General features: G+C 43.7%; 3 protein-coding genes, 1 long non-coding RNA gene and 1 pseudogene across 6 annotated transcripts in view; 3 read left to right on the top strand and 2 right to left on the bottom strand.

The window, feature by feature from the left end:
• Window positions 1–5610, top strand: part of BEND3 (BEN domain containing 3) — a 19768-nt gene extending 14158 nt beyond the window's left edge. For both annotated transcript variants that reach the window (XM_042939475.1, XM_042939476.1), the window contains one exon: window positions 1–5610. This exon is cut by the window's left edge and continues 249 nt beyond it. In XM_042939475.1, coding sequence (XP_042795409.1) covers window positions 1–1998 — 1998 coding nt within the window. In that variant the 3' untranslated portion in view covers window positions 1999–5610.
• Window positions 5611–13337: 7727 nt separating this feature from the next.
• On the bottom strand, window positions 13338–29198 carry MTRES1 (mitochondrial transcription rescue factor 1). 2 transcript variants are annotated; one of them, XM_042939479.1, is made up of 4 exons: window positions 29133–29198; window positions 19417–19895; window positions 17743–17815; window positions 13338–13540 (listed from the first exon to the last, which is right to left on the bottom strand). In XM_042939479.1, exons 2-4 carry the CDS (start codon window positions 19881–19883, stop codon window positions 13361–13363), a joined length of 720 nt encoding a protein of 239 aa, XP_042795413.1. In that variant the 5' UTR covers window positions 19884–19895; window positions 29133–29198; the 3' UTR covers window positions 13338–13360. The 2 variants fall into 2 exon arrangements, with proteins under 2 accessions (XP_042795413.1, XP_042795412.1); XM_042939478.1 differs by lacking the exon at window positions 29133–29198 and adding an exon at window positions 28816–28944.
• Window positions 28516–45711, top strand: LOC122220739 (translation initiation factor IF-2-like). Its single transcript, XM_042940406.1, has 3 exons — window positions 28516–28546; window positions 28748–29489; window positions 45268–45711. The coding sequence occupies exons 1-3, from the start codon at window positions 28516–28518 to the stop codon at window positions 45326–45328; spliced, it is 834 nt and encodes a 277-aa protein (XP_042796340.1). The 3' UTR covers window positions 45329–45711.
• LOC122220234 lies at window positions 32530–32971 on the bottom strand (annotated as a pseudogene).
• A 16623-nt stretch (window positions 45712–62334) lies between the features above and the next one.
• Window positions 62335–66974, top strand: LOC122220231. The gene is made up of 2 exons (XR_006202741.1): window positions 62335–62558; window positions 65293–66974. It is a non-coding gene; the product is annotated as an uncharacterized LOC122220231 (long non-coding RNA).
• Window positions 66975–71179: the final 4205 nt, after the last annotated feature.

Genomic DNA, 71179 nt, shown 5'->3' with positions numbered 1-71179 from the left:
AGCCCCTCGCCGCTGCGGCTCCTGAACGAGCCGCAGAAGCGGGACTGTGGCAGCGCCGCAGCGGCCACCGACGGTGACCCCAACATCTACTTTCTGATCCAGAAGATGTTCTACATGCTCAACACGCTGTCCTCCAACATGTCCCAGTTGCACAGCAAGGTGGACCTGCTCTCCCTGGAGGTGAGCCGCATCAAGAAGCAGGTGAGCCCCACCGAGATGGTGGCCAAGTTCCAGCCGCCCCCGGAGTACCAGCTCACGGCGGCCGAGCTCAAGCAGATCGTGGACCAGAGCCTGTCGGGCGGTGACCTGGCCTGCCGCCTGCTGGTGCAGCTCTTCCCCGAGCTGTTCAGCGACGTGGACTTCTCCCGCGGCTGCAGTGCCTGCGGCTTTGCGGCCAAGCGGAAGCTGGAGTCGCTGCACCTGCAGCTCATCCGCAACTACGTGGAGGTCTACTACCCCTCGGTGAAGGACACGGCCGTGTGGCAGGCCGAGTGTCTGCCCCAGCTGAACGACTTCTTCAGCCGCTTCTGGGCGCAGCGGGAGATGGAGGACAGCCAGCCCGGCGGCCAGGTCCCCGGCTTCTTTGAGGCCGAGCAGGTGGACGCCGGCCACTTCCTGGACAACAAGGACCAGGAGGAGGCCCTGTCCCTGGACCGGAGCAGCACCATCGCCTCCGACCATGTGGTGGACACGCAGGACCTCACCGAGTTCCTGGACGAAGCGTCGTCCCCCGGCGAGTTCGCTGTCTTCCTTCTCCACCGGCTCTTCCCCGAGCTCTTCGACCACCGGAAGCTGGGCGAGCAGTACAGCTGCTACGGGGACGGGGGCAAGCAGGAGCTGGACCCGCAGAGGCTGCAGATCATCCGCAACTACACGGAGATCTACTTCCCCGACATGCAGGAGGAGGAGGCCTGGCTGCAGCAGTGCGCCCAGCGCCTCAACGATGAGCTCGAGGGCCTGGCGCTGGATGGGGGCAGCGAGGGCGAGCCCGCGCGGGACGACTGCTACGACTCCTCCAGCCTGCCGGACGACATCTCCGTGGTCAAGGTGGAAGACAGCTTCGAGGGCGAGCGGCCTGGCCGGCGCTCCAAGAAGATCTGGCTGGTGCCCATCGACTTCGACAAGCTGGAGATCCCGCAGCCCGACTTCGAGGTGCCGGGCGCCGACTGCCTGCTCAGCAAGGAGCAGCTGCGCAGCATCTACGAGAGCAGCCTGTCCATCGGCAACTTCGCCTCGCGCCTGCTGGTGCACCTCTTCCCCGAGCTCTTCACGCACGAGAACCTGCGCAAGCAGTACAACTGCAGCGGCTCGCTGGGCAAGAAGCAGCTGGACCCGTCGCGCATCAAGCTCATCCGCCACTACGTGCAGCTGCTCTACCCCCGCGCCAAGAACGACCGCGTGTGGACGCTGGAGTTCGTGGGCAAGCTGGACGAGCGCTGCCGGCGCCGGGACACTGAGCAGCGGCGCTCCTACCAGCAGCAGCGCAAGGTGCACGTGCCGGGCCCCGAGTGCAGGGACCTGGCGAGCTATGCAATCAACCCCGAGAGGTTCCGAGAGGAGTTTGAGGGGCCCCCGCTGCCGCCCGAGAGAAGCAGCAAGGACTTCTGCAAGATCCCCCTGGACGAGCTGGTGGTCCCCTCGCCCGACTTCCCGGTGCCTTCACCGTACCTGCTGTCGGACAAGGAGGTGCGTGAGATCGTGCAGCAGAGCCTCTCCGTGGGCAACTTCGCCGCCCGGCTCCTGGTCAGGCTCTTTCCGGAACTCTTCACCGCCGAGAACCTCCGGCTGCAGTACAACCACTCCGGTGCCTGCAACAAGAAGCAGCTGGATCCGACGCGGCTGCGGCTCATCCGGCATTACGTGGAGGCCGTCTACCCGGTGGAGAAGATGGAAGAGGTGTGGCACTACGAGTGTATCCCCAGCATCGACGAGCGGTGCCGCCGCCCCAACAGGAAAAAGTGCGACATCCTGAAGAAAGCCAAGAAAGTGGAGAAGTGACGGGCGCCCCGGGGACTGAGCGTTCTTTTGGAGCAGTGAATGGTATCCACAGACACGCACCTTATGTCAGTGGGGAGTGGCTTACTACATTTGCACACGTAAACACCACCCAACCACAGGAAAGAAGCCTTGCGTTCGGTCTCTCCTGCTCACGACTTTTGTCTTGTGCCCCAGTGGTGCCGCAGGAGTTGGGGAGAGCTGAGCCGTGAGAGTAGAGAGGCCTCAGGAGTGGTTCTCTCCTGGGCTGTGTCCCCCCACCCCCCTGCAATTTCAGATGCATATTCAGCAACTCTCTTGTTCCTCTGCCCACATTTTACATCTTCCATTTTTATCAAACAATTTTTTTAATTAAAAAGAAACCCTTTTTAAAAAAAAAAATCATTGGGCTCTTTGGGGGCCATTTTACTTAGAAAAAATATCTTTTAAATATTTGAGATGAAGTACTGTAAGATGACTTCAGTTGCTGGGATTTTTTTTTTTTTTTTAAGATGGTTTCAGATTTATGAAATTTTTACAAGTGCCATGTTCATGCATGATGGCCAATAATAGCTTCAGGTGGCACAGAGACCAATTTTCCTGACCTTGTCTTTTACATCTGATTTTAGAAGGATCAAGATGCCCCCTGGATGGCAGTAGAAGGGATGGAATAGTGTGATGTCCTTTCCCACCATGGTCGTGTTCTCCCTTCCACTGTGGTGCTGAGGAAGGGGCCTCACACGGCCTGGCCTGTTTGTAGTTGCCATGTGGGTAGAATGTCGTGCTCACTCTCTGTAGACGAGAACACTGGATGATGATGATGATGATGATGATGATATGAATGTAGATAGACGTGGAAACACGTACACAATGTCATTTGAGCTGTGTCCTTCCACTGCCCCCTTCCCTCTCTACACAAGGATGCTGTTTGGAGGGGCAGACACATTTCCTTGGAAAACAGTCTGTGTGGGTGTTTAGCTTCTTGTTTAAGGATGGGCCCCTTTGGGCTCACCAAAGCTGTTTACTTTCCGTGTATGTATCTGTGTGACACCCAGGTTCTGGGAGCTGTCTGGTGGTCTCACCACACCTCAGTGTTAGCCCCTCCGGTCGGTAGCACATCCTTGTTCCTCAGGGCAAGCCCAGGCCTCGGGCCCTCTTGGGGATATTTGGCATTGGAAGGTCACAGGTCATTCAAATGGGGCTCCCCTGTCCCTTGCCAGAGTCCACTCAGTTGTCCCCTCGGACCCCCGAGGAGCTCTGCCGCCCTACACCTGGCCAGTCACTTGGCCTCGGAGTAAGACATCTCCTCTCCTCACTGGTTGGGAAGGCCAGACGGCTCCGGGCCAGTGGCATACTCTCCAGGACTACCAATCGGGAAATTCCCCAGCACGTAAAGTCCTGAAAAACAATACCTTTACCTACCTGACTTTGGGGTCCCAATCCCTACGAGGGAAAGGAGACAATGTAACCCAAGCTGAATACATCCTACCAGAAACTCGGAAAATGAACTGAATCACACAGGGTAGTCATAAAACCCTTGTGGGATGTTGCTGATTGAATAGCCTAGTGGCTTAATGTTTTGCTACCTTAAAATGCAGAAGTAATCGAAACAATCTGTGAATTTTCTTTATACAACCGATAAGGACTTCAGTTCCGGTGGCTATTTGACGTAATTTTGCCTACACCCGGAGGGCTTTTTTTTTTTTTTTTTTTAATGACAAGATTTTGAGCAATGTAAAGTTGCTGATCTAACTTTAGTAAATTCGCTTTTAAATGTCACTTACAGATTATTTCTGTTGAAACTGCAGCCCTAAATTATTGCAATTTAGAAATGCACAGGGACTTAAGGACTCTCTCACCTACACCCACACCCACCCACACGTGCACATACATTTTCTTCCTACGAAACAACTTAAGTGGGATGAAGGGGGCCTATAGGAATAACAAGCTCAGCCTCTTTGTGCCTGGAAAGAAGGGACTAGAGCATCCAGGAAACTCACTTTTTCCTCCTCACTTGGGCCTTTCTCTATGCCTTAGTCTCTCCAACACACACGTGCGCGTGTGCGCGTGCACGCGCCCTACCCAAAGATGGCGGTGGCGCTCTCGCCCGCCAGCCCTGTTGGTTGGAGAGTGCCATGGAATTTGTTCTGGTCTCTAGGAGGTGTCCAAGAGGATTCCAAGCCATGCGAAAATTGCCCTGCTTTCTAGAGGGTGGACTCTGACCCTGCAACTTCAGAAGCACAATCATTTATTAATAACGCAAAGTCCTATCTACCCACGTTAGAGAAATCAACAGGTTCTAGGAATGAAATGTGTTTCTTCACAGCCTAGAGCATGTTCAGTTTTTGGAAGCTGTTATTTTGGTGGTTTCCTTAATACCTTTCCTGCGTAGGGCTTCTCCTCCCCACCCCACCCCCGCCCCAAATCTTAGAGTCCCTTTTAGAGAAGAGAGGTGGACGCACTCTGGGAAGTTGTTTCCTGTCCCTCTGGACTGTCTCACCGGGAAACACCTGCAGGTGTCTGTCTGTATGGTGTCCTCGTTCTCCAGCCATACAGGTGGGCTCCAAGGCTCCAGGGCAGTTTTTTACACGAAGCAATAGAAGTACAAAATACTTAACTTTTTTCAAAATTTAATGTTTTCCATAAAATGTGTTGGTAAACCCCGTCCCCCTCCCCATCTAAATTCATGGGTTTTTACTTGTTTGTTCTGGGGTTATTTTTTTCTTCGTATCTGGAGAACTAAAGAATTAGCACAGACACATTCTGATGGTAAGTAAAATAGCCAGTCACAGTAGGTGGTAGTGTCCCTCGTTTTCTCTGTTAGTAAGTTTTAAAAGAATGTATGAAGGTAGTCATGAATGTACTAAGTGTTCTAATCCTGCTTCAGTTCACTTTGGCTGTGTCTACATGACAACAAATGTTTGACAGGGAATAAAGTTGTCTAGTGTCATGGGCAAAAGTGTGCCCCTCCCCCTTCAGCGTTGGCCCCAAATCTTCCTTTCTTCTTAAGTTTGGGTGGAGGGGGTGCCGCATCAGCAGCAATCATCAACCAACCAATGGGATCTACTTAGTGGTGAAAGGATTAGCTGTTTCAATGGTAAGAGTCACTGGCCTGACCACACACCGCAGCATGGCCACTTGCGTTCCTACAGAGATGGCCTCAGTTTCCACCCCTTCCCCCCCCCCTCCCCCACCAAATGTTTGCTTCTTGTCTGATTGGGATGGGGTCCTGAGACCCCCGGGGAGAAGTCACTGCGACCTCTCACCCTGCCTGGCTGTGTGGAGAGTGGCGTGCGGTGGACGTGGGGGCCAAGGGGCTGTTCCTGGCTTTTGGAAATACTTGCCTCGTGTAGATCCAGCCTTAATGTTTTTCTGACATCCTAGTGATAGCAGACCCTGCACAAAGTGGATATCAGAGTTAATACTGTGAGGAGACAAAATAATGGGAATAGTTTTACCAAAGATAATGAAATACCACATAATGTCTGCATTTTACCATTGATTTGAGTGCATCCTTAGAAAACTGAATGTAACAAAAACCCAGGACATTTTTGGAAATTGTATGCTCTCTAGCAACTGTGTGTGAATTTTTATACAAGCACTGTTTTATGAGTTATATAAAATGTTATAAAACTAGAAAAAAATATGGTGTTGGCAACATCTTGTTTTCTTAGGGCACAGGTCTGCCAGAACCTGTGTCGGTCGGTTTGTTGGTTTGTCTTCCCCCCTCCCAGGGGAGGGCGTGACCGCTCAGGGGGGATCCCAGCCTCTGGGGCTGCCACACTGCCTGTAGGGCTGCAGCCCACAGAGGATTGCAGTTGGCCACCGCTGAATGAGAGGTCGCCAAATAAGTCCTAGCCCTTTTCTACACAAACCACTTCCTGGCCACACAGTGGGAGGTACATTTGACCTTTTCATACCTTTCCTGGTCAGGTGCCAGACCAGCCCTGCTGCCAAGGTAGCAGAGCTTCATGGCACTTTTTTTTTTGGATCAAATGGGATTTGGTTCCTCAAAACTAATATGATTACCTGATAACAAAAGGAAGGATGCGTGTTTCCTCTCACCTCTTCTGTTTGGCTAATGACAAATTACTAACTTTAATATTCGTAGTAACAATAGTATCTCAAGCTGTCAGAGAAACGTTGTTTTTGGCCCAGGGGTCACAAAGATACAAAGGAAGTTGTGGCTTGTGATTGGAACACTTTTCCTACAGCCGCTTTGTGCTCAGTTGTGAATCCTGACGTGTGTGTGTGTTTGTGTGTGTGTGTAAGCCTCCTCAGCAGGCTAGGGTGGGTCAGGGGCTGGAGTAGCAAGTTTAAGCAAGACGTGAAGGAAGACTAAATTCTTTCATTCTGGCTGTAGGTATGTTCATTTTCTACCAAAAAGAAAGTCACAGAATTTCAATATGTGGGAGTTTACTTAACAAATCTAGTTCTCAGAGGTAAGAACTGCACACTAAATTATTACGATCATTGGGATGGTGAGGTGCAATCGATGCTCAGGGAGCTTCTAAATAAGTTACAGCCCCCCGCCAGTGGTGGGAAAGGAATGAACATTCACTGCCTACTCGCTGTAATGGCACCTAAAGTTCACTGAGTATAAGCCACATGCCAGGCACACCAAGAACCGTACCTTATGATCCTCTCGAGAACCCTGTGAGGTAAGTCCCATAATTGTGCCTGTTAAGAAAGGTATGGCCCTGAATGGTGTACGTACTATCTCATTTGATTCTCACAAAAACTCAGTGTCTTGGGTACTGTTATTATCTGTTTTGTGGTAAGGAAGCAGAAAGAAGTATGTTTCTTGCCCAAGTTCACACAGCTGGCAGATGGCGGTGTCAGGGTTTAAACCCGTATGTCCATTCCTACGATACCACACCATCCCGGGTACTAAAGCATCCCTGAGTCACAACACACAAAGATTCAGATCCAAAAACAAATGCAAGTCAGTGGTGTCCTTTATCACCCACATCCTCTAAGCCCCAACTTGATCTTAGATATGGGTGTGCTGGTTTTAGAATTGCCGTGTGTGAAATCACTGGCGATTGTGGAGACCCCTGTTCTGGTAATAGCAAATTTGGGGAGAATTTGTGAAAGTAATTGCCGAGGGTCAGGTTCTCTAGGGGTGGAGCCTGAGGGCATCCCTGAGAGATTGGTTGTGGGTGTGCCCTCAGGAGAAGGGGCGGGGGGGGGGGGGGGGGGGGGGGGGGGGGAGGGGCAGGGAAGGCCAGGAGCAAGAGTGTAGTCTCCACTGCAGTCCAGCTTCATCCCCATACAGGGAAGACCTAGAATATGGGTTATTTGGCGTAATTAGACCCAGCTGAGGCAGAGGGGCTGGCTGGTTATTGTCAGAGGTGTTTCCCAGGGAAAAGGGTAGCTCGCCCAGAATGGCCAAGGGCCCGCTCCAGAAGGGCTGCCGTGAGCGGTTAGCTGGCCCTCAGCGGCTAGGGGTTGGACGCACTGGTAAGGGATCTGGGTAATATTCTATCAGCATCGGGTAGGGTCAGAACCACCAGAGGGCATGTCAAACCAGATCAGTGGACTCCATCCCCAGGGATTCTGCCGCAGCAGGTCTGGATGGCACCCAAGCATTTGCATTTCTAATAAGTTCCCAGGTGATGCTTGTCCTGTTGGTCCACGGCACACCCAGAACTGCGCTAGTGACCTCACAAAACATGCTGTGAATATCAAGGAAACTGAAGGCTTAGCACTTTCCTGATCATTAGAAATAGATCTGAGCTGAAGTAAGTGGTTTCCTGTTGCAATAAAACTGCTTCTTAACTAGCGATAAACTAAATCTTAGCTTTTAGGTCAGTGGGAAGAAGCAGGTTCACAAATACATCAAGGCTTAGGGGCAGTGGCCAAATGTGATGGCTTTTGCCAGAGCACTTTTGCAGGAGGAAGCCTGTTCATTGATTTTAAGGAGTAAGAATTGATTTGTTCTAAATACAGTTTGTAGTCCTCATGGTGAACTGTATCCTTGACAGATGTTGAGACATTAATGCCACAGCCCGGTCCTTCCAGAAGCTCCTACAGTGTGATGACTGTGTAGTCAAAAGTGACAGTGGGCTTATTAAATTACACGGAGTTGATGTTTTTGTAAGAGCTCCCATTTTTCTGAGCCCTGTAATAGGTGAGGAACATGCTAGGGATTTGACATGTCATTCAGTCCTCACAGAAACCCTGTGGGGTAGATATTTCCATGCCCCATTTTACAGATGGGGATGCTTCCAGAGGTCAAGGTCATAAAGCTGGCAGAGCTGGGGGGTGCCAGTGATGACCAGTCTGACTCCAAAGTCTGTGTTCCTAATTTCTGCACTGCCGCTAGTGTGGCTGAGTGCAGTAAATTTCCCCATCTTTCTGCCTAGGGGTCTCCTACCATTGAATTCGGGGTTTTGCTGACTGTCCACAGTTTCTGGATCTGCCTGAGTGCGTGTTTGACTCAGGAAACCTGTCAATGCAGGAAACAGAACAAGGGATGCGGTAAGAACCATGTCTGCTTCTAAAGGAAGTTCATTCCTTCTGCAAAAATATTTGTAATGTCTGTTATCTCCTAGGCACTGTTCCATGACTGACAAGTCCCAAACTCACTTGTTGGTAGCTAAGAGGCCTTGGAGAGAGAAGGCTCTGATAGTAAACACAAAACCTAACATCTCTTGCCTGAAACAGACTTTCAAGATGCACGGTGGGTATAAGCAGACTGGGAAGCTTGGCTCCCTGGCTCGGTGTAGACAGCTGAGGCCAATGCAGATGGAACAAGGCTGGAGTCTGGCCCGAGGCACCTGCAGGCCCAGTTTCCTGACTCTCCTGCTTCTCACAGACTGAAACATTGCTAAGATGCTGTGAATGCTGGCTGCAGGACCGGACGGCCTTGGTCTTCCTGGTGTTCAGTCCCCGTTATTTGCTGACACAAGGTGTTCAACTGAAGTCTCCTCCTGGGTTTGGACAAGCAGAAGTCTCAGCACAGACACAGTTCAGGCATGATGGGGCATACACTTCGGTATATGGGTGCCTTCTTTTCGGGTTCATACTGCTTGTGTTGCTTGAATGCAGAGCTGACTTCGTTTTAGCCTCACCTTTTGTGTATCTGTCTCAGAATCAAGGGTTAAGGGATCTCCCCTACAATCCTAAAGAAAATTCTACACATGGCATGGGGAAGGAAGTATCTGGTAGTAACCCCTCTGAGTGGGGCTCTGGAAGTGGGCGTTACCAGTCCAGGCCTCTCAACAGAAATTGCCCATTTTAGATACTTGCTGTTCTACCCTGACTGCAGTTCTTGGGGCTTCACTTACCTGCCTTGGGGAAGGTCTCACCAGCTTTAAGAATAAAGTCCCAGGATAGAAAGCCCATTGGGAAGAATTGCCATCTCTACACATCAAGAATCAAGAAGTGCATCGTGAGTGATCCATGTCAAGACCATGCAAAAATCACACTTTGACCAGTCTGCTTTTGATATACCTGGTCTATTAAATAATGAACTTAGGCAAACAAGCAGGTCTTTGGGAGGAACAGGAAAGCGGCAGTCTCAGAAAGCTGCATCCAATTTCAGAGCCCTCAGATGAGGCAGCAGCGGCTACCAAAGGCAGAAGCAGCAGGCTGGGGGGGGGGGGGGGGCTTTCCTGTGCAGGAAAAGAGAACTTATGAGGAATGCGTGTTAAAAATAACTCTTTACTCCTACATTAGTCGGGCAAAAGTTAGAAAGCTGGATCATGCCGGGGCTGGATGAGGCTACGTCTGCAGGCACTTTCACGTGTTGCTGGTGGGAGGCAGCCTTGCTCAGCTGTTCTGGCGAGTAAGCAGCACTGTTATTTGCGGTGAGGGGAGAGTCTGGGAGAAGGGGCAGGCAAAATGTGGTGGATGCGCTTTGGTATCACGCGGCAGTGAGAAGCCACAGATTGATGCGCCATGGATGGAGCTTCAAAACCACGGAGTAGAAAAAGATACAAAATGAAAAGAACAGCACATTTTACAAGAAAGCATGCAAACAAAATGATACACATTAAACACATCAGCGTGTTTGGCTAAAGTATGAGAGGAGGACAGGGAAATAAACTAGAACGAGAGAGGAGCAAAAAGAAATGTGAAAGAATAGCTTGGGGGGTGGGTACCGGTGCTAGGGCATTTCCCAATGGAAAAACTTCCGGGCCTGTGTCCCCGCCCACCCCCTGAGGTGCTGGTAAATGTTTAACAAATGACTCTCCAAGGGAAACATCAATTCTGTTTTGGGGTGACTGCTGATCTCCAAGGTGAGTACACTGCCGTGGCTGCTTGCCGGCTTGCTGTGGGACCTGCCGAGGTTTTGGAGATGCATACTGTGCTCACTGCGTCTGCTCCGTGCAGTGTTCAATTTCCTTCACTACTCCCTTGAGAGTGTCAGTAAGCTGAGAACCCGACAGTAACTTTTTGAAAGCTCAAATACATAGGAGCAAGATAAGGCAGAACTTCAGTAGAGTGTGAATCTACTTGCCTGTACCCTGCATCCTTTAGATGGTTCACGGAACATCACCACCACCCAACTGACATCTGCTCCCTTTTTAGCTTCTTAGAAAACGCTAGTTATGTTCCCATCTCAATTATCATTGACCAAATAAACTGTGACTTAAGGAAGGAGTATCCCCCAAATGTCTACTTTTCTCTCCAAAATGCTAAAAAGATAATGAAATGATTGCCTGGCCATCTATGTAATTTTCCGGGAAAGACCTTAAATGCTGTCTGGCAGAGAAATGCAATTACCATCATATTTCCTAAAGGAGTGCCATTTCTTTGAAAGAATTAACCATCATTACTGGTATAAGCGCTAGATCAGCCTCCACCAAAATAGTCACAACTTAAAAAAAAAAAAAATTCTTCCTTGTCATCCCATGAGAGCAGGTATCTTGAGCTCATCTCTCCCGACAGTTGGGGTCAGAGAACTCTGTTGTGAGGGTGTCCTACACTGTAGGGGTTTAGAGGCATCACTGGTCTCTATCCACTCGATGCCCTTATTGCCCCCTCCCCAACGTCTCTAGACAGTACCAAATGTCCCCGGGGGGAGGGGGTGTGTGTGTGAAATACCCTGGTCGAGAACCATTGCAGTGGAAACATATACATCTTTAATCCTTTCATCATAGTCTTTTCAAATTTTCTTTAATTTTCACTGAGGAGGCCTCTCCAGGGTAGCACTATAAAGCAACCGTCATTTGGGGTCAAGTATGGAGTGAACTTGCAAGAGTTCTACAAATCTTTACGAACTGCTTTTGTTTCTGCGATTTCATAGATATGTTTGAAGTCCCTTGTACTGCAGACAGCTGCGAGAGATCAGTTTTTGCCACGTGTTGTCACCAAACCAACATTCTCCCATCAGGGTTTTTTCTTTTTTTTCTTAGTTTGATTTTTTAAAACAGAGACGTCTGGAGTGAACCAAACACTGCAAGCAGCTGGGTGAGATGGTGATTACCCACAGGGCTTCTAAAAGCCTCGCTAGTGAGTGGCTCTTCCCACTGTGTAGCAACTCCTCTTACCTCATACAACGCATCTTGACTTTCTCCCTCATTCGAACACAGGACAAGGTAAGGCAGTTAGTATCCTGATCCTTATTTGACCAATGAGGAAGCTGAAGCTCTGAGAGACTAAGGTCAACCTATGACCAAGGTAACCCAACTTGCTGATGATAAGGCTGAGCCTAAAAACCAGGACCCCTGACACATCACAAGATCATGCCGCCTTGCACCATACTAATTAGGCTTTCTATATCTAGAACTTTCCCAAGAGAAGTCTGGAGAAGAGAGGGAGAGGGAGACAGGGACAGAGAGAGGTAAAGGAAATGGGAAAAACTATGGACATTTATCTCTTAAATTACAATTCATAACTAACTCATGTTGAAATCGAACATGTTTTTACTAATAAGTCAGCAAAGTCCAGTTAACAAGTGGTAAGATAGAAAAATTCCCTATTACACTGGACAGTATGTAATATTTCTTCCTGAGAGCTTACTTGAGCTTTCAAATAAAAATCGATTTTCCTGAGTCTTCAGAAATCCAAGGTGGTAAAGACTTCCAGACTCATGGGCCCAAACATCCCACTGTTTTGGGCCACAGAGGTTTCTCTTCACTGTCAGTTAACCTGAATTCCTAAGAATTCCTGGAGGGCAAATAAAAAGACCCAGACACAGCCAGTCTCTTTTACATGACACAGTCTAATAAAGTCTCTAAGTGAGCTGACCTTCTGGTGCCAGGAAACCATTCCTGGAAGACTACAAACTAGTATTTCTGCAGATGCCCTTTTCTTAGATCATGTGTATTACGTATGTGTCCCTTGTAGTTTTTAAACATTTTAAAAATGTTTATTTTAGAGAGGGGGGCAGAGGGAGAGGATCTTAAGCAGGCTCCACTCATGACCCTGGGATCACGACCTGAGCTGAAATCAAGAGTCGGACACTCAACCAACTGAGCCACCAAGGTGCCCCTGTGTCCCTTCTAATACTGTATTTTTTTTTTAAGGCTTGGCCCCTTTTATGACACCTTCTTGAGAACTAGATTCTCTGATTCTTTGTTCTCTTCATTGGTAAAATCTGTTTCAGCTGAAACCTACTACTAAAAACAACTTTCATCTGAAAATCAAACCCTCAGCTTACTGGGGCAGGGGGGAAGGGTCATCACATATTCTTCTGTCAAAGGTCAGATAGTAAATACTTTAAGTTTCGTGGGCTACATAAGGTCTCTGTGATATATTCCTTCCTTCTTTTCTTTTAACAGTGCTTTAAAAATGTAAAAACCATTCCTGAGTGCCATAAAAAGGCCTCTGGCTGCCCCTGACCTAAACAATTAATTTTAGATGGGCCCTAACTAGCCCCTTTAGAATGAGTTAGAACAACTTATCCATACTTCTGAAGGCAAACCTCTGAAGGGAATTAAAGCTCACATGTTGGTAATTCAGAAGGGCTGGTGGTGAAAGGGGGTCCCCCAGTGTTCTCCCTCGAGGATATGAAGGGTGACCTTGACATTACTTGATTTTGCCTTAAGAAGCCTGCACCCAGGGAAGCTGGCCAAAAGGGATAAAATGGAAATGAAAGCACAAACAACAAGGCCCGTTTATTTTACATGGACTCCCGACGTATTTAATGTGGGAACAGCAGGCTAGTCATTAAAACCCTCTCTGGGCTTAATTCATTCAGCACACATCTCATTCATGCTCATGGGGCTAAAACGAGGTCAAAATGAGCACAAATCAAGCCCTGGAGAGGAATCCAGGCCATGGGAAGTGTCTCCAAGCTATGGATCCCAATTTCCACAAAACAGCTCAGCAGTTTCCACTAAGGGCAAAAGAACTTTAATAAAAATGCCCTCTTTTTAAGCTGGCCCTTTCCCCCATCACTCGAAAGTAGCTTTATTGATAGAAAGCAATTCATTTATTTAGACATACTCTTTTTAGGCAACTTTAACTTTTTCCACCGGCGTAACACCACTCTGTACTTCTCGCTTTCAGTTTTCTCTCCCAACACTTTTTTCAGGAGAACCCTCATCACTGTCTCTGTTTCTGCTTCTTTATCCTCTCCAATTAGAAGATCCAATGTATCTCCCACTTTCACCTGAAAATTAAAAGAAAACTCAGCCTTTACTGCATTTTGGGAAACATAGGCCAATGCAAATGTCCTTTTATTTTTTCTTTTTTTAGTAGTCTCTACACCCAATGTGTGGCTTGAACTCATGACCCTGGGATCGAGTCGAAAGCTCCCCCAACCAGGCACCCCACAAACATCCTTGGTTTGAGTTTCACCAGGTGACCACTCCCTAGAGGGGCAGGTGAGGAAAGGCAGTGATTCCTCTGAGGCTGTCCCTCATCCCTAGTGCCTCCAGGTGAAAGGGCCTCACTCACAGGATGCCCCAGACACACGTGCCCGATCCTGTCCACGTCCTTCCTTCAGACTTGGATGGCTTCCTACGGGCAGCCCGGGTGGTGTGGCTCAAATACCTCTACTAGATGATTGAAGGAGACACACGGAGGCATTTGTTTTGGTAACAATGACAAGAAACAAAGAGAGTGGGGCACAATCTTAGAGAATATGTGCATAGTAATTACTACCAGCACTGAGACAACCATTTCCAGTGTAACTTTTCACTGATTTCAACCCAGATGAGCTACATAATTGGGGACGGGGCAGTTTGTTGAAAATTAGTCACTGTGGAACAGTCAGCGTATCGCTTAGAGAAATGGTAAAGAAAAGGCCTAACACTGATTAGCCCTAGTGATGCCACATCATCAAGAAGATAGGACTCAATTCACCAAGACAGAATGCCACAGAAAAGAGGGTAGGGTTGGATGCAGACTCAGTAGGTTAAAAAGGCTGAGGTCAGACCCATTCTTGCCCAGATGGGAGCCTTGGGTTGAGTACTTCAGGGCCATGTCCTAGGGCAGTCCTATCAGTGTTGCTGGGGACAGCCTATGGTGGATACCTGGTCCTGGCAGCCCAGGATTCCAGAGGATCTGCCCAGTGACTCAGGAAGGAGCTAAAGTGACCCAGGTGCCAGATGCTGCTTCTACTGTAACATAAGCCAGGGATGACTGGGGCCATCTCCGACCTCTCACCACTGCTTCCAAGGAGGCGGGAAGCAACTCCATGTGTGGGCCATGGACTCTAAGTGGGTACGCACGGCCATTCATTTATTTAGAGCCAGGTGAGCTGGAGAACACATGGCTGTTTAAAAGCTGACTGGAGGTTTTCTATTTAAGAAGTATTGCCACTTTTACTTTATTTTCAGTTAATGCTCTCTGAGGCAGCAAACATGTGTACCTCACCAGGGCAAGCTCATGTTTGTTCTCCCACCCATTCAAGGGCCCAATATTCAGTCCAAAACATGGGAACACACACCTGTTAGCCACAATGCCATACTGGTCAACCCAGACAGCTTAGAGCAGCTAGATGGGAACTCACACAGGAGCTGATGATAAACCTTAACATTCTCCTCTCTGGGCTAGGAAGCAGAAGGGCTCACACCACAAGTAGGCATGAAGACTGCTTCTCCCCTGGGCTTGAAGGTTGGGCTGACATAGGCATCATCTAAGGGATCTGTCCTCCTGTAGTTCTTATGCGTTTAATTGAAAATAAATGACCATTGGGGCACCTGGGTGGCTCAGTCGGTTAAGCATCAGATTCTTGATCTCTGCTCAGGTCATGATCTCACAGTTTGTGGGTTCGAGCCCTGCATTGGACTCTGTGCTGACGGCATGGAGCCTGCTTGGGATTCTGTCTTTCTCTGTGCCTCTTATCTGCTTGTGCTCTATCTCAAAATAAATCTAAAAAACTTAAAAATAAATAATAAATAACCATTGGGGCGCTTGGGTGGCTCAGTCGGTTGGGCGTCCGACTCTTGATTTCCACTCAGGTCAGGATCTTGCAGTTTGTGGGATCAAACCCCACGTCGGGCTCTGTGCTGGCAGTGTGGAGCCTGCTCTGGATTCTGTCTCTCCCTCTCTCTGCCCCTCCCCTGCTCGCATGTGCTCTCAAAATAAAAAAAAAAATAAAATATTAAAAAAAAAAGACCATTTGGCCCAACTATATGGACATTTAAAATCAACGTCCAGAAATACAAGGCTTGAGAACTCTGCTTTACATTTTTCAGCATAACTTTATTTCATTAAAATTCACTTTTTAGTAACATATGCACGTAACACAAAATATACAAAGTATAAAAGGATACACAGAGAAAAAGACAACCCTTATTGTGTACCCCTTCACAGATATACTGTGCATAATGTCTGTCCCTTAAAAGAGCAGGCTCGTGTGTGGCTGAGCAGCAGATCCCTTTGGTAGCTTACTTCTAAGGCAGAGAAAAGGGAAGGAATATTTCTCAGGGAGAGAATGAGTTTAGGAAGGCTCAATCACCATAGTCCGGCTCTAAACACCCTTTGTTTAAGTCAACAGGGACCCAGCAGCACCTCCAGTACTCTGGGCCCCACCTGGTTTGCAGCTAACAGAAAAGGTTTGCTCAGCTACAGGCAGCCAGCTTTATAGATGCAGCATCAGAAAACTGCCTGACCCTTCAAGGCCAGCAGCCAGGCACAGCCCCATGCAGCAGGTCATGGTAAGGGAGGTGTCCTTTATTCTCTGCAACAGCCAGTCCTTTCTAATGTGGGAGACAGCACACCAGACATAAAGCAAAAGCGGATGGGATTACGGGCTGTTCCAAATATCTACATTTCAAATCTTCCCTTAGCTGCAGTTACTATGGCTACAGGCCTCCTAGTAACAAGGCAGCCCGAGTGCTAACACTGGCCCCTTCCCTCTGCTGACCCTCAGGAGAAATCTGGAAAGCAGCCGAGAAAACAGAACACCCAAGGCAGAATGAAGAAGCAGCAATTAGACTGTAGTTAATACTATCTCAAAGCAGGGGGAGAAAAATAGACTTGGGGCATTTGTAAATGAGGCCCTGGTACAGAGGCCAGTGCACCAAGAACAGGTCTTAGGAACGCTGTGGCCGAGGGGAGGGGGCAGGGCTACAACCAGGAAAAAGCAATTATGGGACAAGAGCCTAATCTCCAGATGCATGTCTGGAGTGCCTGATTTCCTGAAGCTCACAGAGCAATGACTGACATGCCGAACCTGCCGGGTCAGGTGCCATCAGAGATCGAGGACCTTGTGACCTGGCAGCTGAGACAGGCACTGTCCATTCAGCCGCAAGAACCTGTATGATCCCAGGGAACAAGGTCTCTGAAGAAAGCCTCGGTGCTCACCCAGGTCCATGGCCAACAGCTCACACCCTCCCTTGTCGCAGGGCAAAAGGATGTAGCTCAGGTCCCCCAGCCCCAGGGGGGGTTCTGAAACATGAAACAAGCCTAATAGTAACCTACAAAAGTGTGTGTACCTTCCCTGGAACATTAGTTCCCTACATACTAAGAGTTAGATTATGTCTGCCAATGCCTCATATGTCAGTGTCTTCCAAACTTTTTAAGGGTTTCTGTCATACACTTTTTGATTGTGTTTTGTTGACTTTAACTATCGTATTATTTTCCCAATTAGGAAAGTGATATATACTTGTAAAAAATTCAGAAAATAAAAAGAATGAAGAAAATATAACCCATAATGCCCCAGAGATAAATACTAGTAATATTGATATTTTAATTCCAGATATATGTAAAATGTAACTTTTTACAAAAATATGTAACTTTCACAGTATATTGTAACAACACTGGATACTGGAAATACATTTTCTTGTAACTGACTTCTTTCACATAACAATAGTATTGAAGTTCCATAGTATAATGGTTAGCACTCTAGACTCTGAACAATAGTATTGATGTGGGGCTGTCAGAAAACTGGGAGTCTCGGTTTTGACAGCCGCTGTGCACACAGAGCAGGGCACCCAGCAAGTGCTGGCGGGTAACTGCCGAAATGAACAAAATTCCACATCTGCAGAAGTCCCGTAGTCCAGAGTTACCTCTACATGGACCAACTGTTCTTTTTAGCCTATAACGATTTTATGGGACTAATGACTTGGAAGTTTAACTAATGGACTCTTGCCAATTCTGATAGTGGTGTGTCTTAAAATTTTAAAGACGAAGGGAAAGATTCATCTTGAAGTCACTTAGGCTGCAAAAGAGCAGGTAGTTTGTGTGAAGTTGGCTGGTGAGTCTCATTAGCCTGATCAGGCCCACAGGGAATCGCAGAGAGGGTAACACAGACACACACAGGAGACGCTGAAACCCCAAGTAAGGAGCCTGAGGGGAAACTAGGGAGGCACTGAGTACTGGCAGAGCAACAGACAAAAATATCTGGCTGTCATAATATCTCACCGTTCTGCTTTTCTTCCATAATTTTTCCCCATTCAGCCTGAGTTCGCCTTTGTAGAACGCATCTTCCACTTTGCTTTAAAAAAAACACACACACAAAAACAACAAAAAAAACCAAATGCTTTGAAATAGAAATATATTCAAAACAATTATAGAGGTCTGAGAAAAACATCTGCCATTAATGTTTTATTCTGATAGTCACCAGCCTCTTCACAAAAGTCTCCGTTCTGGGTGCTGGGAAAATGAAAGTCAACTGCTCCCGTATGTACACACGACAGCGAGATCAAGGGGTTCTCCTGAATAGACGCCCACGTATGCTCGCACATCAGCACAGATATGCTCGAATCATCGGCAGGTAATCAAAACTCTGACGGGGCTCTGCGAGGGCCGGGCACTACCTCACCGGACTTCTGCAAAGCAGGAGCACCTGTGATTCACGACCACCAAAGGGCTCTGCGAGACAAACCAGGCACGACACGAATGTTGGGGCTATTAAAAAATCCTCTGCTAGTCCGAGCTGAGGTTGGGGAAATTCCAATCCAGCAGCTGCGGTCTGTCTTAATCACCAGGGCAACCGGACCAGGAGCCGGTGCCGACAAAAATCAGTGCCATTTTCTCTTGCTGCTCTGACTCCAGGGGAGTTATATCTGGGTGGGTTTCTGCTTCATGATAACAGCACCAGCTACTACTCTGGGGAAGAGAGAGAGGATCCCTTACAAGTTTGCCAGATTTTAGAGAATACTCAGTAAATCCCGACAAGGGTCCCTATGGGATTGGTCACCCTTGTAAGTCCTTAAACTTCATGGATTAAAAAATTAAACCATGCCATTAAATTAGGTCATACAGGTATAAATTACACATGGAGACCTTTCTGAATATATTATCCATACCGTGATTCTTACCTTGTATGCAGTATGCACACAATGAGTGCTAAAGGAATGAATGAACAATGAGGGTCACTATTATAGAATTAGTCTAGCAGAGAGAACAAGAATACTAGAGAAATCGTGAAAGTTACACTTAATATCTCTGGGCACTATATGTGAACACACACAGTACTTTCTTCATAATAGCTAACATATATTGAGTACCTACCATGTGTTAGGCACTGTTAAAATGCTTTAGATGGAGGAGAGAGATACTCATTTAATCCTAGCAACCAGCTTCTAAGGTGTTATTTTACATTATACAGATGAGAAAACGGACACTTAGAGAATTTAAGTAACTTGCCCAAGGTCACACAGCAAACCAGGACTGAAACCCCAGGAGTCTAGCTGCGGAGCCTGCATTCTTAACCACCACATTCTCCTGCTTCTGTTGCTTCTAAAAGGGACCTTCTCACACTGTGGCATTTGTGAAACCCATGTACGGCTTCTTCTTACTATACACACCTAACATAGTCATTACTTCCCTCCTCAAGAAGTAATCAGTGGTTCACCTTAGAGTCAACTGTGTCTTAGATCAGGGAGAGGTGGCACCTGGGATGTGCAGGCAGTCACTTGACTCCTCTGGAAATCAGTTTTCTCACCTGTAGAATGAAGTAACCGAACAGGTTCCTAGAAGTCCTTTCCTAACTGTGGTTCCTCCTCACCATGATATGGGCTGAGTGGCTGGAAACGATGCATTAACATAACAAAAAGACAAAGGATTTTGTAATAAAACGTGCATCGTACTTACTTTCTTCCAACATCTAGGCCTGTCTTTAGGATAACATCGTACCGAAAAGACTGCACTACTTTCTCCAGGTCTTTATAGTCTCTGACCACACTAGGGTCGTCCTCCAGCTCCTCCTCCCGCTCACTCATCTCGCCGTGGCTCTCCTCATCAGAGTCCTCTTCAGCTGCGGCTTTCTGCAGAGTCTTTTCAGTGGATTTTTTAGAGCCTGTATTACTTTTGAGTCTTATGGAAAATGGGAAAATGTATTCTGGGGATATGAAAAGCCTGGGGAGTCTCCGTGAGAAAACGTTATGGAAAAATGTTTTACAATTTGATGTGTTTAACTTGGTACTAGAAAAATATAAGTATCGATTCCAGGAAGCACAGAGTTTGTACGAAGGTGTCCCTTGTAGTGCTCCCCAGAGTCCAATCCAGGCATCTGGCTTTCTCAAAACGCTGGCAGGCAATCTGACACTGGTCATAGCCATGGCACATAGAACCTGAAACAGACGATAATTCAGTTTTATTTCACGAGTGCAGCGTCCTGGCATTCTTACAACACAAACCATACATACCATGAACACTTAATATCCAGCACTATACTTAGGCTCCCCTACAAAAGACCATATTGGTCTGCACGTAGTGAGGGCCACGCACTGCACCGTGGTGAGTCTTCTAGCTGTGCTTACCTCACAGGGTGCTCGTGAGGGTGGAACTAGATACTGTGTGTGAAAACACTGCTTCTCTTCTCCATCCCCCAAATTAACTTGGATACTTATTGCTACTGAAAAATATTAACAATAGTTCTTAATGATATTAAAAAAAGAAAAGATCTCATGGTGCCTGGTGGCTCAGTCGGTTAAGCTTCCGACTTTGGCTCAGGAAGTTCATGAGCTCGAGTCCCACATCAGGCTCTGAGCTGACAGCACAGCGCCTGGAGCCTATTTCGAGTTCTGTGTCTCCCTCTCTCTCTGTCTCTCCCCTGCTCACACTCTGTCTCTGTCTCTAAAATAAAAATAAAACATTAAAAAACTTGTATCCACCAAGTTAATATTAAGAAAAAGAAAAGGTCTCACGGAGAGAAAAAGTATTTATTGGCATACGTTACATCTCTACAATAATGACTTTGCTAAGGAAAGACACCAGGTCATGACTTCACAAAACCCAGAGTGAATCTCAGCTTTGTTTCAACCTCCAACCCTACCAAATCAGAGGTAGGGATGAGCAAATTGGACAGATCTGCATTTTACCTCCTTTTACATCTTCCTCCTACCGTTTAACAGAGGCATTAGCTAGCAGAGAAGGAAGGGGCCTAGAGACCCACAAAGTAGGTAACTGTTTCCTGAGGCACCGAGGTGCTGACATGCCAGAGAGTAGTCAATTCCTGTATTACCCCAAAGACAGCAGAAACCATCTCATTATGATGGTAACAAACCTTCCCAAGTACATCAAGATGGTTTTAGAGACCATGATTTAGTGATTTGAGAAGGGTTGCCATATGGTCAGTATTCCCATACCTTAAGTCTGAGAATGACTTTCCATGGTGCCAACGCTATACTTTCAGACAGATTTCTTTGATGATGGTTTGAAGGATTTTTCCTTCCTACTTTCCATTCATCACAAAACTGACAACAGCAATTACCTGTAAACCCACTCAAAACCACATAGCTAGCTACTTCCAAGTTGTATTTGTTAACATTTTGGGCCTTATTTTTGTTGGCATGAATGAGGCAGACAACACAAGCTCAAGTCTGTATCTCACTGTTCTTGGGACCCCAATCTGAGTCTTAACTGAGAAGTAAAGCAGGCATAAATTAAGGGTTGTTTTTCAACACAACTAGAATTTGAAATAATTTTTTTTAAGCTTTTTTTTTTTTTTTTTGAGAGAGCACATCTGCACACGTAAAGGGGAGGGGCGCAGAGAGAGAGAGAGAGAGAGAGAGAGAGAGAGAGAGAGAATCCCAACCAGCCTCAGCATTATCAACTCAGAGCCTGATGCGGGGCTCGAACTCATGAACCGTGAGATCATGACCTGACCAGAAATCAAGAGTCGGAAATTTAGCTGACCAAGCCAGCCCCACGTGCCCCTAAAATAATTTTTAAATGCTATAAAAATCCACAGAATACTCTAAAATACTGAATGGAAACTATTTGAAGCACCTTAAAGAGAAACATTGAGAAAAATCATTTTTATACACATTTTATCTAATTTAGTAGAGAATCAATAATAACGATGCATAGAAAAAGCCTTAAGTTTTCTAGAAGCAGGGATAAAGAAAGAAAATAGTATATTTCAGTAGTTCCTAAACTTTGTATTTCATGGATTGCTACAATAAAAAATTAAGGGGTGCCTGGCTAGCTCAGTCAGTGGAGCATTTGACTCTTGATCTCCAGTTGTGTGTTCGAGCCCCACGTTGGGTATAGAGATTATTTAAAAATAAAATCTTTAAAAAAAAAATTTTTTTTTAACGTTTATTTATTTTTCAGACAGAGAGAGACAGAGCATGAACGGGGGAGGGTCAGAGAGAAAGGGAGACACAGAATCTGAAGCAGGCTCCAGGCTCTGAGCTGTCAGCACAGAGCCTGACGCGGGGCTCGAACTCACGGACTGTGAGATCATGACCTGAGCCGAAGTCGGATGCTTAACCGACTGAGCCACCCAGGCGCCCCTAAAAATAAAATCTTAAAAAAATTTTAAGTTACCTAATGGTGGACTTTTTATTTTTCCAAGTAAAGATATTTTTTAAGGTAGTAATTGCTACTCTTATACCATAATTTAAGAGAAAGATTTCAATGATTATATATGAAACATATTTTCATGGCAGAAAATTTGAAAAAAATATTAAGAAAATTCAAACCACCCGAATCCACTCTATGACAATCACTGTTAACATTTTAACATATATTCCTTACAGTGTAAAATGTTAAGAAAAGTAATTCTCTCATATGCAGAGCCTTTCATACCTTCCCACCCACCAAAAACACACAGGAAGGTTAACCTTAAGTAGCCAGAGCTCTCTATCAGCCTCAGAAATTCTATGTTGGGCCTAAGTTGTAGACTTGTTAGAATTTATCCAGGTGATGTCCAAGTTATAGGCCTAACAGCCCTGGCTGAAATCACCACTAACTGTTGGGCCTAGACCAGATCAGTTAATAAGATGCTCTTGTAATACAGAAGATGAAGATTGGCATTAATGATGATAATCTGCCTATCTTTAGGTATTTTTCAAACTGTGAGCCATGAGCCATTATTAATTTTTACTTTTTTTTTTTTAATTTTTTTTTAACGTTTATTTATTTTTGAGACAGAGAGAGACAGAGCATGAACGGGGAGGGTCAGAGAGAGAGAGGGAGACACAGAATCCGAAGCAGCTCCAGGCTCTGAGCTGTCAGCACAGAGCCCGACACGGGGCTCGAACTCACGGACTGTGAGATCATGACCTGAGCCGAAACTGGACGCTTAACCGACTGAGCCACCCAGGCGCCCCTAATTTTTACTTTTTAAGAACACTGAAGAGTACAGAAAATATTACAGCGCATCACATAGTAAATACTGCTTTATGAAACTTCCATTACAATTACACATACATATATAAGAATATACACACACACACTGGGTCATCATGTAAAATGTATTTACTGTAGATAATAATAATAAAAAAAAGTCAGGGGCACCTGGGTGGCTCAGTCGGTTAAGTGTCTGACTCTTCATTTCAGCTCAGGTCATGATCTCAAGGTTTGTGGGTTTGAGCCCTGCATTGGGCTCCGTGCTGGCAGTAAGGAGCCTGCTTGGGATTCTCTCTCTGCCCCGCCCTGGCTCTCTCTCTCAAAATAAAAAAAATAAAAACTTTAACTGTTTTTTAATGTTTATTTTTGAGAAAGAGAGAGCGCGTGCGTGAGAGAGGGAGGGAGGGAGGGGCAAAGAGAGAGGGAGACACAGAACCCAAAGCAGGATATAGGCTCTGAGCTGTCAGCACAGAGCCTGACGTGGGGCTCAAACTCATGAGCCATGAGATCATGACCTGAGCCAAAGTCGAATGCCCAACCAACTGAGCCACCCAGGTGCCCCAATACAAACTTAAGAAAAAGTATGGGGTGCCTGGGTGGCTCAATTAAGCATCAGGTCATGAACTCATAGTTTGTGAATTTGAGCCCCTTGTCAGGCTCCAAGTTGATAGTGAGGAGCTTGTCTGGGATTCTCTCTCCTCCTCTCTCTGCCCCTCACCTGCTCACGCTTCTCTTGAAATAAATAAATAAACGTTAAAAAAAAAATTGAAAACGCTGATCTAAGTGACTTTAGCAAAGTGTTTTTTGCTATTAGGTATAATGCCAAAGGCCATATGTATGCCTGGAAGCTGAGAACCCACCTGCCTGTTCCCCTCAATTAACAATAGCCCCAGAGCCATAGGGTTTGCAGAAATGGAAAGGGCACCCTCTCAGGGATAACTTTGTGCAGAGTCCTCATTTTACATATGAGTACAAATGAGACTCGGAACAATTTAACAACCCACTAAGTCATACAGCTAGTAAACAATCCAGTCAGGATTCCAATGACAAGTCTTGACACTCACTGTTTACTATGGGTCAGGCGCTCCTCTATTAACTCATTTATTCCTTCCAACAAGCCCATCTCAGTTACAGGGTCAGACAAATACTCAGTGGATTCAAACCCAGGCTCCCTGGCTAAGTCAAGGCTCCATGCTGAAGTGCCTGTCTTCTGACTCTAAGTCCACTGTTCTTTCTGCTACGCCATGACATTTATTGTCTCGTTTTCTCTTGAACAAAAACCAACTTTCACCAACTGCAATACTAGAGAGAATGAATAGTTTCAGGAGCAGAGGAGTGGCAGGAACTGTCACCCCGACTTAGGAGAAATCCTAAGGGGTGCCTGGCTGACTTGGGTGGTGAAGAGTGTGACTTGATCTCATGGTTGAGTTCGAGCCCCACGTTTGGTGTACAGATTACTTAAAAATAGAATCTTAAAAAGAAGGAGAAGAAGAAGAAGAAGAAGAAGAAGAAGAAGAAGAAGAAGAAGAAGAAGAAGAAGGGGAGGAGGAGGAAGAAGAAGAGGAAGAAGAGGAAGAAAAAGACGAAGAGGAAGAGGAAGAGGAAGAAGAAGAAGAAGAAGAAGAAGAAGAAGAAGAAGAAGAAGAAGAAATCCTAAGAGGAGACATCCTCGGGGAGGGAAGTCCTGTCTGTCAGTCCCTGGACTCCCACATTTCCGTGCTGAAGCCCCACCTTTATATCACACTGTTGTGTCTTGTGAGGAATGCTTGGATAGGATATTGCTCTTTGTATATATCACAAATAGATCTCATTTACCTACACTAGGAAACTTTTACTAGCACAAAACAAGAATTTTAAGATTGTACTCACATGGAAATACAATAAACATAACCAAAATGTCAAGCCAAGTATTACCTTCGTGTTTATTAGCTACTACTCCCTCTTTGTGATCTGCTTATTCTCTAGCATGCAAATGTCAGTAAATGCTGGAAGTTTAGATAAAATTTATGAACATAAGGGGCGCCTAGGTGGCTCAGTCAGTTAAGCATCTGATTCTTGATCTCAGCTCAGCTCTTAATCTCAGGATTCTAAGTTTAAGCCCTGTGTTAGGCTTCATGCTAAGCGCGGAGCCTACTTAAAAAAAAAAAACAAACTACGGGGGCCCTTGGGTGGCTCAATGGTTTAAGCATCCGACTTAGGCTCAGGTCATGATCTCGTGGTTCGTGAGTTTGAGTCCCATGTCAGGCTCTGTGCTGACAGCCTCAGAGCCTGGAGCCTGCTTCGGATTCTGTGTCTCCCTCTCTCTCTGCCCCTTCCCTGCTCTCTCTCAAAAATAAACATTTAAAAAACATTTTAAAAAAAGATTAAACAAATTATGAACATAAAATTGAGAAAACACATTAACCTAATTTTTGCTGGAGATGATGACCATTTGTAGCAATGGACACCCAGGGCCACGGGGTAGAGCCTGAGAACCCAAGTTCTATCACAGAGCTGATCACTGGTCAGAGGAGGAGTAATGGAGCAGAGTGCTAACCAGGCCCCAACCCCTCTTCGACCAGAGCAGCAGTGCTGGAAAATACTGAGGTTCCTTGTATTTCACTTGGAAAAAGGATTCTACTAATGGGAAAAAAAAAATGTCCTTTTAGCATGGCTTCCCCCCTCTTCCAGGCTCCACACAAGAGCCACTCTCCCTCTCCACCCTCCCCTTCCCTTTTCCAAATTCATGTTGCACCAATGCTATGTGTCTTTGTACTGTTATTATCTTCTAAGCTCTATGGGTAGTGACAGGGCAAGAATTGTGTCTCATTCCTCACTCCCATCCCCATTAGCTTGGCACACACAAACACCAGTGAATACTTGCAGACTCATTTTCTAGAAATGAAAGGAGCATCCTACCCATTATCACATCCAGCCTACACTCACTCATTTGCCTGTATATGCTAGGTAGCCAGCTAGGCTAGGCTTGGGGATAGGGGATAAAACACAGCCCTTGCCCTCAAGGAACTGCTATTCAAGGGGAATGTGGGCAAATTGGCTGTCAGAGAACTTAAGTGAAAGCTAAGGTCCAAAGGAGGCGGGACCCTATATAGGCTAATGCCTGGAGCAGGGACGCCTGTGAAGAGTTCTAACTGCAAAGGTGGCCTGAAACAGAACTTGGGGGGAACAGCAAGTTACAACCATAATGGACCATTCTCATCAGCATGCTGTGACTTCTCTCACTAAAAAGCCAACCAACCTTCTCTTAATGCCACTAACTCCCAGCTACAACTTTTGTTCATCTTTATAACAAAAGTCAAAGTGTTGTCTATGCTCTCCTCAACGCCTCTCATTTTCTAACTCCAAAAGGTCATTTATGAGTCCTCCTCTTGTCTGACCTCTCAGCACATCTGAAACCAGTGATCACTCCCTTCTTCTTCACTTGGCTTCCGGGACACCTTGCTCTTGGTACTCCTCCTGGTGTACCGTCCCTGCTGTCCTCCCTTCTCCCAGACATCTTAACGCTGGTGGGCCCCTGGGCTCAATCTTTGGCCTGCATCTCTTCTACGTGATTCATCAGTTTTGACAAATGCGTATCAAGACACCAAACATTTCCATGGTTTTAAATGCCGTCTATATGCCAACTACTCCCCAGTCTACATCCCCATTCCAGATCTTTCTCCCAAATTCCAGACATGTATATCTGTGCAGAAAAGATTTAATATAGCAGGCCTGAGACCGCTATCCTTAGAAAGGCCTGCTTACAAGGTGGGCCCCCAGCTGGCATCTGGAAACTTGGGATTTCAGGACTCTCACCACTCTCAGAACTGACAGGAGTAGCTCACCGCTGTAAACTGTTTGTACAATTTCTTATGATGAACACCTGCTTTCCTTCTGGGAGTCTTGAATTTTGGTACATGCTAGGCAGAGAGTGCCTATATGACAAAAGCCTATAAACACCCTGGGCAAAGTCCCTAACGAGCTTCCCTGATAGATAGTATTTCACATGTCACAGTTTGTTGCTGGGGATTTAAGCCTGTCCTATTGAGTCCACTGGGAGAGGACTCTTAAAGGACTGCACCTGGTTTCCTCCAGATTTTGTCCCGTGCATCTTCTCCCTTTGCTACTGTGCTTTGTATCTTTCTGCTGTGATAAACCCTAGCCCTGACCCAGAGCCAAGTCCTGTTGAATCTTCCTAGTGAATCAGTGAACCTAGGGGTGGTCTTGGGATATTGACACAATATCCAAACGCTTATTTGACATCCCTGTTACTTTGGGTGTGTAACAGGTATCTCAAGCTATACTGGTCCCAAAACAAACTCCTGACACGTCTCCAACCCCAAATCTGTTTCACCTGTAGCCTTCCCCATGTCAGTACATGATAACTCCACCCTTGTAGGTGCTGAGAACAAAAGCTTCCGGTAATTCTTGATTCTCCCTCATACCCATACCCAATATGCCAAGAGGTTATTATGCTGGCTGTATCTTCAAAACACGGTCCGTATCCCATCACCTCTCACCACTTCCACTGCTTCATCACCAGGGATACTACAAAGGCTCCAGTAGAGTCTATTTTCCACAGACCAGTCATTCTTCCAAAAATAATTTATACTTTATCACTCCTACAAAAGCATGGAGAAGAGGAAGGTCCCTACTGTAGCTAACAGGCTCCATGTGATCTCGTCCCTCCGTTCCCTCTCTGACCTCATCTCTTGCCACTCTTACCTTTGCTCTCTCAGCTCCAGCCACACTGACCTTCCTGATGCTCCTCACATACAACAGGGACATTTCTGGTTAAGGTCTCTGTCCCAGCTGCACCCAGAACTCTTACCCCACACACCTGCATAAGTAACTTATTTTCTTAAACTTCTTTTTTTTTTTTAACGTTTATTCATTTTTGAGAAAGGAAGACAGACAGAACATGAGTGCGGGAGGGGCAGAGAGAGGCAGACAAGAATCCGAAGTAGGCTCCAAGCTCTGGCACAGAGCCTGATGTGGGGCTCGAACCCATGGACGGTGAGTTCATGACCTGAGCTGAAATAGGATGCTTAACTGATTGAGACACCCAGGCACCTCTCTTCAACTCTTAACTCCAATGGCACCTCAATCCTGTCTACTCATTCCAATTCTATTTAATAAGCTTTTTGCCCTCCCAATCATCCCTTACTCCACTCTACTTTTCTCCTCTATAGCACTTATCACCTATCATATCATACATAATTTACTGGGTGTTTCTTTCTCTTTTTTCCTTTTTTTGGACTGTTTCCCCTAATAGAATATAAACTCTACCAGGGTAGAAATCTCCACCTGAATTTGTTTACCTCTGCTGAATCCTAAGGGCCTCAGAAGAGTGCCTGGCACATGGTGGGTGTGCTTAATTAGCCACCGTGAAACGAAAGTAGATCAGGAGAATTGGAGCATCAGAATGAACCCAGAAAAGATCCCACAAAGTTGGGGCTCGATTGAAGTGAAAAAGTCTAGATTTCGAAAGACCCTGCCCATAGAAGTTTGGAATTGACCCAGAGAGCATGTGAACCATAGAAAGATCTTAAGCAGGGAAGTGACCCGATAGAAGTACATTTCAAAAGATTATTATTATTATTATTGCTAATCACGTGGACGTGAGTTGCGAGGATGAAAACGGCAGGCATCCCGGAGGTCTGTGGTGAGATCTTCAGGAGAGATATAAGATACGTGAATTAGTCGAAGGCAGTACGAAATCAACGTCTGGGAGAGGCAACGTTACCCTTGACCTGCGGGACACTGGGAATCGCTCCACGTTCTGAGCCTGTTCACTACTCCATTAAGAACCTGTCCTAACTGCTTTGCGGTCTACTGCAACTGCAAATCCTCCCTTCTCCTGGAGACCTCAGACTGAGCACCGAAACGGGGTCGCGTTCCCTGGCATACTCCCCACCCCCGCGGACTGCGCACCTTCCCGGGTCCTCAAGGTCAAAGGAAACTGGACACCTGCGTCCTCGAGCTCCGGGTCTGCGTTTGAAGCCAGCAGTAGCTGCCGGGCCCAAAGGCGGCGTGCCTCGGCGCGCCGAGTGCCCACGACCCCGCAACCCCTGGGTCCTGAGGCTGGCCGGGCCGGGGCAGGCAGGACGCGGCAGACTCACGCGGAGTCCTGGCAGGAGCGCAGGCTGGGCAGAGGCGTTCGCCGCGCCCCTACTTCACGAGTGCGCGCCAGGAAGCAACAGAGTGGGCGCCAGGCGGGGGCACAGCACGCCCGACAGGGGCGCAGTTACCTGCAAGTCAGGGCAGCTCCTCCCCCCGTCGATCCCTCCCCGTGGCCTTGCGGACGGGGCCTCCAGGCCCCGCCCTGCCTTGCCCCGCCCCTTCCGTCAGCGCCGCCGCGGCGAGAGCGGGCCGGGCGGGGCGCACGGGAGCGGCGGCGGCGGCGCAGCGACCCCTGCTGGAGGTCGCTCTTCGGCGGACTGCGCGGAGAACAGGCCGGGCAGAGTGGAGCCGAGGAGGCAGCGCCGCGTGTTTATTTTCACGTGGCCCGAAAAGAGAGCTTATCTTAATGTAGTGTCTTTGGATTTTCTGCGGTCACAAACCCCTTTGAACATCTTTGAGAGATATAACGTTGTCTCCAGAAAAATGTAAGTACCCTCCAAAATTTACTGATAAAGTAAGGTAAGTTCAGAACATCTTTTCAAGACTAAAGTGATTAAAAGGTAACTGGTCATAACTGTCAGGCTTACCTGTCATGCAGTAGGTGATTAGATGGAAAAAAAAAAAAAAGTCTGAAAATACTGCTTAGCCGTGGGCCTTGTAGAAACAGCTCTTTTGCGATGCAAAAAGATGAACCAGAAACTAAAGAACTTCCAAGGGACAGCCTGTTTTACATGTGGACACATTAATGTTATGGGGATACATACTCTGTTAAATTAAAAATAGTAAGTTTTTCCCCCTTGTTTTCGGATCATCCTCCCTTCTCTTTCCCTTCCTCACCAGCTCTAGGTTTCTTACACTATAAATTCTACTGCTTCCTCACTGATTCACAGTGGCTGTTTGGTTGCATTTGAGCAATAAGAAAAAGCAGTTACAATTGTGTCAAATGTTGAAATGATACAACTTCATACATCTATCAATTCAGTTTATAATGTTGACATTTTGGGTGATATATAGTTGCATTTTCTAGTTTAAGTCATTTGTAGAAGATTACAGATAAATTGTTAAATCTGCCAGTAATAGGGGTTAATCAGTATTATTATAAACTGACAAAATTACTGTATGATTATGCATGATTATAGGAGGAGATAAAAGAATACAGTGATAATGGGTTACATAGAATCAACTTGGCCACTGGCCTTTAAAAAAGAAACATTTCATTAGATGAATCAAGTTAGTATTTAACATAAAATGCTAATTAATATAAAAAAACTGCTGTGAGATTAACAAGTAAGTAGTATGTGGGGGTTGGGAGATACACATATTTGTGATTTGTAATTTTTTTCACAGAAACACCCAATTCTTGGGGCACCTGGCTGGCTCAGTCAGTAGGGCATGTGACTCTTGAGATCTCAAGGTGGTGAGTTCAAGCCCAGCTTTGGGTGTGGAGCCTACTTAAACAAAGAAAGAAAAAAAAAAAGAAAAGAAAAGAAAAAAGAAGAAAAGAAACATCCTATTCTTTTTCCCCCTGGGCAGGAGCTCCTGCTGTAGTGCTTTACAGGGATGGTAGTTTTCATGAGGTTAGACCTTGGGGTGGATTAGGTTCCCATCAGTCAACAGTGATACACTACTTCAAATCACAAAGGAGAATTTTAATTTAGCTCTAATACTTAATCTTACATAAAGAGATGAGTAAATCAGATGGTGCCTTTGTTTGGGGCCCGTAGATGAATTTAAAGTTATTTTTTTAATGCAGGAGGAGCAGCCTCACTCTAAACATTGTTATTATGGGCTGGATTTTCTTATAATTTCTCTTCCAACTTATTTACTGCTTATTTATTTGTTTAAGTTGAGACAAATGAGCTGGAGCAGAAAGTCGCCTTTCCACTGCCTCACCTTGCATATCCCAAACCTCAAGGTTAGTCACCAAATATATTTTAAGAACAATCCATTACGTGCGGCGCCTGGGTGGCTCAGTCAGTTAAGTGTCCAACTCTTGAGTTTGGCTCAGGTTGTGATCTCACGGTGAGATGGAGCCCCAGGTTGGGTTGGGCTCTGCGCTGACAGTGCTCTCTCTCCCACTCTCTCTTCTTCTCCCCTACCCTCAAATAAATAAATAAAACTTAAAAAAAAAAACTTTCTAAAAACAAAAAAAGGGAACAATCCATTACAAAGCCCCGCCCCTTCACTCTGCACCTTCTCGAGGCGCTCATTCTTTAGGCTCTGCTCTTTCCTGAATCATCAACCTTTCTCACTCTTCCAGATCATTCCTGTCTACATGCAAACAATACACACCAGTCACAAGTTCTTATCTCACATACATGAGATATGACATTTTTTTATTTTAAAAATTAATAGATATAATGTGATACTTTTTTTCACTTCATTTTATTTTCAAGATTCATCCCATGTTTATACATACTTTTGGGCTTCTTCATACCATTCATATATAAATTATTCACAGTTTATTTGTTTCCTTCCTAAAGAACAATTAGGTTCTGTCAAACACTGCAGCCATGGGCACTTCTTGGGGTAGGGAGTATATCACTGTGTGAAAGTTTCTCTGGGGTGTTTACTTAGAATAGGAATCTCTGGGACCTAGTGTAAGTGTGTTTTTCTTCAGTCTTACTAAAAATGGCCTAGTTTACATTCACATTACTAATTTACATTTGCACAAGCTCATGAAAGCCATATTTCCCCCCATTCTTCTTAATAGTTCATATTATCAGATTTTTAAATATTGTCAGTTGTATGGATGGAAAATACACCTTGTTTTAATTTTAAACTTTCCCTGATGGTAGTGAGATTGAGTATTTTTTTATATATTTGTTGACTATTCAGATTTTTCTCTTCTTTATTTTTTTATTTTTTATATTTATCTATTTTTGAGAGAGAGAGAGAGAGAGCACGCATGCACTCCTGCACAAGTGGGGGAGGGGCAGAGAGAGAAGGAGATCTAGAATCCAAAGCAGTCTCCAGGCTCTAAGCCATCAGCCAGAGCCTGACGCAGGGCTGGAACCCACAAACCGTGAGATCATGACCTGAGCTGAAGTCGGACGCTCAACCTACTAAGCCACCCAGGCACCCCAGATTTTTCTCTTCTTTAATTTGCCAGTTTAATCATGCTCCCAATTTGCGTTTATGATGGATGCCCTTGCATTCTTATAACATAGTTTAAAAAAAAATCACATGCACGTTTCCCTAAATAATATATTGGCTTATTTTGTTCTTGAAATGTGTATAAATGATGTCATGTTATAGGTCATACCGATGATGACTGTAAGTCATCAGTACAGTTTCTGTTGATAACTCATGCTTTCACTCAAAGATAGAGTTCTAAGATTCAGTTATCTGTAGCTGGTGAGTTATAGTTCATCTGTTTCTTTTACTGCTCGTAATATTCCATAGTGTAGGCATACCATAATTTATTGTTTTTTTCTTTCAGAAGAAAAATGATTTTATTTTGTCTTTTTTTAACAATTTTATTTTTTTGCCAATATGTATACTTTTTCAGTCTTTTGTACAATTTTATTTTCTCCCTTCAATCATAATATGATATCCAAATTTTGTTTTAATCGGAGGGTCCATAAACACAGGCTTATCCAGCCCACTTTCAGGCAAGGCAAATACTGCTTCTTGAAATGGTTCCACCATGGAACCTCTGGTCATCCAACCGGTGTCACCCCCCTGCTTGGCTTTATCTCAGCGATACTGTGCAGCCACTTCACTGAATCTCTTTCCAGACTTTAATTTTTCCTCGGCTTCCATGATTTTGCATGTTTGTCATATAGAACGTGTCTGACCTTTACTGCACTGCCACCACCTTTGGGACCCTGAGCCTTCTTGTCAGAATGGCCACTCCCAGAGGCTGCTTCCCCTCCCCACCTTTCCCAGAACCACTTTTTCCTTTGGGTGGCATCTTTAAAACTTGCAGCTGACCTGCCTATGTGTATGTATGTTTGTGTGTGTGTGTGTGTGTGTATTTAATTTAACATATATATAACATATATATTATATACATTATATATACATATATAACATATATATTATATACATTATATATATACATATATATAGCTTAACATATATATGTATGTATGTGTTTAATTTTTTTAGGTTATTTATTTTTGAGAGAGTGAGAGAGCAAGTGTGTACAAGCAGGGGAGGGGCAGAGAGAGGGAGAGAGAGAATCCCAAGCAGGCTCCGTGCTGTCAGTGCAGAGCTGGATGTGGGGCTCAATCTCATGAACTATGAGATCATGAACTGAGCTGAAATCAAGAGCTGGATGCTTAACTGACTGAGCCACCCAGGCGCCCTTGTTTTTGTTTTGACTATATGTATATACACATATATAATATAGTTATATATATAGTATATATTATATCAATATAATAATTATATGTTATATAGAGTATATATAATAATTATATGGTATATGTTATATGTTATATTATTTATATTATATACTATCATATATATATATATATATATATACACACATATACTATATATATACATCAATGTTTTTTACTATATTGGAACTATATTTCAAATATATTTAAGCCAAAATTTCTCAGAGGGTATCAATTAAGGAGTAAAATTACTGTAATTTTGAGTATGCATGTGTCCAGCCTTATAAGATAAGCCAAACTGTTTTCCAAAATGATTATTTGACCAAGCAGTATGTGAGACTTTCCATTTGGCTCATATTCTTGCCAGCAAGTACATCTTTACACTGTCATGCTGCTTAATTTTTACTAATCTAGTGGTGTGGAAGGGTATCTTGTTGTGCTGTGAATCTGCATTTCTCAGATTACTCATGAAGTTGAGCATTTTTTCACTTGCTTGTTAGCAATTTTTGTTTCCTCTTCATCTGCTTTGTCCAGTTTTTTTTTTAAAGGTTGTGATTTTTAAGTGATCTCTACACCCAACTTGAGGCTCAAATTTACAACCCTGAGATCAAGAGTTGTATGCTCCCCCGACTAAGCCAGACAGGCGCCCCCAAGAACTTCTTATTCTTAATTTAATTATAGGAGAGGAAAAAAACTTCTTTCCTTTATCCTCTTATGTTCAGTAACTGGGATCTTGCAAATTAAAGTTACAAAAGACAGATTAATAGGAGAAAAAACCTAGAGTTTATGTGTGCAAAGTGCATGCACACAGTAGAACTCAGTGATGAGCAGCTCAAAGGTTAGAAATCAAGGGATCATACACCATCTTAACAAAGGGCGGTAAGTTGTAGAGAAGGAAAATGGCATTGGGCTTCTAGGTGTGGTAAATTGTAGGAAGGGAAACACATGGGGGAAACTAATGGAAGAGAAGGGTTATTTTGGTAATGTCCGTTATACAGACTTAGTCTCATGCAGTCTTGGGGTGATAAGAGTGTCTCTGACAGTTCTCTTTTTCCTGGTATGGGAGAAGAGAAGGGGAGTGCATTAATAAAGGAAAATTTATACCCTGTTTTTAGGCAGAAAGCAGGAGGGTGGAAAGCTCTGCCTGTGTCTGCTATTTCTCAGTTGCCTTCTGACCAAAATAACGCTTATGTCAAAGTGGCACATTTTGAGGTGGCATACTCTGATGAATCTATCAGTCTTATTATTAATGGTTAACACATTGTAGTTTTTGTTTAAGACATCTTTCCCGGGCCACCTGGCTGGCTCAGTTTGTGGCATGTACAACTCTTGATCTCGGGGTCGTGAGTTAAAGCCCCACATTGGGCACAGAGCTTCCCCCCAAAAAAATAATAAAAATTTTTTTCTAAAAAAAAAAAAGAAAAAGAAGTCTTTCCCAATGTTGAAAGTCATGAAAGTGTCCTCTTAAAATTTCTTCCAATGTTCTAGAGTTTTATCTTCCATATTTAAGCCTATTCCATTTGGAATTTTTTTATGTGTGGTGTCAGGGAAGAATTCAATTTCATCTTTTTTTCCCCCCATAAAGATTACCAGTTATCTAGATAGTCTTTTATCAGTGACCTGAATGACACCTCTGTCATATGTCAAGTATTTATGCGTGTATGTGTGTGTTGGTAAGTTCTCTGTTACATTCTATTGGTCTCTCTACCAATACTACGCGATCTTTTTTTTTTTCCTTTTTCTACAATCTGAATATAATACCTGTGTGATAAGTTTTGATATTTGGTAGGATAATTCCTCCCTTCCCCCCTGCCCTGTACTGCATCACTTACTGTTAGATTAATTAAATGGAGAGGCCATTTGGGTCTAATGCCATTGCAGCTTACATGAGCAAAACAAAATCTAAGTCTGTAAATGCCTCATGGTTATGAAATCAAAACACTAAGGACAACCAGTCACCAACAGCCAACTAGGCTTTAAGCTATACCCCATCAATTATTTCCTTACTTTGCATCTCCATTTCCTCTACAAGTCTTTCCCTGAGCTACTGTCAATGGAGTGTTTATAACCACTTGCATTTTGGTGTTGTCTGATTCACATCAATTTTTGCTCAAATAAACTGTACAAATTTTTAATATGCCTCACTTTATCTTTGAACACTACCTTATCTGACTTCTTCAATTTGAGTTAGTTTATAACTAGTCAGTATTTTTATAATCTTGAGTTTTCCATTAAAATGAACATGACAGGGGTGCTTGGGTATCTCAGTCAGTTGAGCATCTGACTCGATTTCAGCTCAGGTCATGATCTCGGTCACAGGATTAAGCCCTGCATTGGGCTCTACACCGGGAGTAGAACCTGCTTGAGATTTTTTTTTTTTTTTTATGTTTGTTTATTTTTGAGAGAGAGTGAGTGGGGGAAGGGGCAGAGAGAGAGGGATACAGAGGACCCAAAGCAGTCTCTGCAGTGCCGGCTGCCTGATGTGGGACTCAAATTTTTTTATGTGTGGTGTGAGGGAAGAATTCAATTTCATCTTTTTTTTTGAAAAAAAAAACTTGCAGTCCATGACCTTAGCCAAAGTTGGACCCTTAACTGTCACCCAGGCGCCACTCCTGCTTGAGACTCTTTCTCTCTTTCCCTCTGCCTCTCCCCTGCTCACACGTACTTTCTCTCTCTAAAATAAAAATAAATAACTAAACTAAACTAAAATGAATATGACATATGTTCCCTTTTGTTTAGAGCTGCTTTAATGTTTTTCAATAATTTATCTTTTTTTTTTCTTAAGACTTTATTTTTAAGTAATCTCTGCACCCAACGTGGGACTTGAGTTTACAACCCAGAGATCAAGAGTCACATACTCTACCAACTGAGCTAGCCAGATGCCCCTCAAATACCATTTCTGCATGTATTGGGAAGATCACACGGTTTTTCTCCTTTAATATGTTAATGTGATAAACTGTGTGCATGGATTTTCTTTCTTTCTTTTTTTTTTTAATATTTAGTCATTTTTGAGAGAGAGAGAGAGAGAGCGCACAAGTGGGGTAGGGGCAGAGAGAGAGGAAGACACAGAATCTGAAGTGGGCTCCAGGCTCCAAGCTGTTAGCACAGAGCCCGATGTGGGCTTTAACTCTTGAATTGTGAGATCGTGACCTGACCCAAAGTTGGACGCTCAACCAACTGAGCCACCCAGGAGCCCCTGGATTTTCTAATATTAAACCTAATATTAAACCATTCTTGTATAAACCCAACTTGGTCATTAAAAAAAATTCCCTTATGAAATATTTATTTATTTATTTATTTATTTATTTATTTATTTATTTATTTATTTTTAAAGTTTCTTGGGGTGCCTGGGGTGCTCAGTCAATGGAGCAAGTGACTCTTGACCTCAGGGTTGTCAGTTCACGTCCCACATTGGGTGTGGGGATTACTTAAAAATCTTTTTAAAAAATAATAAAAATAAATAAATAAACTGGGGTTCTTGCAAACAACATAATTGAGTTGTATATTTTGGTCCACTCTTGACACTCTTATGAATTTTGTTTGCTAATATTTTGCTTAGTATTTTTGTGTCTATGTTTATGGGCAAGATTAGTCTCTTATTTTTCCTTTCTTATACTGTCCTTGTATAGCTTTAGAGTCTCAAATATATCAGCTGCATTAAGTGGGTAAGAGAATGTTGCCTCTCTTTTTATAACTGGAAGAATTTGTATAAGATTGGAATAACTTTGGTTCTTTAAAGTCTGGAAGATTATATCTGTATATCTTGGCCTGTGTGTGTGAAGATATTTTAATCTACTGATTACATTATTTTTTAAAAATAGGACTGCCCAAACATTTTATTTCTTCTTAAATTAGTTTTAAGTTAAATTTTCCATGAATTATTTCATTATATGTTTCCTAATTAAATGGCATACAATTGCTTATAATATTTTATCTTGTAAAATGTTATTTATTTACATCTATCTTCTTTAGTTTTTTCTTTTCCTTAATCCATTTTTTCAGAGGTTGTCAATTCTAATAAGTGTTTTTAAATACCCAACTTTTGGCTTTTAAGAAGTTCCTTTGATTATATTTGTGTTTTCTAGTTAATTGATTTATTTTTTCTTTATCACTTCCTTCTACTTTCTTTGTGTTTACTTTGTTGTATTTTTTTTTCTTTTCTTACTTTGTTGTTGTTGTTGTATTTTTTCTAATTTCTTTAGCTAGATGCTTAGGTCAACAACTTTTAGCTTCTCTTGTTTTCTCATACAAGCATTTAAAGGTATACATTTTCCTCTAAGGACTGGCTTAACTGTATCCCACAAGTATTTTCAATTTTAGCATTCTTTGGACCACAGTTGGGATTACTGGTCTAGATTGATTTATGGAGGATAAATTCAATGTGTTGAACGCTTACTAAATATCTAAATATAGACCCCTATGGTAAGAATACTGCTGGCTTCTTTCCTTCTGCCTATAACATCAAGTACATGTATTGCATATTTTAGTTATGACTTATTCCCTCAAAGTTGCACAAACCTAGTAATTTTCCCCTTTGAAAGGATCTTAGAGCCAATAGGGATGATGAAAGTGCCAATAACATGCAAGGAAGCAAGTCATAGAGAACATGAAACCGGAGAGAAATACTATCAGCCCACCACAAATACACTTAAGTACCAAGATTATATTGGGGGACATGGCAGTTTTTTAAATAAACGTGTTTCGTATTTGTTCTCTACTCTAGCCTGAAGGACAAACCAAAAATTATAGCTTACTAGTAAGTAAAATGAAAAGGACAAGTTCTCTGGCCAAGAGTACCCTCAGTTCTTTGAACATGTGTTTTGGAATAACAGGGGCAGCTATTCATGTTTTGTGTAATTATGTTCAAGCTCTGAATCTATAATTTGTTCTAATTTTCTATGAACACTCCCTTGCCACCATTTTAAAAAAAGTTTATTTGAGAGGAAGAAAGAGAGAGAGCATGAGTGGGGCAAGGAGAGGGGCAGAGAGTGAGAGAGAGAGAGAATTCCAAGCAGGTTCTGCACTGTCAGTACAGAGCTCAACGCGGGCCTTGATCCCACGAACCATGAGATCATGACCTGAGCCAAAATCAAGAGTCAGACGCTCAAGTGACTGAGTCACCCAGGTGCCCCTCCCTTGCCACCACTTATTCTCTGCTATCCCACAATTCCTAAGATCTGTATTAGATGCATATTATATGGGTAACTACAAACCTTTAGAGAATTTTCTGTTATTGTTACAATGACCAGGAAAAATGAAAGAGCATTGTATTGACTTATAGATCATATGTATTTATTTAATCTTAAAAAAGTCACGTATTTTTAAGAATTTTATTTTAAAATAAAAATTGTATCTAAAGTGTACAACACACAAAAATGAAGTGCACAGCATGAAGATGCAATATACCTAATGAAATGATGACTACAGTCAAGCTAATTCACACATCATCTCCTCACATGGTTACTATTTCTGTGTGTGTGAGGACAGCGCCTTTTGCAGTAAATTCCCATTATTCAATACAGTATTATTAATTATGGTCATCATGCTGTACATTAGCTCTCTAGACTTATTCATTATACATAACTGCAACTTTGTTCTGAATATCTCCCCATTTCCCCACCTTCCTGCTCCTGGTAACCACTGTTATACTCTCTGCTTCTATGCTATATGTTTGACTTTTTTATATTCCTGTACAAGTGAGATTGTATACTTTTCCTTCTCTGTTTGGCTTATCTCATTTAGTATAATGTTGCACATGGCAGATATTATCATGTGTATTTATATTAGGTTAAACCATATGAGATTGCTGATATTTGATCATTTTTAACCTACAAAGATAGCAATTTCTTTTTTTTTTAATATTTTTTTTTTTTTTTTTTTTTTTTTTTTGAGAGAGAGACATAAGCTGAGAAGGGTCAGAGAGAGAGGGAGACACAGAATCCAAAGCAAGCTCCAGGCTCCAAGCTGTCAGCACAGAGTGTGACATGGGGCTCGAACCCGCGGACCGCGAGATCATGACCCAAGCCAAAGTCAGACAGTTAACTGACTGAGCCACCCAGATGCCCCTTAACCTACAAAGATAGCAATTTCATATGGCTCAATCCTGTATAATTAGAGCTTGAATAGAAGCAGATCTTATGGCATGGTCATAAAAGTTCCTTTTTATACTAAGGGACAAAAAAAAAAAAAAAAATTGGAGAAAATTAAAGAGCCACCATAAGTAATTGTGTCATATGTTAGTAACCGTAACATTGAATGCTACTAACTTAATGTTGAACTTTTGAGAAGCCATTCAAGTCTGACTGTGAAAAAAGCCTTTTCTTTGCTTTCAGTCTAAAGGGGAAGATCAGTGGTGTTTCCAATGCTTTGGCACACTAGTAAATGGGCTTTGTTTCCTTTTTAAAAAGTTTTTAAAATTTTTTTAATGCTTACTTATTTTTGAGAGTGAGCGAGCAGGGGAAGAGCAGAGAGGGAGACAGAGGATCTAAAGCAGGCTCTGTGCTGTCAGTGAAGAGCCCAGTGCAAGTCTTGAACTCCTAAACCGCAAGATCATGACCTGAGCCGAAGCTGGAGGCTTAATCTACTGAGCCATCCAGGCGCTCTGCTTTGTTTCCTTTTTTTAACAGCTGAGGGAAAATGACTGAAAAGGGGAGTCAGAAGCAAAGCTGAAAGAATCAATTATTACAAAGAGCCAAGCTAAATTCACTAATTCACTGTCAGGCAGTTTTCACTGTCATACAAAGAAATAAGGCTATTGCTGTTTGAAGAATCTCAAACTCAGATGTTCCAGAGTGCATGCTGTTAATGCCATGTGTCCCCCAGAACAGTTTTGTTTTTGAGCTGCTGTAGTCTTGTCCTCTGGCATCACGTGGTCCCAGCATCTGCTCTGCCTTCCCTTTGGGTATCACACTAAGACACACCTTCTTAGAAATTATAGATCTGAGTTTTTCACAGTGAGGAAATGCTATCCCTATCTTCCCTTTACTTAATGCTTGAGTCTCTCTCTCTTTTTTTTTTAACTCTGAAAAGCAGGAGCCAGAGCTTTGCATGTTGGTCAGTGAATGGGGTATACTCTGATAATGTGAGAACAAAGTCAGAAAATGGGATTCAGTGAAACAGGTGATGGTAATTACCAACGTAACATGCACAAGATTGGCCATTGGTGGAAACAAATCAGAAATGACATGGCCTTGGATTCAAATCTTGGCTCTACGACTTATTAGCAGGGTGACTTTGGCCATGTCATTTAACCCCATGCCTCAGTTTCCATAGCTGTAAAATGGGAATAACAGTAACCTATCTAATGGGTCTCCTGGGTGGCTCAGTCGGTTAAACATCTGACTTTGGCTCAGGTCATGATCTCACGGTTCGTGGGTTTGAACGCCACGTTGGGCTCTGTGCTGGCAGCTCAGACCCTGGAACCTGCTTCGGATTCTGTGTCTCCTTCTCTCTCTGCCTTTCCCTCATTCATGCTCTGTCTTTCAAAAATAAATAAATGTTAAAAAAAAAAGTTTTTAAAAAGTATATCTACCTTAAAGGATGTTGAGGATTAAATGAATTAATATATGTAAAGTATTTAGGACAGTGCATGACATGTGGTAAGTAATATGTAAATGTTAACAAAAAAAGAAAAAGAAAGAAAGAGAAGAAAGAAAAAGAAAATATGAGCTCCGGATTTTTGCTCATGGACAGGGTATCTCTCTGACACCCTTCAGTAAACTGGACAGTTTAGCCATCCTTCCCTAAGCCTTCCGTCCTGCACGAGGCCACGGCAGACCTTTGTCAAAATCCCTTACACATTTATGAATTTTCTTCTTTTTTTGACAAGAGATGGTGGGAAAACAAGTGTTCTGCGGGAGGGCTCCGATCCTCTGAGGAGAAAGCAGTCCCCCTGTGCCAAGTATGCTCTCGGCCAGCATGCTCTGCAGCCAAGGGTGCTGGCCACGTGACTGGAATCACCTGAAGGATCTTCCAGACGTTCCCACTGGACCGTGCTACCAGCAGCAGCCACCGTGCATCCAGTCTGCATTGCTGCACATTGGTCTGGGCAGAAATGGAGGCTGGCGGGAGGATGATGGGGAAACATACAACTGAGCCCCCTGTCTGTAAGCACACACACTTACACAGCTTTTCATTTTGAGGAGTTGACTGGAACTCTGTAAGGAACTACAAGAAAAATAGCTAAGGGCTGAAGCAGTGACTTGCAGCAGTGGTTTTCAAAGTGTGATAGCGGGATCATTATCTGCACTGGCATCACTTAGGAATCTGTTTTTTTATTTTTTTATTTTTTTTTTATTTTTTAATATATGAAATTTACTGTCAAATTGGTTTCCATACAGCACCCAGTGCTCATCCCAAAAGGTGCCCTCCTCAATACCCATCACCCACCCTGCCCTCCCTCCCACCCCCCATCAACCCTCCGTTCTCAGTTTTTCACAGTCTCTTATGCTTTGGCTCTCTCCCACTCTAACCTCTTTTTTTTTTTTTTTTTCCTTCCCTTCCCCCATGGGTTTCTGTTAAGTTTCTCAGGATCCACATAAGAGTGAAACCATATGGTATCTGTCTTTCTCTGTATGGCTTATTTCACTTACCATCACACTCTCCAGTCCCATCCATGTTGCTACAAAAGGCCATATTTCATTTTTTCTCATTGCCACGTAGTACTCCATTGTGTATATAAACCACAATTTCTTTATCCACTCATCAGTTGATGGACATTTAGGCTCTTTCCATAATTTGGCTGTTGTTGAAAGTGCTGCTATAAACATTGGGGTACAAGTGCCCCTATGCATCAGTACTCCTGTATCCCTTGGATAAATTCCTAGCAGTGCTATTGCTGGGTCATAGGGTAGGTCTATTTTTAATTTTCTGAGGAACCTCCACACTGCTTACTTAGGAATCTGTTTTAACAAGCCTTCCTGGTGATTGTGATACTCAACTCAAGTTTGAGAAGCCCAGGCCTAGAGCTACAATAGCTGTGCCCCTGCCCCCACTCTCCATCTCTATTTCTCTCCATCCTCATGGTGTCAGTGTCTTGGTCATTGTCCCCCTTACCACACACCCAACATCCCTTTTAAGAAAAAAGGGACTGATTAGATCTTTCCAAGCTATTATGCCTACGTGAGCCCTCAGAGAACCAGGAGAGGGGATTTGGCGTTTTCTCTCCTTGGAGATGAGAGATTGCAAAACCGCTTTCTTTCTGCAGGTGAAAATTAGATAATCAGGCTTCATTTAGAAGCCCAGCAGGCTTTATAAGCCTCATTCTCTCCAGGCACAAAAAAGCCTAAGGGAAAGAAGCTGAGTGGTTTATCCCTGATGAAGGAGGCTAGCCCAGATTGCCCCAACTAAAGAACTGAAAGGGCTTGAAGATGCATTGCTTTGAACCAGTGAGACCTTTTTCCATTCTTCTATAAGATTTAGCACCTAGGATTTCCCCCAGAGACCTTAGGTGTGATCCTTTGACACATAGTTTGACGTGAACCTATCATCTATAATTCTGTGGAGGAAACCCACGGAACCCACGGGCACGGGTGCCCAAACATCCGTCTGGCCTCCCACTTTGGGAAGGGTAAAGGGGTGTTCCCTTCAGCTGCCCCTCCAGAGGGCTTGCTGTGGCAAAAAAAGGGCTGAGCCCAGAAGTGTACATTCCTGGAGCTTTTAGCTGTCAGTCTTCTCTAGTTCTCCCGATGAGTTGATAGATGAATGAAATGAGATACGGAATGGTTAAGGAAGGTTCTTGATTACCCAGTTTGCCAGTGGCTGAGTTTTTGTTTTTTATACAGGAAAATTATAATAAGGTAGAACTTTCCTACTATCTTGTGGGTTAATGATGTCCAACATAGTAGCTACCAGCCACATGTAGTTATCTTAAATTAATTAAAATTTAAAAATTCAGTTCCGGCGGGGGGGGGGTGGGGGGGGCTCACCTGGTTGAGCGTCTGACTTCGGCTCAGGTCATGATCTCGAGGTTTGTGAGTTTGAGGCCTATGTCGGGCTCACTGCTGTCACACAGTCCGAGCAGAGCCCTCTTTGGATCCTCTGTCCCCCGCTCTCTCTGCCCTTCCCTTGCTTGTGCTCTCTCACAAGATAAATAAAACAAAATTCAGTTTTTTATTTGCATTTAGCCACTTTTTAAGGGCTCAGTAGCTGCATGTGGCTAGTAGCTACCCTATCAGAAAGTGCCATACAGAATATTTCCATCACTGCAGAATGTTCTATTGGATGCACTGGTCTAAAGTGATTGTTGTTGTAAATTGATATATGTCCTACATAAGTCGTTTGAATCAGTCGCTTGTTTCCTTTGTCTCAAAAGATATTGCCAAGAAAAAGAGGGTAACGCTCCGACCTCCAGCAGACTGAACTAACACAAAAGTAAGATACCCTGAGGTATTTCAGTTAGTTGCTTACCTGTCTGTCGTTTACATGTCATTGTTTGGTATATAGTACCTGTGTATATTTGTCCACTCAGTTATTCTTTCAGTTGGTGTGCCTTTATTACATCACTACCATATTTTGGACATAGCATAGGTACTAGCATATTGCCTTGCCCGTAAGAAGCTGCTGTCCAGAAGAGACAGACGAAAGAACAGATCATTGTAATACAGCATGGTGTGTTTTAATATGTATAATGATATGAAGCGCTTTAAAGAAGCAAAAAGAGGAAATAAACTCGCTGGGCCTGGCAGAATTAGATAAGACTTCTCAGAGTGGGTGATATTTGAGCTGAGGCTTGAAGCATGGGTAGGAGTTTGCCAGTGGACTGAGGCGCCCAGCTACAGGAAAGCATATGCAAAGGCACAGAGGCATGAAATGGCTGCTGTGCTGGGGACAGTGAGAAATGCAATATGCTGGGATGGGGTGGGGGGTGGGGGGGAGTAATTAGGGCCAGGTGGGCACAGGTGGTACCTGCCTTTCTAACAAGTTGGAACTTTGTCCTCTAGGCATGAGCACTTATTTTAAGTAGTCCCCTTTGTCCAGCTTTAATGTAGTAAATCCTAATAAAGAGGCTAGTGGGTGGGGGCACCTGGCTGGCTCAGTCAGTAGAGCATGAAGATTCTTGATCTCAGGGTTGTGAGCTTGAGCCCCATATTGGATGTAGAGTTTACTTAAAAAAAAAAAAAAAAAAAGCCTAGGTGCCTGGGTGGCTCAGTCAGTTAAGCCCCCGACTCTTGATTTTGGCTCAGGTCATGATTTTGTGGTCATGAGATGGAGCCCTGTGTCAGGCTCTGCACTGAGTGTGGAGCCTGCTTGGGATTCTCTCTTTCTCTCTCTGCCAACTCCCCACTCATTCTGTCTTTCTCCCTCTCTCTCTAAATAAATAAACATTTTTTGAAAAGGGCTGACAGCTCATGCAGTTGAAGGTATCAAGGTACATTATGTGCTTCACACTGGTCTTAGCACATGGTGAGTACTCAACACGTCTTCGCTCCTGCCCCTTCCCGAGCACGTTTGCACCTGTTTTCTCTTAACAAGCAGCTGCTTCTTACCTGCCCTTCCACAGTGCTTCTAAGTCCCTGGAAGTGAATGATTTCTCATTTCCCTGGATGTTAAGTCTAACAAAATCTCATCCTCCTATCTATTATGGGCTCATTGATATGGTCCTTTCGACAACAGTTAAAATGTCTGCTTCAATTTATCTGCTTTCTTTCTCCTGCTAAATTTTTCTCTTTCCATTATGATATATGACCTTTCTGCATATAACTTTACAAAAAATGTCTTTGGTCTATCTATTACTGCCCCTGACATCCTATCATAAGACAGTGTTATAAATGGAGAACTTTCAGGAAGAGCTTCATTTTTAAAAGGGCATCTCTTATATTTGAATGACTACAGGGGTTTCATTGCAAGTAAATGTGCCAGGCGGATACTGCTCTTAATTTTGATGTATTAATAACAGGCACCTAATTCATCCTAGGTCACTGGCATGCAGGGCAAGCATACAAATGGAGGCACATTCCAAGCGTCTAAGTATTTAAAAACTATAAATCAAGCTAACAACTGGTAAGTAAAATTTGCTTTATCTTTCTACATTGATAAATAAACCCTCATAATGACAAAAAAAAATAAAACATGTTTCAAGCAATATGTGACAGAAAGTTGGTGAAATACAATTAAATCTAATGATGATTGCACATATCTGAATGTCCTTTTGATGAGCTACTGATTTTTGTGGTAAGACCAAAAGAGACATACATAATTCATAAATGTTTCTGTAGATCTTTTTCTTTTACTTCAGCAAAATCACTATGTTATCAAGATTTTTGGCAACGATCTAAGGGATTAAGAAAATGAGGGGTGCCTGGGTGGCTCAGTTGTTTAAACATCCCACTCTTGATTTCAGCTCAGGTCACGAACAGCACAGTTCGTGAGTTCGAGCCCCACATGGGGCTCTGCGCTGACAGAGTGGAGCCTGCTGGGAATTCTCTCTCTCCCTCTCCCTCTCCCCCTCCCCCTCCCCTGCTCATGCTCTCTCTCTTTCAAAATAATTAAAAATAATTTTTTTAATGTTTATTTATTTTTAAGAGAGGGAGAGAGAGACAGTGTGAGCAGGGGAGGGGTAGAGAGAGAGGGAGACACAGAATCCCAAGCAGGCTCCAAGCTCTAATCTATCAGCACAGAGCCTGTTACGGGGCTCGAACTCATGAACTGTGAGATCATGACTTGAGCTGAAGTCGGACACCTAACCAACTGAGCCACCCAGGTGCCCCTGCCTCTCACTCAAAATTAGTAAATAAACGTTTAAAAAAAGGAAATATAATTGTGTCCAAATACCGTTTGAATATGCTTACATTCAAGTGCTTATTAAAATAGATATAAACAATAGAAATTAAGTGACTTTTATCTACTAAAAAGTAAACAGCAAATTATTAACAAATACCAACATTTTAATAAAAAATCTTTAAATAAAGATGACATTTTAAATTTATTTTTTTGAAAATTTAAGTGCTATTGAATAGTTTAGTAAAAATAAAGCACTTTAAACTCTTGTGTTTGGTGTCCAGTGTAAGGAAATGCTCCATGCCTGTTAGAGCAAATTCACAAGTATGCAAATTTATATTTAATATCGCAAGATGTTCCTTAGCAGTTATGGGCAATTGTGTTGAATACCACCCTAAGTCATGAGAACCTCCAGAACCACAAAGTAGAACATGAAGATGAAACAAGAAAATGGACCTTCAGCCTCCTGGGAGATTACGATCTGTCATGCAAGAACCTAGCGCACTCACAGTATCTCAGGAAAGGTTGACAAGTTAATTCGTTTTCTTTCTCTCCCACCTGTTTGCGCCATTCATAGCCTTCCCACAACCCAAAGCAACGTCTGTCTTTGACTTTGGCAGTGACACAACCCACTAGCCATCCTGGCATTTGTACTCAGGTGCCTTTGTCTCAAGAGCAAAGGACAAGAGAGGTTGGAGAAGCATTTCCCTGGGGCCTGATCAGAGTAGGTACGCAGGTGCTAAGTAACACCCAGGCCAGAAACCCCGCTGACCTGGGTCTAAGGGCAGGCCTGGATATGTCTACACTCTGTGTCTTGGTCCATTTGGGTTGTTATGACAATATCATAGGCTGCGGTTTATAAACAAATTTGTTTTTCGTAGTTTTGGAGGCTGGGAAGTTCAGAGTCAAAGCAACTGCAGACACTAGACACTACGTGTCTAGTGAGGATGCTTCCTAATATGTAGATAGCCCTCCTGCTGTGTCCTCACATGGTAGAAGGGGTGAGGGAGCTCTGTGGAGTCTCTTTCATGAGGAAACTAATCCCTCATCTGATCACCTCCCAAAGGCCCTATCTCCAAATACCATCAAATTAGGGATTACGTTTCAGCTTATGGAAGAATGACAGAATATTCCACTCCAAAATAGGCCTCTTGGGCATAAAGATTATTTTGAGGTGATTATTTTAAGAAACAGCAGATACAGGAGAAGCTCTGAAAATGGAGTAGAAATTAGGCTTTTGTAAGGGAAGTTGACATTTATACAGGAAATCCCAGTTGTAAGGGTGTCTCCCTCTCTGTACGAGGAAGAGAAGGTTGTCTCTAAATCACAAGACTCTTGCCAATGGAGAAGGTGCCTACCCATAATTGGTCTCCCTGACACCCTTTTTTTTTTTTTTTTTTTTTTTTTAAATACTTAGTCGAAGATACCATTTAAACCTGAATTCTAAGCCACCTCCTTGAGTGTTACTGATTTTTCTTTGGGTGTCTCCCATGTGTACATGAAGTATACATGTTTAAAAAACTTTTTTTTTTGTTTTTCTCTTGTTAATCTGTATTTTGTTCCAAGGGCCCTAGCCAAGAATTTACAACAATAGAGGAAAAAAGATATTTTCCCTCTTCTACAATATGAATTTTGGAGGAGACACAGCCTATAACCCTCTGGGTCTGGAATTTTCTTTATTACAAACCTATTACCTCAGATTTAGGTGATAAATGAGACCTTGGCCTCTTAGGATTGTTTGTAATGGATGAGTGTGTAGGGGAGAATGATGGTGTCATAACATCGTGATACTCTGTATTACACATATTTTAAAATGATGTTACTCTTTCTACTACAGGAATTTAATGAATGAGGACGTTTTTGTAAGTACACTGCCCTTCCCACTACCTACCTGACACATAAAATCAAATTAGGCACTATCATTTCTCCACCCTGGTTCCAATATATATTTTATGAATCTTATATTTCATCTGAGCATGAGTCACTGATATAGATTTAGGGCATGATTTTTGTACTACCAGTTATGGTCACCGGGGGAACCATGACTTGGAAGCTTCTTGGTTCCATTTCAGCAGGAGTGGGGATGTCTCTATAGTCTTGCTATGAGATGGGGGGGCGGTTTGAGGGGGTACCTTGGACTGCCTGAGGCACACTAACAGAAAAGTACCTCCCATCCCAGAGTCAAGGTATTTTTTTTTTTTTTTTTTTTGGATCTGAAAAGGGAAAATAGCCGATTAATTCATGCCTCTATATATGATTATGTACATTGAGAAGATTAAACCACATGTTTGAAATTCACAGGGTCCATGTATTGCTTGCCTTTGATGTCCCGGGCTTCTGTTCTGCGGAGTGCCTCCAGCCCCTGATGGGGCTGACTAGCCCATGACCCAGCACCTAACATTTAACATTTGCTATTTGATAGGTTGAGTTGAAAACGAAAGGGTAATACTCAGAGAGAAACTTCGAGGAGGCAGATGGGACTGGAAATTTTAGCAAAACACCGGGACAGGTTTGGGGCTGCCCTTAGGTGACAAAGGGGAAGGCACGAGAACACGTGCATGAACATATCATGTGAACGACTGAAGCACATGCATGTTTGCATATATAATTTATGTTTGAACTGAGTGCTATGTAGGACAGAGAGAGTGGGGAGGATCTGAGTGAGCCCATTGGTCTGAATGTGGAAAGCCCGGGCTTTAGTGAAGAAACTGTCCATCTGCAGACTACTCTTTGGACTGCAGCTCACACTCAGGGGTGTTACAAAATAAATGAAGGCACATTAAAATTATGAAGCATTTAGTTGAGCAAACATCCATTCCAAATGAGCAACACTAAACCGGAAGTGATGAGAGCTCCACTGATAGGAGCTAGGGGCAAGACTTATATAGAACAGGTGCAGAAGCAGGGAAATTATTTGATTGGCTATTATAGCTTAAGCAGTTGCCTCATTTGGGAAAGATTAATTGGCTGTTTGTGATTGGTTGCCTTTAGATTTCAATTTCATAACCTTGAGGCATTTAATAGGCTTAGGTTTTGGTTTGCTTGTGGTAGGCTGCCAAGGCATTAAAGCCACCTCAGTTTAACGGACTCCTTTAATTAATTTAACAGGGAACGGATCCTCTTCATGCAGCGGTCAAGTGAGAAACTGGAGAGTTTCTTGGAAAATACTCCCATCTTCCACCTTCCTTTGAGCCTCCTGCTCTGGTAAAATGTCATGCAAGGAAAGGACGGGGTCTTTGTTTTGACTGGCTAAAGTGGTCTCCTGCTAGGAGCTGAGGGCAAGAATATAAGATTACTTACCAAGATATCTTCCTGGGAGCCCTCTGGTATTATGATCACCTAACCCTTCTGTAAATTGCCTTTAATTCTCTCTGCCAATAGGACTTTCCCAATAAGCCAGGGCAAGTGTGAAGGATAAAGTTGTAAAAACAAATGCAAAACCTATTTTCTAGCCTCTACTTGCTTTGAGGATCCAGATTTGTTTTTTCTTTTATTTTTTTCTTTTGTTTTTAATTTTCCTTATTATTCTTTCTTACAAACCCTTGTGTCCAGGGCTGACTTTCAATAGATCACAGCGAGGGAGCTGCTCTGCTATGTAGGAAACCCCTTCTGCCCAGAAGCAGGTCTTCTATGCATGGCTTAGCACCAGGCTCCCCACAAACCCCCTGTTGCCTGGCAGGTGAGGGGGTGGCCCCCTTCCAGCTGCTCCCCTTTCCCGGGTGGAGGGGCTCTCTGCATTGATCACGATGGGGCACACCCGGGAGGGATGGCTGGGCACCCGCTATCCCTGGCCAACAGAAGTCCCCCAGCACTGCGGGTTATCAATTCTGCTTGGGCCGGATTCTGACTTAGAGGCGTGGAATCACAATCCCACAGATGGTAGCTTTGCCCCAGACAATCCAGATTTAAATGATAGTAATAAATTCTTTGCCTATTGAAAACAATAACAAAATATTTTTAACCTTCTCTATCTTTGTGCTTCCAATCCTTTTGAGTTTGAATTCTCTATACAAACTCATGATTGCTTACACCAGTGTCTGAGTACCCTGTAATTCTTATATCTCTGGGTGTAGTTGTTACAGAAAAGTGATGTCTACCCCCACACCCCCCCCCAAAAAAAAGAAAGAAAAGCGATGTCCAATATGGTGGCCACTAGTAAGCGGCTACTGAGAACTTGAAATGTGACTGATCTGACTTGAGATGTATTCTAAGTGTAAAATACACAGTGCATCTCAAAAATGTAGTAGATTCTAAGATAGCTCTCAATAACCCTTGCTTCGCACCTGTATGGAATCCCCTCTTCTTTGAAGTGGGAAGGGCCTGTATCTTCCTTCTAACAGAATATGGCAAAAGTGATGGGATGTCACTTCCACAATTATGTTACATAGATTGTAATTTCCATCTTGCTAGCAGACTATTTCTGTTAACTCTCCTTTGCTGGCTTTGGTGAAGTAACCCACCCTTTGGAGAGACCTGTCTGGCGAGGAACTCAGGAAAACCTCCAGCTGGCAGCCAGCAGCAAGATGAGCCCCTGAGTCTGGTAGCCCACAAGGAACTAAATCCTGCCAATAATTTTGTGAGCCCGGAAGTGGATACATCCCCATTCAAGCCTCACATGAGACCCCAGTCCTGGCTGACATCTGGATTGCAGTGTCATAAGAGATCTTAAAGCAGAGGACCCACTAAGTTAGGCACAGATTTTCTGACCTACAGAAATTATGAGATAATGTGTTCTGGTAAACTGCTAAGTTTGTAGTAATTTATTGTACTGCAGTAGATAACTAATACAGAACCAAAGAATGTCAACTATCTCATTGTTAATTGTTTAATATTGATTACAGGTTGAAATGATACAGGTTGAATTGATTACAGGTTTTGGAATATATTGGGCCAAATAGAATATTTTACCAAAATTTTACCTTTTTTTTTTTTTTTTTTTTACTTTTTTAATGTGGGTACTAGAAAATCTAAATCCGTGGCTTGCATTATATTTACATTGGACAGCACTGGCATAGAACTCCAAGGAGACAAGAACTTCCTGTAGTTTATGCAGCCCAGCATCCTGGAGGGAGTTGGTTGTTACATCCTTAGCATCACCCTGTCACTTCCTGGGGCATGCTACTGAAACAGAAAATAGTCTGTCACTTCTGGAAAAGGTTGATTCACCCTTTTTGAAGATGGGGGAAGCTGTTGTATAATTTTTGCCCAGAGGTGAAATCTGCTTAGTCTTCTTACTTTTGGATGCTGCCTTCAGGGTTTAATTTGTTTCCAATTAAGAGCAGGTGGCAGATGCAATTAAAGGGAAGAAAACAATTGCAAATTAAGCACGATTTTTAAAACTTATTTGCAATGGCAGCAACACATTCAGGGAATAAATGCTAATTATTTTGAATTATTTGTTTACTCATTGTGTCATATGTGTGCCATTTACTGATTAATGCTTTACTACTTATGCCACATCCTTTATTGCTAATTAATAAAGCTAAAATGTGGGGTCCCTAGCTGGCTCAGTCAGTAGATCATGTGACTCTTGATCTCAGGATCATGAGTTCAAGCCCTACCTTGGACATGGAGCCTACTTTAAACAAACAAACAAACAAACAAACAACAGGGGCGCCTTGGTGGCTCAGTCGGTTAGGCTTCCGACTTTGGCTTAGGTCATGATGTGCTGACAGCTCAGAGCCTAGAGCCTGCTTTGGATTCTGTGTCTCCCTCTTTCTCTGCCCCTCCCCAGCTCACATTCAGTGTTTCTCTCTCACTCAAAAATAAACATTAAAAAAAAAAAAAAGAAAAAGAAAAATTAGCTAAAATGCTATGACTAGTGAGTCTGATATACCCCCTCTGGAGGGTCTGATTTCCTCCAGGCCTATGTGCCCACTCCCCAGGAAATTGCTGCTGTCCAGAGCTCTTGATGTGAATGTAGGTTTTTATAACCCTCCAGTGTGCTGGAAAATAAAATACGTAGGTTGCTGAGAATAGCTAGGAGGTAACCAAGACATTGCGTAGACTAATTGTTGTAACTTTAAACTTAATATATTATATTAATATAATATATATAATATAATTATATGTAATTATATAAATATATTAAGATATTTGTATCTTTTAGAGGAGAGTTTGAGAAATTCAGGGAAGAGTGAGGAGCTTCCTGTAGCAGCACCATTCAACATGTCCTCAGTTATCTGAAGCAAATTAACCAGCAAAACAAAACAAACATCAAAACAGGTTAACAGTTTTGATATTAATTCATTCAAGTAGTTCCCCAAGTGTCTATCAAATACTTCTTCAAACCACATACAGAATTCTCTGGAGAGGAGGGTTTTAAATAAAATATTTTCTTTCTCATTATACTATTGGTGATGCAGTAGAGTCCCTCGTAGATTGGTGCACTTGGCACTGTTTGGCAGTCCTCGCCCTTAATTTGACTCCGGTCAGTCATAAGCATATATGAATGAACCTCACTCAAATGAATCTCTAGTGAGCAGATGCTTTTTTAATATATGAAAAGTGCTAACAATAAAGTGAGAACAAAACAGGATGAGCCTCTCAGCTGATTCAAGGACTTATTAGCTTGATACCCAAAGATATGTGGAAAACTAACAGCTATCATAAATATTCTAATTTCAAAAATGTACTTGAACCAGGATGTGTTGCCCTGTTGAGGCTGAAGGTGACTAGGGGACCAAGTTCACACCTCAGGGCATCATATCTTGTAATAATACTGTGTGTAGTATAACTCCAAGATTGAAGAAGTACTCCAGGATCAGTGGAGGTGGCCTCTAGTACATGTTCAGAGGAGTTAATGTGCCAAACTGTTTTAGCCTTATGTATATGACTGGGTGTTCAGAGAGACCATTAAGCTTCTTGAAGGTGTGATTTCACCCACATTCACCCAGGTTTTCTCATCTGTAATTGTGCACCCCCAAGGAGGATTTCAGGATCTAGAAACATGTTCTGACTATCCCGGAAAATACTGTAATTCTCTGCTTTGAAGCCTGACTGCACTGACATGCTTCTGTATCCTTTCAATAATGGACTCTATTTGATCTAACCGAGTGACATCTTAGTTTAGTGTCTCCTCACCCTGAGCACACTCTTGACATGTCACTTCTGTGGACAGGAAGAATGTATAAAGAACAATTCATAAAAGGAGAATTCCAAATGGTTAATAAATGGCTAAAAGAAAAAGTTTAATCTCAGGGACAATAAAACAAATAAAAATGACATTCCTGTTTATAGCAACACTATCAACAATAGCCAGGGGCACCTGAGTGGCTCTGTCAGTTAAGCATCCAATTCTTGGTGTCAGCTCAGGTCATGATCTCACTGTTCCTGAGTTCAAGCCCTGAGTCGGGCTCTGTGCTGACAGTGCGGAGCCTGCTTGAGATTCTCTCTCTCCCTCTCTGTGCCCCTCCCTTGCTCATGCTCTCTCTCTTTCTTAAAAATTAAATAAGTAAAACTTAAGAAAAAATTTAACAATAGTCAAATTATGGAAGGAGCCCAAATGTCCATCGACCAATGAATGAATTAAAGAAGATGTGGTATATATACACAATGGAATATTACTCGGCAATCAAAATGAATGAAATCATGCCATTTGCAACAACATGGATGGAACTAGAGTGATTATGCTAAATGAAATAAGTCAGAGAAAGACAAATATCATATGATTTCACTTAGATGTGGAATTTAAGAAACAAAACATGAACACGGGGAAGGGAGGGAAAAATAAGATAAAAACAAAGAGGGAGGCAAAACCTAAGAGACTCTTAAATACAGAGAACAAACTGAGGGCTGCGGGAGGAGACCTAGGTAAGGGGATGGGCTAAGAGGGTGATGGGCATTAAGGAGGGCACTTCTTGGGGTGAGCACTGGGTATTATTAGTGATGAATCACTAAATTCTCCTGAAACCAATACTACATTACATGTTAACCAACTTGGATTTAAATTTAAAAAAAAAAAGTCTAAATACATAAATAAACTTAAAAAAAAAGACATCCTTTTCTCTGATGAAATGAAAAAATGTATTTTACATTATAAGTCTCACATTTAGCTTAGGTTTGTGAATTAGGCAATCTCACACACTACTGCTGTAAGTGTAATTTTCCAGAGGACAATTTGGCAGTCTATTTCAAGACCTAAACTCCTACTTTTAGGAATATATCATAAGAAAATAACCAGAAATGAAAACAAAACACATGTATAAGGATGTTTGTAAGGTTATCTGTAACAGAAACAAATGTCCAATTAGGAAGACTATTGTACAGTCATGAATAATGTTTTGAAGAATATGTAACGACAAAAGTTTAGTAAAACCTGCCAAAAATATGTTCTGAGATAACACAGATTCAAAGTAACTGCACCTCCCCCCATCAGCTCCCCTTCTCTACTGGGATACACTAAAGTCCTTATCTTCTGGGGTGTGGGGGATGTAGAGGGGAGACAAGGCTGGGTAGGGAAACAACAGGCATCCCTTGTTGGAAAGCAGGGAAGTGGAGAGTTTTGCTCCAGTGTTCTTGTACCTCCAAAAGACTCCAGAAATTACCATCGCTGTCCTGGAAGTCCTGTCAACCCCTGAAGCCAGAATCCTCCCCATCGATATTTGGAGCAGATAAATGCCACCAGGTGCACCAAACTGAAGCCAGGACTTGGGTGGGTTTAGATTTGACTGGCCACCTGCACAGGTCATCCCAATTATTTCATTAACCTTATAGTAATGTGACCTCAGATTTTGTGGCTAAATTCTTTACTGTTTTCCATTGAGTGGAAAAAGCAAGATAGAAAACTTTATGCACCTTTGCTCCTAATTCAGCAAAACAAATAAGTAAACTCTAAATATACAGATATACACAAACAAAAATAAAATATTAAAAAAATTATTAGTGGTTACTTCTGATTAGTGAGCTATGGGTAATTTTAATATCCTTTTTTAAAAATTCAACTATCATTAACATATAGTGTTATATTAGTTTCAGGTGTACAATATAATGGTACTCTATATTATACTTTCCTATATTTTCCAAAAATTTTTTTAAGTTTATTTTGAGAGCGACTGAGTGCACAAGCAGGAGAGGGGCAAAGAGAGAGGGAGGATCCCAAGCAGGCTCCCACACTGTCAGTGCAAAGCCCCCCTCAACACGGGGCTCAAACTGAGGAATCTGAAACTGAGATACTGACCTGAGCCAAAATCAAGAGTCGGACTCTCAGTCGACTGAGTTACCCAGGCGCCCTGTATTTTCCAAATTTTTCTATATTGGATATGTATTGAGGATATATATATATTATATATATAATATATTATATATATGATATATATATTTAATATAATATATATTATATATATAATTATATATTAAATTAAATATATATAATATATATATATATATCCTCTCTCTCTCTCTCTCTCTCTATATATATATATATATAGAGAGAGAGAGAGAGAGAGAGAGAGAGGAGAGGTGCCTGGCTGGCTCAGTTGGTATAGAGCATGTGAATTTGATCTTGGGGTTATAAGTTGGAGCCCCATGCTGAGTGTAGAGGTTACTTAAAATCTTACTGAGGGAAACTTTTTTTTTTCTAACCCAAAGATCTGTTTGTAAATATATGGCTCTTCATAGAGAAATCGATTTTCAATCTAGCTAATTAAATTTATCCGGCCTTGTTTTAATGGCTGACTATTACAGAATGCTTCTTCCTTAGCGTAACATCTTAAAACTCTATTGGATATAAAGATGTAAGCAGCATCTGCTTTAGATACTGTCGAGTGGAATCTTGAACAACCGCGTTCACATTTTTGGAAAGGATTTCACAAGGTCTGAAAATATGGTCCCTGTTTCAAGCTTAGTGTAACATTTTATAAATGTACCATTTTATTAAATGTTACAACATTCTTTTGGTTAATAAAAATATTTAATCCAATTTTCTTGGCCATTTAAAATTTTAGTGATCTCTTGCAGCATAAGGGACCCTCTTGCTTTAAACCTGACATAAAGTGAAAGACCTGGAAAAACCAAGAGACATGGAAATAAGACTGGAAGTCATAGGGGTATGAAAAATACACATACTTTCCCATTCTTCCAACTGCATTATTTCCAAGCAAAGGATCATTTAGGGTCCACAAGTAAATGGCAAACGATGTAGCACTTTTGTGGCCTGGAGATTCTTTTCTGTGAAGAGGCAGTGGGATTTCAATTATTTACGCTAGAATTTAATGACCTTATTAGGCCTTGACCCCGCCTCCTGCCCAGGAGTGGAAGGGGAATCTTAAAAAGATCCCTTAAAGGTAATGAGCCCACACAGCACAGGCCTCTCTCTGGGACAAGTGAGGCCCAACCCCATGCTTTTCTTTCCCTTCAGACTCCCTAACTGGATGCTTAGCAGGGAGAACAAAATGAGGAAATCGAAGCTTTGCCAGGGGATTTCTCATTTTTTCTACAGCTCAGTTCTTCATTTTTCTTCATCTTTCCTGGGAGCTTTTTTCGCGTGTGCCATCTGGACCCAAGAGAACTGGTCTCACAGTTGTCATAGGATGGATGAACTGAAGCTATACTGTAATTTCTCTTAGCCTGTGGATGATGAAAGGGGGGCTCCTGAGGAGGGGGGAGGTAATTCTGAGGCCCCTGGACCCAGAGAAGGTTGGCTTTCCACTCACTTGCTTTGTGAGAGTCAGGGAGGGAAGGCCACAGAATGTACTGGGTGTTTAATTTATTTAAATTTATTAATTCAATTTAATTATTATTTATAATTATTATCTATAATTATTATTTATAATTATTTAATTTAATATTAATTTATTTAAAATTATTTATTTAATTTATTTAAGTGATTTTATCTATTTGTGAATGAATAGTGATGCAAAATTGAAAAAGTAAAAAACCAGTATGCAATGAAAAATGGGTCTTACTTTTCTGCCCTGTCCAGCCCGTTCCCTGCTTGCTTGCCACCTATTTCTTATGTATCCCTTTGGAAATACTCTTTTCCTGTCCAGTTTTTTTTTTTTTTTTTAACACAGATATCATAGTATACATACTGTTCTGTACCTTTTATTCACATGAGAATTTATCTTGAAGAGTTTTCTTTGTAGTACATATAATGATATTTCTCTCTCTCTTTTTAAACATTTTTAAAGTTTATTTATTTTGAAAGAAAGAGTGTACAACTGAGGAAGGGGCAGAGAAAGGGAGAGATAATCCCAAGCAGGCTCTGCGATGTCACGAGCAGAGATCAAGAGTTGGACGCTTAATCAACTGAGCCACCCAGGCGCCCGATCTTTTTCTCTTTTAAATGATTTATAATATTTCATGATATGGATATGCTATCATTTCTATAGCTGGGCCTCAGTCTTTGGATTAATCAGTTGATTTCCAATCCTTTGTGGTTATAAACAGTGCTGCAACAAATCCTTGAACATGTATTCTTTTGCATCTCTGCAAGTGTATGTGTAGGGTAAATTCCTAAAATTAGAACTGCTAGGTCTAAGGGGACGTGTATTTTTAATACTAACAGATGTAAAATTATTTTCCATAATCCCATCATTGATGAGGGGGCCTGATTTCTCACATCCTTGCCAACACAATGGAGACACTGAATTTAAATTCTGGCCCTGGAGATTAAGAGTTGCTTCTTTCTCCACCCCCCCCCCCCCCCCATTTCCTTAAGAAAAAAAATCCCCGGATGCTAAGAGGTAGGCTTTCTACTCCCAATTTACATCTGAAAATGCAGGGATGCAATTCTGTGCACACAATTCTTTCACTTTACATTTGTTTTCTTATTTGGATGAAGTTTAAGATCTGAGAGAGTTTCTTTGAGAGACTCTAGAGGGGAAAAAAGAAACTAAAAGTTAAAGAAGTTCATTGTGGTTTATTAGCTTTATAAGGCTTCAAAATTTCAGGGCTTTTAAAATCAGCACAAAGGAGTTTTTATTGTCTGACAGTTTTAGCTGAGGGGGGTCCTTATGGCCAGCAGGGGGCAGCATGTCCCCATAGAGAGTCAAGGCTGAGCCTCCATTAGCCAACTGAACACGCTCCAGGCCCGGGACTTAGAACCTGTTCAGTCTAAAGCTCTAATTCACTTTGTTACCTTCACTGTCATCCCATGGTTGAAAACAGACTGGAGTTCCTGAGTACGGAACAAGGCTTCGCGAAAAAACCAGGATAAATTACAATGTTAAATGCCAGCCAAATCCAGGGTGGCATGGAATAAGGGGGAAGAATATTGTGAGCAATAAATAAGAATAGCACCATATTGGCAGAATAGAATTTAAATATTTGATTATTCCAGCCACCATTTCTGGTATAAAGCACAGAAAGAATATCCTTTATTGGATTAATATATTTCAGACATCAATGAAATTTGGTACTTTCTGAGAAGACCGAAAAAAAGTCAAATAATATCTTCTATCCCCTAGATGCAGGAGTTGTTATTTCACCTTAACAAGCAAATTAATCTGCTCCCTTAATATGAGGCTATTAACCAGCAAATACTGATTGAAAGCCAGGTGCAGAGGATATGGGGTAGAGAAGACATGGGCCTCTGCTCTTGCTGGCAAAGCAGAAAACACTTGGAACCCGGGTCAGGAAGCTGAGGTTCCAGCTTTAGGTGAGGCACCATAACTGGGGTTGTGGCCTTAGGCAAGTTACTTAACTTCTCTGTGTCCCAGAAATGTAAGTGAAACTAATGCCACCTACCTCATTGACCTCATAGGTACACATATGAAATGCCACATGCAAAGATGCCTGAAAAAAAGAGCCATGCTCTACAAACGAAGTATTTTAAAACCCACACGATAATGAATATGCCCTGTGGCAACAGAAGTGGCAACGTAGTGAGTCCTGACTATGTGTTGGGCACCGTGCTCCACAGACACGTGATCTCAGTTGAGATCATGCCCTTGTGAGGTGGGGATCATTTTCCAGGTGAGGAATTCAAGGTGTGGGGACCTTGGGAAGCTCCCTCAAAGTCAGACTGTGGTGGAGCAGGATTCAAATCCAGGTCGGCCTCCAGAGTCCACAATGAGGTGTGCCAGTCTGGTTCTCTATCATTCCTCACAGTTCTGCACTTAGACATTGTAGGTCTTGCTCCCTTAAATTTACTCGAAAGAGAACCAGCAGTTAGGTCACGTGCCATCTCCTGAAAAAATTCTAAAATGTAAAGTTATGATTTTCCACACCTCAATTTACGGAAGCAGTTGGTTTCAAGACCATTCCATGAAATAATTTCTCTGTGAAAATGGGGCACCTGGCTAGCTCAGTCAGTACAGTATGCCATTCTTGATCTTGCGGTTTGGGAGTTCAAGTCCCACACTGGGTGTGGAGCCTACTGAAAAAAAAAGAAAAATGGAAATTGGACTTGTGTCTTAGGAAAAATTCTAGGATAACTGATGAGAGTCACAATTTAGTAGCAGGAGCTCTTATTGGCTAAGGGAAAAGCAGACAAATAACTACAGGAAACCAGGAGGAGAAAAAGCACAAAGAAGGAATCAACAAAAAGAATCCTAGAGGAAAGGTCCAGGCAGGTTTCTTGAGTTTCTTGCCCTATAGGAAATCGGGTGTGGTGGGGATTTATAAGGAGGACTTCCCAGGAAGGCTAAGCCTCCTGGGCATAGAACTGCGAAGCCCTGGGCCACACCCCGTACAGGATGCCCAGGGGAACTGCTAGCAGATGTGAAGGGTCTTGCTTTGTGAATTATGCAGTCTCATTAGCTGGTGATGAAGTGGCTCACAAAGCATAGATCCCAAGTGCCTTACCAAGTTTGGTACTATTTGATGCTTGTTATTTTTTTCACAAGTCACACAGCCACAAAGAAGGTAAGTGCTTTTCGGTTCCTGGGACCTTCAGTGCAAGACCAATTATCTATCATCTGGCAGCTCCCAGTATAAGACAGGCACTGTTCTAAGACTTCATATACAATAGCCCTTTAATAACTAATTAAAAAAAAATGTTTAAGAGAGAGAAAGCATGCACGCAAGAATGGGGAAGGAGCAGAGAGAGACAGACAGAGAGAAAGAGAGAGAATCCCAAGCAGGCTCCTTGCTATTAGTGCAGAGCCCCACACAGGGCTCAATCTCATGACCGTGAGATCATGATCTGGGCCAATATCGAGAGTTTGATGCCTAACTGACTGTGCCACCCAGGCGCCCCTTTATTTTATTTGTTTTTAAATTAAAAAAAAATTTTTTTTAACGTTTATTTATTTTTGAGACAGAGAGACAGAGCATGAATGGGGGAGGGTCAGAGAGAGGGAGACACAGAATCTGAAACAGGCTCCAGGCTCCAAGCTGTCAGCACAGAGCCCGACGCAGGGCTTGAACTCACAGACCGCAAGACGTGACCTGAGTCAAAGTCGGGCGCCCAACTGACTGAGCCCCCCCAGGCGCCCCTTTAATAACTAATAAATAATGGTTCTGTTATATCCATTTTACAGATGAAGAAATTGAAGCTTTTTGTCTTAAGTAGAAATGGCACAACCAGGATTTGAACCCAGGCAGTCTGGTTCTAGAGTCTGTATTCTTAACATTCCATTATTCCATCTTCTTAAATTAATAAGGAACAGGCACAGCGGGAGGAGGAATAGGAAAAAAAAAAAAAAGACAATAAATGGACCCTATGAATACCACCACTTAGTTCAATAAGCAGCTTCTGAAGAACCTGACAGGAGCCCTGCCTTGGAACTAGGCACTCCTGAGCCACAGCACAGCTCCTTCACACTCTGCAAGAGGTGTGGAGAAGCTGAACAGGTTTTTTCTATACAATGTGGTAACACTGTTGAACAGGAAAGTCCACTGGTGCGCGACAGAGATTCCTGTGTTCCCAAGCACATACCAAACGTGGAAAGTTACTGAGTTAAAGTGGCTGACCATTAAGGCACAGACTGATTCAGTCAAAGACCAACTATTGTGGAGTCCATTGTCACTCTGCTTCTATAAAACTAATCTTGTTTGTACAAGACTGTTCTGGAAAAGTGAAATTTAAACAAATTCACAACCCTACTAGGTTTTGGTCTCTGTTGTTTGCTTTAAAGACCGCAAAAACACTCAAGCAAACTTTAAATAGAAGTATTAAGTCCTGCAATAAAAAGTGAAGCCGAAAATATTCCACTAGTAAAATTATTTCTACTTTTGCTGTCTGCTTTAAAGTTTTCTCAGTGGAATGGCTGGAAAATATTTTCCACTAAAATCTGCAGAATGATGACTAATCTATTTGCGCCTGTTCATTAAATTGCTAATGGCAACTACGGAAAAGTAAATACCTTGTCCCCAAAGCTTTTGCTTTAAACGAACGACAAGCAAGTGCTTTCCAACAGAGACCAAAGAAGCCTGTCCCCAGGAATTGCAGAGGGGCAACGAATTCTAATGGGACCCCTTTCTAATGGGTTCCTGTTCCCGGTGTAGGACTCGGGAGCAAAAGGCCAGCGGGGCTTTTGGGGATGGAGGGGATGGGTCGCCCCTCAGAGTGGGGCTGTCGCCTCCCCGCTCCGGTCCGCCGGCCGCGGCCGAGAGGAGCCCCGGGATCGAAACCCAGTCGTTCGCAGCGTCTGGGCAGCGAGTCCGCGGGCGGCTCCTCCACGCTCTGGAGGATGCGGACCCCGGATACGTCCCAGATGCGCCCCAGACCGCACACAGCCTGGCCTATGCAGGAGCTCAAAAAAAAAAACCAACAAAAAAACAAAGCGAGTGGCTGGGGGAAGGGGCCGGCGCGGTGGGCGCGGGGCCGAGCGCACGCGTCGCTCCGAGCCCAGGCGCCGCCAGCCAGCCCGGGTACCCACAAAGCCCCCGCAGCCCCCTTTCCTCTGGGGTGGGGATTTGAGAAACCGTAAGGGGAGAGAAGCCCCCCGGCCCCGGGCCCCCCCACCGCGGTCCGAGCCGGGAGTAAAGGCTGCCCGCCAAGCAGGAGCCTGAGACTTTTCCTTCTGGGCGTGGGGGGGGAAGATGGCAGGTCCGGGAAACAAAGGAAACTTGGACCCGGCCCCGGCGCGGCGTGTGTGGTTCGCGAGTTCGCCCCGGGTCCTGTGTGGGAGTCGCCGGGCGCCTGTGCCAGCCTGCACGCAGTCGGCGCGGGGAAACACAAAGCAGCACGCCAGCAGCCGGGGGCTCCCGGCCGCCCACCTGCCGCGGCCCGGCAGCCCTGGGGTCTCCCGGCCGCCGAGGGCCCGGGCGGCGGCGGAGGGAGGGGGCGACAGGGAGCGCGACGGGGGAGGGGGCGGGGAGGCGGCCGACGCGCGCGGGGGGCGGTGGCGGCGGAGGAGGGGAGCGCGGGTGGGTGGGCGGCGCCACGTCACGGCTATTGTGGCTGTCCCGGTATATAAGGTCCCGCCGGCCGGCCGCCCTCCCCACCTTGCCTGCGCCCGCCCCAAGCCAGCGGTTCTCCACTTACCCCGCATCCAGTGAGACGCGCCGCGCACCGACGCCGACGGAGCGGACATGGGCAGAGCGATGGTGGCCAGGCTCGGACTGGGGCTGCTGCTTCTGGCGCTGCTCCTACCCACGCAGGTGAGGCGCTGGCGCCCGCGGGGCTCGGGGGCCGCGCCTGACGGGGGGGGCGGGGGGGAGCCGCCCCCAGGGGACCGGCTGCGCCCCCACCGCGGGCCGCGGACTGGGGCGCAGAGAGAGAATCCCGCATAATCTGGCCTGGGGGAGGACAGCGTGGAGCCCGCTTTCCGCTCCCTGGCGGGCTGCCCCCACCCTCCCACGGCCCCGGGAACAATGCACCTCCGCGCGTGGGCCGGGAGGCCCCTACCCTGCCCTGCCCTAAGTCCCAGGCAGCGCCTTCCGAGGCCGACTGGCGCCTGCCACCCGCTTTTGCCCAGAGGTCCGAGGCACTAGCGGAGAGAATGAACCCTTCCCACCTCTGGAGCGCCCGCAGACCCCAGGCCGTTCCGGGAGGGCGTCCCGCGTCCCTCTAGGAGTGTCTTCGCGCCCCTTGCGCACACACAAAGAGGGGACGATCCCTTTCGGGGACGCCGCTCTCACTCCCATCCTCCACTCCCCTGGTTCGGGGATGCCGAGGAAGTCCTGGCTTTCTGGCCCTGTTAACCCACCCCAATCCCGCGTGGGTCTGGCTGAAGCCTGGGCGGGGACCGGCTCCGGACCCTGCGCTCTCCCGGGTACGACCTTACATGACACGTCCACCTCTTGTCACCTCGTTATCCCATAGTATCTCCCATCGGCTACCTCTGGGCAGGCGACGGGTGGGACGTTTGCGTCCCAAGTCCGCGCCAGGCTTTGTCTCCGTCTCCGCCGCCCCCTCCCCAGAGCCTCTATCCAGGGAACCGCCTCGTGTCAGCGCGGTTACGAGGACTGCGCTGCCCCGCAGGTGGGTGCGCGGCGGCCTCGAGGGAGGCTAGGGGCTGAGCCTGGGAGACCCGAGCGGGAGGGCACTGGGGGGCGAGAAGGGCCATTTCTCTCCAGCAGCTCGAGCTCGGAGGGCACGGGTGGGAACGGGGGTCTCCCCACCGCTTTCAGCTGGAGCTTTTTGAGGAGTGTCTCCTCTGAGTTTTTCCTCCGAGAAGTTGGGTGCGACGGGTCTTCGGTCCCCAGACACCCAGCCGCCGTGCTCACCTGGGAGCGCAGCCGGAGAGAGGAGCGCTCCTCCGCTTCCCCTCCGCGGGGCCGCGTAACTGTACTCTATTGTCTTGCGGGTCGGCTGCGCTCCGGAGGTTTTTACAATTCGTCGGTGGGGGAGGGGCGCGGCCGCAGGAAACGAAATGATCTCCCCTACCCGCACCCTTTCTAACCAGCTTTTCCCCCCAGAAATTTCAACAGGGGGGTTTAGTTAAGCAGATTTAATTTGGTAGGGAAAATCTTTGTTTAACGTCAATTTAATACAGTAACATTAGTTTCTTTTGTTGGTGTAGAGGACCCTTAGATTCTCCATTGCTGCACTAGGCTCTGACAAAGGTCACCTGCTGCACTAAAGCTCTTTGTATGAATGAGAACAGATAACCCGTCAGGCATCCGAAACCAGGTCTTGTCCCCAAACAGCAGCCTGCTTTAAATAATTTACCATATTAATGCCTTTCTTTTGGTAAGAGTGCTGTTTCCTGGTAGGACAAGCAGATTCTTGCACACAGTAGGTGCCCAATAAATGTGTTTGACTTGATCAAGATTTTTCTTTAGTTTATTTTGTATAGGATTTATGCATTTTTAAGTCTACATTTGCTTAGCGACGGGTTTTACAACAAAGGGCGCTGATGCTGATATAGAATGGATTTATCTTTGGATCACAGGCAACTAAATGTACATGTGGCCCAGACCTGCTTGGTGCCACATCCTCCCTCCTGCCTGTAATCAGAAGCCCTTGTAAACCCTCCCTCGCAGTGAGAGCTGAAATCTCCCATCTGCCTTTGTTCTGTGACAAAGGAGAGATTATCACGTGCTCCGATGGACTGTGCATTTGGTGACTTGAAAAAATCAGCGTGGCGAATGATGCCACTCAGGCCCTGGGACACTGGAGGAACCTTGGTTGTTGGCCACAGCAATGGGCTTAATGACCAGACAGGGAGGCTGCTGCTGGTGAAAATTTAACACCAAACCCTCGGCATCTTTTGTGAAGTCATTCTGCCTTCATGGTGTTTGGGGAGAAATAATTTTGCTTCAAACAAAGGACTCCTATTTTTCAATTTAAAACAAATGTTGTGGCTGTTTTTGAGAAGGGCTCTTTTGAGATTGTAAGGGAGCCGAGAAGATGTCCCTTGACCCCTTAAGTTAAATCCAAAGCTGTGTTAAATGGGTATGTGGAAGTTACCTAGCAAATCTAGGGTATACAGTGACTCAATTCTAATGTTTTAAGTCACATTTTCCAATATTGTAGAATCCAAGTTATTCATGCAACTCGAAAATCTTCCCCTTCCTAGGAAAATACAGGAAATCTTTTTGCAATGCCAGTAAGTCAGTATAGTCACAAAAACTAGACTTGGTCCTTTATTACTTTAAAAAGAATTAACAATAAAGTCCCACTCTTGGGAGTTATAGTTACTGAGGAACATTTCTGTTTGTTTTTGGTCGTTACTATTTGCAGTCATTTAGGCATCTGTAGGTAGTTTGCTTGGAAGCTGAAAGAATGATCTTAGACTAAGCAAGAATTCAGAATTAAGTGATGGAGTAAGGAAATAATGGGGAAAGAGCAATCTAAGAATATATCCTCTATCTGAATTGTATATTACGTGTACGTGGAGGCAGCTGTGACGTGTGGAAATTTATCAGTGTAACTTTTTATGTATTTTAGATTTATTCAAATCAAACAACTGTTGTAACGCTTTCAAGTAACCCCTCCCAGAATACCTCGACTGCCCCAAATACAGCTAATGCCACCACCACCACGGCAACTGGCGGTGCTCTCCAGTCAACAGCCAGTCTCTTCGTGATCTCACTCTCCCTTCTACATCTCTACTGTTAAGAGACTCAGGCCAAGAAACATCTATACTTCCCCATCTTCTAAACCTAATCCAAATGGCGTCTAGACATCTGGTGTGACAAGGAAAAAAACAGGTCTTCAGTGAATCTGCTAATTCCACACCTTATTTTATCGACACAGAAAATGTTGAGGATCCCAAATTTGATTGGTTTGACGAACATGTGAAGGGTTTGACTAGATGATGAATGTCTGTTAAATCTACTGGAGTTTCATGTCCAAGATGAAGAGACAACATCCAAGATTAGTTAAGAGATGATTTCTTTAAATGTGGCTTAAGAAGTATGGACACCTAAAATTCCACCTTGAAAATGAGAATAGATTTTATCTTACCTAGATACAAAGGATGGGATGTAAACAGAATCCGTTTTCATTTGGCTCATTAAATCTTTATGGCCATAAAACAGTTAGGTAACACAAAAAGCTTTCATGATTCTATTTATATGTACATTAGAAGGAACTTCCAGGTGTCACTGTAAATCCTCAATGCATTGTCTCAGCAGTACTAATTTAATGCCTATGTACTCTAGATAAAGTTTTACATTGTTAAGCTATCACTGTTTCTTGGGAACTGAACTCTTTCCTCTGAGGCTTTGGATTTGACATTGCATTTGATTTTTTTATATAGTAATTGACATGTGCCAGGGCAGTGATGGATTGGAATCTACCCCGGATCGAAGCATAATGAGTAAATTTTGCTTACATACTATCACTTAGTCCTCTTCAACAAGAGTGCCAGATTCATTTAGCTAAACTGATTCCAAAGAGTAGAAGAAGTACATTGACCTCAACTAATTTAAGAATGCTTTGTATTTCTGCATATGTTGAATACTTTTTACGATTTAAAAAATGATCTGTTTTGAAGGTAAAATTGACAAATCTTGAAATTAAAAAGGCAAAATATGTGCCGGAGCCAAAATTGTAAATCAAGTATTTGGGAAGTGAAGATTGGAAGCTTGCTTACATTAAATTCGGAAAAACTTTTATACTCTTTCTGTAAATACTTTTTTTTTTTTTAACTTTGAATCAGAATAGCCACATTTGGAACGCTTTCTGTTAGTCAATATTTTTAGATAGGTAGAACCTGGTCCTAAGCCTAAAGTGGGCTTGATTCTGGAAAGTAAATCTTTTCACAACTGCCTCGATGCACAGAAAGCTTTTTAAAAATAGACACTCTAAGGTCTTTTGTTCGCATGGTCACACACCGATGCTTAGATGTTCCACTATCTAATATGGCCACAGTAGTCTTGATAACCAAGGTCCTTTTTTCCCATCTTTAGGAACCCACACCAGAAAAACTGTATCCAGCAGATCTCAAGCTACTGTGTGTGTGAATGAACATTCCGTTTTGTTTCATACCTGAATGCTGTACATCTATTTTGGATTGTATATTGTGTTTGTGTATTTATGCTTTGATTCATAGTAACTTCTCATGTTATGGAATTGATTTGCATTGAACACAAACTGTAAATAAAAAGAAATGGCTGAAAAAGCAATCTGTTGAATTTTAAGTTTTTCTGATACAGGGAATATTTTGTGGGTTATCATGGTTGTAGGAGTCTACGTAAGCCATTAAGAATAGGTCAATATTTTCCTATTAACCAGAACATTATAGGTAAACTATTTGGCATTACTAACTAGTAGAAGGTTTTGACCAAAGAATTCATCTAAATGTTGACATCTTTAAAGCTTTTAAGGAAGGGAGCACTCCTAGTTATTCAACAACTATTGAGCGCCAGCTGTATTCGAGGGTACTGAAGACTGAATGCTGAACTTGCTTGAAGATTGAATACTGAACTTGCCGGGCAAGTTATTTCACTTCGGTTGGGAAAGAGTATGTACGTAATGACAGACAGGCAGTATATGGTCACGTAGTGCTGTGAAAGCCAGCCAGGGTGGTGAGTCATGGTCCATGTGCTGAATGGTTATGGATGGTCTTGAGCACTTGAGTTGAGATCTGGAGGATCTGGAGGACCATTTCTGATGGAGGGAATATGTGCTAAGTCCCTGAATCTGTTTAACTACTGCCACTGTTTTCATACGTGTGCTGAGGTCCACAGGTCACTTTGTTTTCCCAAGTTGTCACTTCTATCTGCTCATTTCATACTCTAGGATTCTTTGACCCTTCAAGTGTATTCTTGGACTACTAGCTCTAGCATCTTTATTGCTGTCAGGAACCACCAGAGAAGACAGGATGGGATTTGGGAATAAGTGGGAGCTAGTCCACAGGTGCAATTTCTTCAAGGAATCAAGGCAGTTCGGCTGATGGAATCAGGTCCACCAAAGTAGGATAGTCTAAACTCAAGTGATAAAAGATATTAAAAGCATTTACAAAATATAGCAGCTAGGTTAATGGTGTTTGGTTGAGTAATGGGACTACCCAACTTGACCCATGAACTGACCATTATACAGTCTACCTGGTCAACCTTGCACTCATACTGCGCTCTGAACTATACTTAATCCCCAAATAAGGGCAATAGCTACGTCCTAAGTCTAACGTGATAGGCCTATCCTGCCTACGACCCAAAATAACCCTTTATAAGAGGATGCAAACTGGTCATGCTCACTCTCGATAACTCACATAAATTCTGTGATATAAAGTAAACTGTTAGTACATATGCTAGATAATGGAACAAGAGGGAAGAAAAATTTGCTATTTGTGTGAATGTGTATGTGTGTGTGTGTGTATGTGTGTGTAGGTGTGTGTGTGTGTACAAACATAAGGAACTATAACTTAACAGTCCCCATTTCAGCAACTTGTCACATGGCTATAGCTGTTATTTATAGCTGCCTTCCATCATCCATTCCATATTTCCTTTGCCCTCAGCAAGTATTTCAACCTGGAGAGGTGACCCAAACCTTTGCTTGAATTTGGTTGTGGTTTTCTACTGACTTCAATCACAGGACACGATAGTACTAAGAGATGTCCCAACAGATCTGTATTCTAGACATCCTCTTAACCTTCATGGTGTGGTAGCAGCTGAATTGTCCCTTGGTAGTCAGGATCAACCACTCCAACCAGTACAATAACTCCCTACTCTGTTGATTCAGAGGCTTGTGGAGCTCAAAGTGGTTGGGTGGCAATCTCAACTTCTGGTTCAATGGAATTCTTGCTCTGTCTTCTGGCAGAAGCACACCTCCCTTTGAAACTAAGATCTCTATGGGGCGCCTGGGTGGCTCAGTCAGTTGAGCGGCCGACTTCGGCTCAGGTCACGATCTCGCGGTCTGTGAGTTCGAGCCCCGCGTCGGGCTCTGTGCTGACAGCTCGGAGCCTGGAGCCTGTTTCCGATTCTGTGTCTCCCTCTCTCTCTGCCCCTCCCCTGTTCATGCTCTGTCTCTCTCTGTCTCAAAATAAATAAATGTTAAAAAAAAAAATTAAAAAAAAAAAAAAAGAAACTAAGATCTCTAGGCCAGCAGGGCATAAGGGCTCAGGGACAGGAAGCGTGTATTTTGTTAGTGGGTCATATATTAGAGATAATAGTGAGCAGTGCCACTCCTATCTTCACTTCTTGATTCCTGGATCTGTGAATCGTGGCTATGGGAGAAATAGCACCATAGTTACAGCTTATAAAGCCTCCTGGAATTCAAAGTCCTAGCCCTGAAGATACTGCCACTTAGCTGGAGCTGTAACTGGAGTTTTCAAAAGGCCATCATTCTAAATCCAATTGGTTCAGGATGGCGGAGAAAATGGTAAGACCAGTGAATTGCATGGACATAGGCCCATTGCCACACACCATTGGCCAAGTTCCTTGATCAGAAATAATATGTGGATCACCATGAGGGTGGATAAGGTATTCTGTAAATCCACAGATGGTAATTTTGGCAAGAACATCTGCAGGGAAGGCAAATCCTTATCCAGAATAAGTGTCTATTCAGTAAGAACAAAATGTGTCTGCTTCTTCTATGAGGATAGTGGTCCAATGTAATCAACATTCCACCTGGCTGATCACACCAAAGAATGGTGCCATATAGGAAACTCAGTGTTGGTCAGTGCTGCAGCAGTTTGGGTACTCAGCAGTGCCTGTAGCCATGTCAACCTTAGGGCAAGTCCATGTTGCTGGGCCTATGCATAACCTCCATCCTTGCCACCTGGCCACTTTGTTCATGAACCCATTGGGTGATGACAGGGATGGACAGGGAAAGAAGCTGAATGGTATACACAGAGTGGGCCATCTCACCCACTTGATTTTTAAAAACCCTCCTCTGCTGAGGTCGCCTTTTGGTGAATATTCACTTGGGACAAAAATATCTTTTTTGTTTTTTAAGTTTATTTATTTATTTTGAGAGAGACAGAGGTAGTGCGAGTGGGGGAGGGGCAGAGAGAGAAAGAGGCAGAGAATCCCAAGCCGGCTTTGCACCATCAACGTGGAGGAGCCTGACATGGGGCTTGAACCATGATCTCCATGAGATCATGACCTGAGCTGAAACCAAGAGTCGGATGCTTACCTGACTGAGCTACCCTGGCACCCCTGGGACACAAATATTGAACACTCTCTTCCCATTCAGAGATGTCTCCTTGTATGCCTCTTTCCCAGCCTTCCTTCTTAACCAATTTTCCAACCATATTGTTTCCAAGTGCATCCGGCCAAACCGTTGGCCACAACCCATAAACTGGTATACACTCGTAGCTCTGAAAGGCCATTTCCTTTCCAAGCAAAATGAACAAATAGGGGCAGTGCTTGTAATTTTGCCCACTGGTATGTCCTTCAGGGATGCCCCAGAAGGGAGTCGTAGAGCTGTAGCAGTCTACTTTGGCGTGGTGCCTACATGTTGTGCAGAACCTGTAATCAGAATTAAGTTTTCCCCAGTCAACTGCTCAGAGGGAACTCCCCATGAAGCCACAGGTGCAGGTCGGGAGAGAGAAGGTGATGTCACAGGAATAGGGGCCATGCGCATTTGGACCACTTCCTCATGTAATTTGTGTCTTTAGGGCCTGCTCAAGCCCAATGTTATATATACCACTTTCATTTGACAATGACGTGCTGCTGTGTATACCCAACTTTATGGCTTGGTGAGTCAGATCATATCCGGTTGGTGACAGGCAGCTCAGTGTGTGTGGCAGTCTGCAGTTAAGCATGTAGGGTTTTTTTTGTTGTTTTGTTTTAAGTTCATTTATTCATTTCGATAGAGACAGAGAGAGCAAGTGGGGGAGGAGCAGAGAGAGGGAGAGAGAGAGAATCTGAAGCAGGCTCTACACTGTCAGCACAGAACCTGATGCGGGGCTTGAACCCACGAAATGCGAGACCATGACCTGAGCCGAAATCAAGAGTTGGACCCTTAACCAACTGAGTAACCCAAGCGCCCCAGCATTTAGTTTTTACTAAAGCCCAGTAGGAAGTCAAAGCTTGTTTCTTAAGGAAGAGTTCCTGTCTCCAGAGGATGGCAGGACTTTGCTATAAAATCCTAAAAGTGACCATCACACCAACCCTTGATCAAATATAAGTTTATAGAAAAGCAACCCAAGGGGCGCCTGGGTGGCTCAGTCGGTTAAGCCTCTGACGTCGGCTCAGGTCATGATCTCGCGGTTCGTCAGTTTGAGCCCCACGTCGGGCTCTGTGCTAGTAGCACAGAGCCTGCTTGGGATTCTTTCTCTCCCTCTCTCTCTCTCTGCCCCATCTCTGCTCATGTGCGCTCTCTCTCTCTCTCTCTCTCTCTCAAAATAAATAAAATAAACATTATTTTATTTATTTATTTATTTATT

Source organism: Panthera leo, chromosome B2, assembly GCF_018350215.1.
Source record: "Panthera leo isolate Ple1 chromosome B2, P.leo_Ple1_pat1.1, whole genome shotgun sequence".
Lineage (NCBI taxonomy): Eukaryota > Metazoa > Chordata > Mammalia > Carnivora > Felidae > Panthera > Panthera leo.
Note: the sequence above shows the minus strand (reverse complement) of the source record. Positions and strands in the feature narration are given on the sequence as shown.

Bases quoted from the DNA above. Each gene is read 5' to 3' on its own strand.
- LOC122220739 (XM_042940406.1), top strand. From the start codon at position 28,516: ATGAAAACGGCAGGCATCCCGGAGGTCTGTG. The intron at 28,547-28,747 runs GTGAGATCTTCA...CTTCTCCTGGAG, and splicing joins AGGCATCCCGGAGGTCTGTG to ACCTCAGACTGAGCACCGAA. The intron at 29,490-45,267 runs GTAAGTACCCTC...AATTCATCCTAG, and splicing joins AACGTTGTCTCCAGAAAAAT to GTCACTGGCATGCAGGGCAA.
- MTRES1 (XM_042939479.1), bottom strand. From the start codon at position 19,883: ATGGCTATGACCAGTGTCAGATTGCCTGCCAGCGTTTTGAGAAAGCCA. The intron at 17,816-19,416 runs GTAAGTACGATG...TTTTTTTTAAAG, and splicing joins GGCCTAGATGTTGGAAGAAA to CAAAGTGGAAGATGCGTTCT. The intron at 13,541-17,742 runs GTGAGATATTAT...TTTAATTTTCAG, and splicing joins TATGGAAGAAAAGCAGAACG to GTGAAAGTGGGAGATACATT.